This window comes from Cimex lectularius, unplaced genomic scaffold, assembly GCF_000648675.2.
Source record: "Cimex lectularius strain Harlan isolate CLEC.00 unplaced genomic scaffold, Clec_2.1 scaffold308, whole genome shotgun sequence".
Lineage (NCBI taxonomy): Eukaryota > Metazoa > Arthropoda > Insecta > Hemiptera > Cimicidae > Cimex > Cimex lectularius.
Genome location: NW_019392998.1, coordinates 361,022 through 433,110, shown reverse-complemented (window position 1 = coordinate 433,110; position 72,089 = coordinate 361,022). Strand labels below are relative to the sequence as shown.

The window sequence follows — 72,089 nt, the reverse complement described above, 5'->3', positions numbered from 1 at the left end:
CGCAATTATGTATAAAAAACAAAGTGTAAAAGTAAAAATAGAAATATAAAGTACCTATCTGAAAGAGGAATTCTTCATTTAACTTTTTTATATTTATATTATTGCAGCACGTAACTAAACTATGCGTGGCAGTATATGTGTACAAAAAAATTATTAATATTCACGGCGTCTTCAACAATTACTCGTTAGAAATAGAATTAAGGACATTTTAGGAGTGGCGTGTGTTTCACTGAAGAGGAATTTTAAGAAATAGGTCGATTTGGTTGGATCGAAAAAAATAAATAAATCCCGTCGGATTTAGAGGTAAGTGACTGCGAGAACAATCAATGTCAACCGCCATTGGGTCCCTTCAGATTTTCGACAAGATTGACAAAATTTATAGTGTCCATGAACGACCTAATATTTTTATCAGATCGAATTGTAAATAAAAGTGTAAAATTTTAAACGACATATCATAAAAATAAATCCCGGTTGATTTACACAAATAAAACGAAATTCTAAGGTAGATAACATTAGCAAATAGATTGTAAAAAATTGTAATCGCATAAAAAATTATATCACCTATCGTTTGGAAAAAATCAAATGATACATATTTAAATTATATCGTTTATGGTAGCGAAGTGCCAGATTATTTAAACATTTCGTAAACTAATACATAATCTGATCAGATTTATTTTCTTGCTTGCACTAGTATTGATGGCTGGTAATAAATTTTCTATAAATTAAAAATTCTAATTGAAAGTAAAATTAAATAAATATTCAAACTAATTAATCCTTCCTCTAATTTGAAATTAGTTTTTCAAATTTTTTTTGTCGAGCGAGTGAAGAGTATGTGAAAAAGAGAAGTAAATAAGAAAATAGGAGGTAGGGAGAAGAAAGAAAAAGAAAGAGTGTTAGAGATTGAGACATAGAGATTCAATGGGAGAGATAGATTGATAGAGAGTTGAGGGTGAGATAGAGACAAAGACAAAGAGAAGTAGATAGACAGACAGGCAGACAGATAGCGAGAGAGAGAGAGTGCGAGAGAAAGATGAACCGAGTAAGAGAGAGATAAATAAATAGATATGTAGCTAGAGATACATTTATAGATAGATAGATCAGTAGGTAGATACTGAGAGAGAAAGAGAGAAAGAGAGTGAGAGAGAGAGAGAGAGAGAGAGAGAGAGAGAGAGAGAGAAAGTGGATTAGACATATATCCTAAAAGAAATTATATTGTTAAAAAATCAATTTAAGAAAATTTAGCAAAAGTATTAATACAAAATTCGTTAGTAGCCTTTCTAATAACATGCTAAAATTTTATGACTTACAGTATATATTATATTATCTTAATAGCTAAATAGTTCACATTGATAGTTTTATTAATCTGTAATTTTCAAATTTTTTTAGCGATATCATTTATCTGTTTTCTCTTGGCTAATTTTATCTCAACGTTGAATCACACCTTCCTATTTCTTATGGTGTTTGTGGAGGTCAAAAATAATTTTGGCCTTTGTTGTAAGCAGTATGGCATTAGCTGGGCGTTACTCATCGGGTTTTGAATTGTGGCCGGAGGAAGTCAAATGAATTTTTATTTCCTTCTTTCCTTCCTACCTTTCACCGTTTTTATCCTTCATGACCGTAGGAAAGCCGGATCGAACAGATTTTTCGTATGTGCACCAAAGGATCTGCATTTTATTTAGATTGTTTTAAAAATAATTAATGGTCTAAATATTGATTTCTTTTTAATAGTTTATTAAAGGCAAAATATTTTTAAATCATTGTCACTAAAGGGAAAATGATTTGAATGGATATCACATTGCTTTAATTTAGTGTAATCTCTTAAACAAAATAATAATGAACATAGTTGATGTAGTCATGTGCTTTATGTGTAAATGTGTGGTGTTTAATGGCCGATAGTTAATGATGGAGATCGTCAGATGCGGTCCGGTGTGACATATGTTTTAGAAAAACATTTTCTTTATCGTGTCAACGTTTCGATCTTTATTGAGATCATCTTCACGGCCTGGGATTTATAAACATTCTTTAAATTTTACAAATGTGAAAAAAAATTAATTTATCCAATTAAGGGTTTTAATATCCAACGGCCGGTTGGGTATCGCGATACAAAGATAAATGTATATATTGAAAATATAAAAGCTAATAAATCAAAACATATATAAAATTAATATTAAAGAAAAAGTTGAAAGCACCAGGGAACAGATGAACACAGAATTATCCTGACAGAAAGAAACCAGGAATATTGTTTTTTTAATTTAAAATAGTATGTAGATACGTATATAAATATATTGGTAAAAATAAATAAATTACTTGTACAGTAAATGTTACAATCGATATAGAAAAAAAAATAAAACAAATATGAAGATGGTGAAACTTGGAGAACATGCTAGGATAATACTAATGATCACGAGCAGAATAATGTAATCATATCATTGCTTGAATCTGTTACCTTAACCTAATTCAGATAATTTTTATAATGCGATTAAACATTATAAAATAACAATTAATTAAGGTTTTTAGTTGAGTTGAAAAAACGTTAATGGCACGAGCGGGATTCGAACCCACGATCTTCGGCTAGATACGCCGCTGCTCTACCACTTGAGCTATCGTGACCTCGATCCACTTTTTCATCTCAACTAAAAACCTTAATTAATTGTAATGTATTAATTGGTTAAGCGGACCACGAAATTAGTGAATTTAATGATTAAAATGANCGATCTTCGGCTAGATACGCCGCTGCTCTACCACTTGAGCTATCGTGACCTCGATCCACTCGGACATCAACTTCCCATCTCGACCCCACCTTATGAGTTTTCCTCCTTTTTGGTGGGGTTGAGATGGGAAGTTGGTGTCCGAGTGGATCGAGATCATGATAGCTCAAGTGGTAGAGCAGCGGCGTATCTAGCCGAAGATCGTGGGTTCGAATCCCGCTCGTGCTTTTTTCATCTCAACTAAAAACCTTAATTAATTGTAATGTATTAATTGGTCAAGCGGACCACGAAATTAGTGAATTATAAAATAATACAGAGTTTTGAAATTGCAATTTCTGTTTCAGAATTGGAAAAAAGGAGTTTGAAAACAATGAGAAAAAGTAGGTGAGGGATAATATTGAAATACTTCCAAGTGTACGGAAATATTATTGTAGTATGTAATATGTACTTTCGATTTCAATTATCCAGCGTCGAATACCACTGTAAGACAGCATCTTAGAAAAACGGAGTTTAAGGCAAAAAACCCTCGTCATTGGTCAGAATAAGCACGAATTCAAAAGAGGAATAATGACAAAATTTGTAGATGAGTCACCATACCATATTAACTTACCATCATTATTAACAAATTTCATTCTGTACAATAGGTCTATCTGGGCGTAATTCTCGATTGCTTACGCATGGCCCTAGCCAGTCCATAACTGCGATTTATCTTCTCAACTATTTCATACAGAAAATGACGTTTTTAAAACAAAATAACTTTGACCGGATCGATAGAAATATAGATAAATAAAAATTTATATATACATAATGTTTTATTTTTAGGTTTATTCTTAGTGTTTAGAAAAAAAGAGAACACATCATTTACCATATAATAAACGCAACAGCATGAATTTTATATATGATGTAGAGATAGTAAGCATATAGATGCATATAATGAAAGGGAGAGAGTGAGAGAGAGAGAGAGAGAGAGAGAGAGAGAGAGAGAAAGAAAAAGAGATTGAAGGACAAATTGAGTAAGTGATATAGACAAAGAAAAAGAATGAATGAACGATTTATTTATCGAACACGCAAGATTTTGTCTCAAGGACTACTCTTACATCTCACATAAATTGCAGATTTACAATAAAATAAATAAAAAAATAAATCTACTTTATCCAATTTTCCGCATTATTTTAGACTTTTACATACAACTTAAACATAAATACAAAAACAATAAAATAAATTAATACGTTTTCAACGCAATATAATATGTATAATACGAGAAACACTCAATGAAAATGTGTAAGTGAGTGAATAAGTGAGATGGACTAAAAGAGAGTCATAGATAAAGAAAGAGAGAGAGAAAGATAGAATGACTGACTGATTGAGTAGGTGAGATAGACTAACAGAATGAAAAAACGATTTATATCCAATATAGTTAGTAGACTAAAAAATTAAAAGAGAGATATATATATATAGATAGAGATAGAGAGAGAGACAGAGAAAGAGAGAGAGAGAAAGAAAGAGAGAGAGAAAGAGAGAGAGAGAGAGAGAGAGAGAGAGAGAGAGAAAGAGAGAGAGAAAAAGACAGAAAGACAAAGAGACAGAGATTGAAAATGATTGTATTATAGGGTGTGAGTGTGAAAGAGAGAACTGCAAGAAAAATGTAAAATATTATTTTATCATCGTCTTATTGGTAGTGTATACTTTTGTATTTACACGCATTTGTAGCTAAATAAATAGTTTGGTGTACTAATATAATTATAAACAATATTTCCATAACATGTATTATGTATGGTTCGTTCAACGGTTAGTTATTTGGACATAAGGTATAAGAATTTAAAAAAAATTTTAAATGTTCTTGAAGAGAGGATAAAACAAGGTCGATTATAGTGAATGCAGTTTTCCTCCATCGTTCACATTAAAGCAAGATATTACGACAAAGGGGTTGAATAAAAAAAAATTATATCGTAGATTGTTCAATATAATATATTAATTATGCACATTGGTTCACTGGCTTCCTTCTTGTCATGTTAAAATACGATTGGTCGGTCACTGTGCCGTTCTTCGACTGTCGGACCTTGAAAGTTGGAAGGGATGGCCAAGCCCCCGGACTTACCTTCCTCAGTTTAATTAGAATGGGAGCTTGAGCGCTTTTTGCTAACAGAACGGCCTTCTATGGCAACAGCGCCGGTTTCAGATTCTCTTCCTAGGTCCGAGCCATTTGGTGAATGACACAAATTAGGACAAAGTGTCGGGTTGAAAAGTAATTTTGTACGAATTATTAAGTGTATTTGACAATTGGAATTTGACCGTTCGCTGTTCTTCAAGGCGTTTTTGTTTATTCAAGTTGACATAACTTGAGGATGTTTTCTTCAGAAAACACTCAATAAAATGAAATGACAAACACAATAAAATAAAATGACAATGAAACAATTTGAATGATTATAGAGATGTGTGTCCCGGCGTATACGAAAAAAAAGACATGATCACATCTACATTTCACGAATTTTAATTCAAGTAAAGCTAAAATGTTGAGCTAAATGAGCTAGACTGGAATGACAACATAGCACAATAATAACATATCTATAAAATTGTATTAACATTAGTAAAACATTAAGTAAAATTATTTAAACAATACTGATTTAGTACAACTTAACAAAACCAAACAGCATTCAAACAATGTTAGATTATTATAGACACAACTACATTTTTGAACTAATAACGCACATTATTTTTTAATTGTCTTCAAGGTGAGTAAACTATTATTGCCCTTGAGATAAAGTCATCCTACAAATAGTTAATTAATTGTAAAAACGTGCCTTTTGTAAACAATTCCAACCCGTCTTTATGACCTGGGATCATTTTATCTTTGTCAAACTAGCGCAATTAGCTAGGCACACATTATATTTCGACGACGGCCAAGGTTTCTACAATAATTCTTTTTTCCCTCCGTTTGCATTGCCGTCCGATTTTATCGCCATTTTCCATTGTCTTGGAGTCGACTCCTGCTGCTTCATTAACAACAGACGGTTTGCTCTTTGTTTCAATTGTTCCATGTAAGGAAGAGAATCTGTTGTAGAAGCTTAACATAATATGCCTATCTATCGTCTCTTAATTTTCGTTCTGATTGTTTTTTCTTCTCAAATATCTGGTAAATCTGGTGAAATAACGACGAATAATCTTCAACTGAAAGTAGAAGAAGATCGGTAAAATTTTTGTTGAATGCCATTCAAAACGAATATGTGCATATGTAAAACATACACATGCATACAAACAAATTGGCTATTCGTTAATTGAGATTGTAGATTAAATAAAAGTATATATATATATATATATATATATATGTAATTGTATTTCTATCATAATAATTGATACTAAAGTTTACGTTTTTTTAAATAAACCTAAAAAGCAAATGACTAGAAAGAAGGGAGTTAGTTTTAAGTTCATCTGAAATGCATATAATATATATTATTATATATATCATGTATATATATGCATATATCTACAAATCTCTCTCGCTCACTCCCTCTCTCTCTCTCTCTCTCTCTCTCTCTCTCTCTCTCTCTCTCTCTCTNGGGGGAAGAAAGCGACAAAGATAAAGATGGAGCTAGAAAAAGGGAAAAACAATTTTTTGAAAATTATTTATACGTGAAATTAATGTAAAGTAATTAAAAACATTAAAATTATAGTCAAAATAATAATTGTCATATATTGTTTATTGTGGTCTGCTCTTCATTCTTTAACGTGCTTTCATTTTTTAAGGTGTTAGTATACATGGAACTTTGGCATTTTTTAATTTGGTGGTAACAATTTTTAGCTTTTATTTGATTTACATTTAAATTAGTTGGCCAGTCAAAAACAGAAAGTATGACTTTAACATATTTTGGCTGATTACTTTTTAAATGAACACTAATTACAATTTAACATTGGTTATAAAAGTATATTTATACAAGATTAAATTTGTAAAACTCATGTTCAAATCCTTCGAAAATTCAATACTTGTAATACACGAAGCGTATTATTTATTTGGGTTATTATTTTATGTATTGTTATTAAATAAATGGCGCTGGATGTGTTACATATATTCAAAAATATTTTTTTAAATCCTGGATAATAATTAAAGATATGAATCATGAAAATTGTCACAATAATCTACCCCAACGCAAAAAGTGGATTATTGATAATATTAGTAAGTTCATGTTCAAAAGAACTTTTTATTTTTAAGTGAAACGACTAAGTAGAAACGTTACACACGGTGTTATGTGGGACAAGAGTAAGTGAATGTCACTGAAAAGTTGGCACGAAAAGAAAAATATACGATTAATACCACAAACACGTTTTTGAAAATAAAAATTGCCACTTTCCAGCGTATAAATACAAAAAAATTATTAAAAAATACAAGCTATATGAGGAATACTCAGGTAAATTTTTCTCTGGACTTTTAACTAGTTCAACTAGTTTTTTCTGTACACGGTGGCAAGCATTTAATCAGTTTTAGGATGTATTTACCAGTTGTGTAATCTAGTAGTTTCGTTGCACAATTTTCTCTGTACCGTATTATTTTCAATCGACCTGATTAAATCAACTCAAATTGGAAGGAATTGACATTGAATTATATCTGTATTGCATCTGGTGATACATAAACGGCTGTTAAATTAATAATCTTAAAGATTGATAGTTAGAAAGCATACATTTTTTAATTTACCATCCCGTTTCTTATTAGATTAATTGGATAATATCGGATAACACATAAATATCAAACTGGGCAAAGGAAAATATTTCTTATTGTTTCAAATAAATTTGTAAAAATATACTTTATTAATCACCATAAATGTTAAACTTTATATATGTGTGTGGTGTCTCTCTCTCTCTTTCTCTCTCTCTGTGTGTGTGTGTGTGTGTGTGTGTGTGTGTGTGTGTGTGTGCGCGCGCGTGTGTATGTTCCTAGATATCGCAAAAATTTCTCTACCTAGGACAAAATTTCAATTGAAATTCATCTTCAAGTTTATTCGATTTAATGTAGGAGAGTAAATTTTTGATTTTATTTTGCACTCTCATCTTCTATTTGGTTTATACTACCTTCTGACCACAAAACCCACAACCCAGGATGAAATTATAGCCCTTTTTTAATTTTTAACTAATATTTTTAATAAGTTAATTAATTGAAATTAAAGATTAGCCAAACTAATCGATTATAATGGATTATATTTCATCATAAATTTAGTTACAAAGTTTTATCTTGGATAGGATAAAGAAAAATGAGAGTCAGATAACGTCCTAATTGTTTTGATCATAACTTGGTATGGAAACAGAAAAATTAATTAGTAGGAATAAAACGCCAGAAAGAAAAGTAAAGACAGAGAAGGCTAACGATAATCAATGTAGTTTGCCCGTAAATAAAAAAATAAAATTGATTAAGAAAAAACAAATGAAAAAATAAAGTACAATGTTTTTTTGTTTTTTTTTACTGGGGCTTCCGACATCTGGGTCATTTCAGCCACAAACTAAGTCAAGTCAATATTCTATTTACACTTCTATTTACAAACACTACATTCATACAGATAAATACATTCATACACATAAATACATCCATACAATACACTCATTCCGTTTGGTCGGTGGAGTACTTGATATTCCTCCACCGACCTATACTCGAACTAAACTAGATTGGGGTCGATGGAGTACTTTTATAAATATTCCGCCATCGACCCCGAACACATACTCATACGCTCTCATCGTTCGAGGGGCGATGATGATGTTATATTTCACCCTCACCCCTCGCCATTCACGCTAATAAATACATGCACTCAGACAAACATATAGACACACAACACATGAGACATACTATATACAATAAAAAACCCCAATTTCCCGTAAAAATCGGAACAGGGGACCCTGAAACCCGCTGCAGTGCTCGAGTACCTTCTTCAGATTGGATGGCATGCCTACGCGCTCCCTGTAGGGAGCCAAGGCATGGCATGTTTCCAGTATGTGGGACACATCGAGCAATACAATGTTGATCGCATCTACAAACCCATGGTGAGCGTTCAAAGAAGCTCTGGTCTTTTTAGTTTTAATGTAAATATAAATAGATGAATAGGAAAGCATATAAAACTATTCTTTCATGCTCATACATTTCTCTTATTCGTACTTATCTGTTGAGAAAAACAAATCGTATTTTTTAATTTTTTTTAGTCCCACAAGATTAAGCCTGCGTATCAATAAATATACAACAATTTTGGATTTTGAATCTAGGTAGCATAAATGAAATTAACGTATTTCTCATAGAACATTTAAGATATTTAAATATTTTAAATTAATTATACTTTTTATCTTAAGTCTTGGTTTAGATGAAAAAGTCAGTGTCACGAGCAGGTTTCAAACCCACGACCTTCGGCTCAATAGGCTTCTAGAAGTCACGATAGCTCAAGTGGTTAGAGCAGCGGCGTATTGAGCCGAAGTTCGTGGGTTCAAAACCCGCTCGTGATACTAACTTTTCCATCTCAACCAAGACTTTAGATAAAAAGTATAATTAATTGATACAATTAAATAGGTCAATTACGCTAAACATACATGGATTAATATAATATTTAAAAACGTTTTGTTTTTCCAATTGAGCGGGGGAAAATTTGCAGATTCACCATTTTTAAAGTAATTATAAGGCATTATTTGTAAAATAACTTTACCCATTTTTTTTTAGGCATTTCTTTTTTAATGAAATCAATTTCAAAGAGGGGCAAAATAATATTGACTTTTTATAGTCAATATGCAAAACTATCATTTGCGAGTCTTTATAAAAATGTGGCCTTTTATTCTAACGCCGTCTATTGTATTGAAATCTGTTTGGTTCAAAATGTAATATTTTCCGTAGAATTGATGATATTAAAATTTCATTAAATTGGCACGTTAAGCCGACCTGGTGAGAAACCTTTTTCAAATGTGATGCCATGAGTGTTTGTACACATTTTTTTTCGACTTCATTTATTTGTATCTACAACTGTACATGTATTATATACAACCAACAGATTGGATTTCAGATTATGTGTTTGGCATTATGGGCGTTATAGAGAAAGCTACCCATTGGCAGCCGCTCTGAATTAATGAAATGATATTAATCATTTAAGAGGTCTCTTAGCCATATTCTTTTCAGACGTTTACGTGGTAATTGTGTGGAATGGAGTAATCGTATTTGTGTGTTGGTGTGATTTTGTAATTTACTATGAAAACGTCTGTAATATGTTTTGATGGATGAAAAAACTGTTGGGATTTGAAGATCTCTGTGAAGTGTATTATTGCTTACATAAAAAGGGGCAGAAACAATTAGTCTCAAAATTTTGGATTGAAAACTTTGTAATCTTTGAATATTGGAACACTTCGCCGATCCATATACTTGGCACCCGTACATCCAAATAGGTTTGAGTAGGTATGTGTATGTCGAAATTTTTGATTTTAATGGTAATTTTGATTGTCGGTTGAGTAGGTAATAAAGAATTTTAAATCGTTTGTTCAGTGTCTGTTTTTTTAATCGTGTGTGTGGATTCCAAGTTAGTCTTCTATCAAATATAAGTCCTAAATAGTTAACTTTGTCGGATTGAGGAACAGGATTTAAAAGAACTTTCGTTTCTACGAAAGATAATATCACAAAGTAAAAAACGCATTGATTTGTTCTGGATATTCCTTAGTGATCATAAACTTAATAATCTTCTAGATGTTCCTTTTCAACGCAAACGGCATTAGATGAAGTTGCATTCTTTTTGTAATTTTCAAAGAAGTAAGTTTTTTCGTGTAGGCCACATGCCCATTCACCGATTTAGTTTGTAGTTTTGGGTAATAGGTCTTTTAATAATTTGTCATTTTATTTGCTATCATGTTTTCCAAATAGCTGTTGATTTCTTCTTTCATATTATTTTCTAAAACAGATCTAACGTCTTTCTCAATCGACTAATAAATAAGACTATTTGTAAACTCATCGCTAATTATAGTCAGAGAAATTGCGTTTATTTTTGAAAACTTTCTCCGTAACTTTAGCCGCATCATATTTTTTTGTATTCTTACTACTCCAATGAATAATAAAGTTTATTTTTACTACTTAATGTTGTTTTATTTTTGAGTGGACAAGTGGACAAAGGAAAGGGCTTTTTTTATTGAAGACAAACACCTCGAGGACAAGTGATAATCACCTTGAAAGCTTTATCGAAAATAATTCATGGTAAGCAATTAGTGGAGGAAGGGTCATAGCCGTTACACAGGTGCTTTAATGTTTTATTAAAGAAACGAGTATGTTAGAACTTACTTAAGTACGATTGGTTGTTATAAAAGTAAAAGACTATAGTTATTCTTGGTTTCCTTACAAAAGTCGATAAAGACCTAATTTTTTACAAAATAATAATGGCAAGCCAAAAATTAAAACCCAGAAACAATTAACTAGAACATCTAAACGATTTAGAAAAATTATATTTCTTATAATAATTATCTCTATATAATTGCTATAAACCTTCAATATTACAAGTTTATAATATAAATCATGGAAATATTCAGTTCCTTGGTAAAGCACTTGAGGTAAATCTTTTTCAATCCAATCAAGAGGACTTTGAATATATTGTTAATAATTTACAATGTAACAAATGGTCTTCTTACAAACTAAAACACCTAGTTTAAATCATGATTTGTAACGATTTTAATACAATAGTTTAAAGTAATCGTAGCCGGACATTTGTGAACTATTTCCAAAAATCCATGCTCCTGTTGTTATGATTATTAGTTATTATGAAAAATAATTATTTGGCTAATAACCGGGGCATTAAATTTTATTTAAAAATGTCATGAGGCGAAAAGCTACAAACTAATGTCGATTGTATATTTAAAAAAAAAAAAAAAAAAAAAAAAACTGTGAATTATCTAAGACCCAATGAATGATTTATTTTTTTAAATATGTTAAAATGTGTGGTGTTCAGTGACCGTTATTCAATGATTATTCGGAGATCGTGAGATGCGGTCTGGTGTGAAGTAAGTTTTAGAAAAACATTTTCTTTATCGTGCTAACGTTTCGATCTTTATTGAGATCGTGTTTAGGATCACATCCTACATGTATGTGTAAAATTTAAGCCATGTTTATAAATCCCAGTCCCTGAAGATGATCTCAATCAAGATCGAAACGTTGGCACGACAAAGAAAATGTTTTTCTAAAACCTACGTCACACCAGACCGCATCTCACGATTTCTGAACAGTTATATATTAAAATGTTAATAATAAACTTCATAAAAAATAAAAATTTGATATAACCTACTTGCCTTTAGATTTTGTGTAAAGTTCGGTTTGTTTGAAACATATTACAATATAGCCGTGTTCTTTACAATAGTGGTTGGGTAATAATAAATCTAAAATCTAGAACTTCTTAACTAGAACATCTAGATGCCGATTTTACAAAATCATCAAATTATCGAAAACAAAAACCCTAGTTACTATTACTAAGAAACGCTTGCTGCAATTTATTTGGTTGATGATATGGCAAAACTTCTTATTGCAATGCTCCTAAGCTCGTTGATATAACTATTACGTAAATATCGAAAACAAAATTTAAAAAATATGTAGAGAAATTCTGATGAAAAAATGACGAACCTTTATACCACATTACTGTCTTGCATAAATCTCTAGTCTTCTAGAAAATTATTACTTGCCTACTATCAAATCCATAAAAAAACTAAATTCTATCAATAAATCGTACCTTTTCTTTTGCATGAGTATATCAGTTGTTTGATTCTTCCCCATGTCTCTATTTTTGTAAAGTTTGATTTTCCGTCTACCACAGCCCCAATTCTGCCTTTTCAACTGCGATCCCTTTTGTTTCATTCTCCCAAACTGTCTGGAAATGTTTATATCAGAAGTAAATTCGTAGCTGGTTTTACGTACGTTTAAACTTTTATCATTTTATATATACAATATATATAAAACAATATATACAATATATAAATATACAGTTAGTTGGTTTGGTTTTTCCAATTTTCACTTGGCTCGCCGTCATCTAATTGCACATTGTAGGCATCGGCCAGCTGTATCCAGCATTCCTAACAGGATTATTCACGTTTTATATCTCTGGTTACTAGATAGGTTAATCTGTCCCTTGAATTATTTGGCAAGATCTTAAGTACATAAGAGAACTGCAGCATTAGAACGAAAGTGAACATGAAATTCCTTCCTGTTTCTAAATGCAAAAAATATGCCGGTGTATAATTTGGCAGACAAAACATCCGTTTTATAAATAATCTTGTTGCACTTTCTCAAGCTCCGCATAGCGTACATATCCCCAAACCTGACAAACTTAACAAATAATAGCACACACCACCGTATAAAATAATTATATTTTACGGTAATACTTATTGCCTCCGTGCTATTAATTTTTGCTGTTAATGTCTTTCAAAGGGACTTGAAATTCAAGGAACTGTTTAGTCTTACCCGGAGACCTGATGAGCGCCGTTCATCGCCATAACCGTTCCATCCACCAACGCTCCATAGGTTTTATTGCCAAGCAAAAATTTCAGCCAAACATATAAACCTTTTTTAATTTTAATCATAAAATAAATCATAAAAACGACAATTCAATTTTTTTAAATTTAGCTTATTTATTTAGTTTTTAGTATTATTGTTTAAATGACATTATGGAATTTCCATATTAGCCAAGAAACGTGATATATATATTTTTTTTTGGGGGGGGGAGAAGGGTTGCCTGAAAAAAGGGCCAGGGCCGCGACGGTGGGAATCGAGTGCCTATTGGTGAAGAGAAAAGAAAGATGATAGAACTAGAAAAAACTGTAGATAGAAGGGAGTAAGTTGCGTAAAGAGAGGGACTGAGAGAGAGAGAGAGTGAGGGAGTGAGTGAGATAGAAATTGTAGATAGGTTACAGAACAGAACAGAGAGATAGAGAAAAGAGAGAGAGAGAGAGAGAGAGAGAGAGAGAGAGAGAGAGAAAGACATGTAGATGAACAATTGGTAGTAGATAGAGATGAATAGATAGATAGATAGATAAAGAGAAGAGAAAGAGAGAGAGAGAGAGAGAGAGAGAGAGAGAGAGAGAGAGAGAGAGAGAGAGAGCTAGAAAAAGACAATAAAGAATATTTTTAAAATTATTTATACGTTATATAATTTAAAGTAATTCGAAGAGGGCTAAGCGTTCAAGTACTAGTAAAATTTTAGCCAAAATAAGTACATATAATGTCTATTGTGTTTTGTTTTATTTATGAAATGTAAGTATTGCCATATTGATATTTTTTACGACAAAACTGTTTTAAGATAAAATTAAAAGTTATAAATGGTAATCACTTATATTTGTTTTAAAAAAGTAAGTAAAGGTGTCATTGTTACAAAATTTGGAGGGGACAATTGAGTTCAAACTAGAAGGCTATTCTCAGCAAATAAACTCGACGGCACTATTAAAAATATAGTGCGCTAATTAAAAAAAGTAAATATTTGCAAACGGCGTCTCCTCGGGTTAGAAATCAAAGCCAAATTTGAAAAGGCTAGAGGGGGAAAGCGGAGTTATAAAAGGGGGAGACGAGAGCAACTCCTCTAGTCGCGTGCGAATACCCGAAGGGTGAAAGTCAGACCGGGCAACGGTTGAGTTCACCTGGAAAACCAAGATAAGTCGTAACAGTTTCAAGACTCCGGTTCGATAAAAGACAAGACAATGGTGGACGAGAAGAAAAAAGTGTCGAACTTGGACGCCAATTCCAACGTTAAGGATGTCGGAGGGAGCGTGCCTGCGGAAGAGGACTTGATGGACTTTGATGACCTCCTGCCGTACATCGGCGAATTTGGACTTTACCAAAAATTACTGTTCCTCATGATGATACCGTTCCTATTTTCCGTCGCCTTCGTTTATTTTGCACAGATCTTCGTCACACTCGTCCCAGAAGACCACTGGTGCAGGGTTCCGGAGCTCGAAGGACTCCCACAAGAGTTGAGGTATGGACAAAGCAAACGTTAATAAAAAAAAAAAAAAATTATTTTATGCAAAACATGAAGCAAAGATGTTTGAAAACTGTAAAACAATGGAAACTAAAATAAATTATTTGCTTCAAATAATTTAAGTTTCTAATATGCCAGTCATTGATAACATTGATGACAATGGTAAAAACTATTTTTACATCAATAGTAATATTTAAAAAATAAAAACGAACTGCTATATTTTGATGATATAAAAAATTGTCAAATAGTAAAATTTTTAAATAATCAAAGGTGAAAAATAAATATTCTTAAGATGAACAAGTTTGTCAAAGTGAATCTTCTGTTACATTATTTTTTATGATTACCGTTTGAATGGTTTTAAATATAAAAATTACTATCTTGCCTGAAACCTTATCACAACGAAATTACAAATGCTTAAGTTTAAAATTAATTATTCATTCAGATAAGTTTGGATCAATTCTTTTATTTTATTATCATTTATTTATTTAAAATTTTGACTATTCCTTGGAAGAGAAATGTCTTTAAAAAGGGATCATGATAATTTTTACAAATTTAAATAGCACAAATTAAATTAAAAAGACATAACAATTAGTCAGCTGCATTTTAAAATTATCCCAAATCAAATATTAATAATAATGTTTTACTAATTTTATTATGAATTTTTATCAGTCGGTCACGACAGGATTATGGGGCAAAAAGACAGAACAAGTCATCATTACTATTAATGATACTTTACATATAAAAAAAGCAATTTTAAAAAACTAACAAAAAATTATTACAGATATTTTTCAGGCAATAGAAGCCTTTAAAATAAAAAAATTTTAAATCTAGTATCAAGGGTGAAAAATAAATGTCCTAAAATCCAAAAGGTTTGGCAACGCTTCCATTTCATTAATTATTAATTTTTCGGGTTTCAAAATGATTTTTTTCAAATTTAAATCGTATAAATTAATTTAAAATGCCGTAAAAATTAGGGAACATTAGCCAGATTATATTAATTTAATAATATTCTTAATTTCATTATGCAATTTTTATCAGTCAGTTACATGACGAGATTTGATAAAACGGCCGAAAAACGATTGCAAGGCTAGCCAATTAAGGTGCATCAGTCTTCACTTTTGAAGTACTCGTGCGTAAAAAGTGTTCACAATTAAAAGCAAAATTTCCAAAGGGATTGTCGATTTATTCGTAAAGTGAACAATTAGTATACAACACGACTGTCTGATTTTATTGCAGATAACTTTTAACCCAATTACACAGTTTGTGCGATCGTTCTTCGCTACGGTTTATAAGTCAGGGCCAAGACAAATAATTTCATTCCATTCGATTAATAATTATAAGAATATAATCAAGGAGTTGAAACATAATCTTTTTATGGTGTGACAATTTTTTTGGTCATAACATAAGTTTAAAATGAGAGGACGATAATCAGGCGAAAAGCATTAGACATATATCCGAGCTTTCTTCCCAATGGGCCCTGATTTTCTTAAAACATGGTTTTCTACCTTTTTAAAGATTGTATTCCGAGATTAATATGATGATGTAATTCGAGATCAGTCAATTATTTTAGGATTAGAAAATAACATGTCGGATTGTATTGAATAAGATTATAGATATATATACATAGAAAGTTACAGAAATGAAAAGACGCTATCAGCAAAGCAGGCAAAATAAAATTTGCTTCTGAAAAATATTCTTCGTATTTGTTTAAGCTTGCAATTTAACAAATTAAGCAGGGATTTTTATACCAAACAAAAAATTTTTGAGTTGAATCGGCCGGAGGTATATGTTTTATATCTCCGTCTGGCATACCAATTAAAAATTCCTATCCAAATTCTGCAGTATTAGGACCGTTGAAAAGATGCATTTCTCAAAATTATGATGTTGAGAGTGAGATTCACATTTTGTAAATGATAATTCTGCTCACAGATTTGTTGTTTACAACGATCCATATTTCAAGCATTAAACACTCATCATCAGATTTAATGAATTACAAACGCGTCTCTCGACACGAATTGTAAAATGAACCCTCCGTCAAGTTGAATAATAATGTCCTCAATTTTGAACCTTGTCTTAATAAATATGTTAGTGGAATGATCATTTACAAAAATTGGATGTATTTCTATTTTTTGAACCTCTATTGACAAAGTTTGTTTTTTTGTCATTATAAGTGAAATTTAAAAAAATTCCAATAATTTATTTCACTCAAGTTTTGATTTATTTGCGATAACCACGTTTTTTCCATTACGTGTAAGTAATCTTCTCATAGTTATCGTCATTTCGGAAAACAACGGAGCCAATATGAAAGAGAAAATTATAAAGAAGACAAATATTTTTTATTTGACCAGAAATTTTTGTTTCATTTAAAGGTGCAAAAAACAAGAATCAACTTTGGTTTTAATAAAAAAATATTTTACTCTATTTTATTACACCATTTGGTCTAAAATAATTCAATATCTGCAGTATACCTTGCTGGCTGCCATACAAATTTCATACATTGGAGCTGAGTAAAGTTTAAAATATGCCAATTTAGGCTACTCACTACTGAGTTTTGACTGAAATTATTTCTCCTTTTAGGCAAATAAAAGCAATTTGTTGGTCGCCTACGACATGAATTGTCATATAAGAAATTATTTAATTTTGGCAAAATATTTTATTAAACATTTGAATTTTTTTTTACTAAAATTAAATTTGTAAGACCAACGTAAGTAAACACTATGGAAATTGTTGTATTTAAAAAAATAAATAACGCGTTTTTACAAAAAAAAAAAAATGCTTTTATGCTATATGGTTTGATATTTGTTCTACATATTGCACATAATACCTAAGCTAAGTTTTACATTTACATTTTTTTAAAATAACGTAAGTAGAAAGAAAGGTCAATGTAAACACATAAACATCTCTTCTTTATCGACCAGTTTTCTTTTTTTTTCTATAGCAATAATCGTTTAATAAAAAAAATCTTATCGCGTGTGAAAAATCTTAAACGACTATTTTGAAACAAAAGGCAAGTTCAATGTCAAAATCAGATTGATATTTATCAATATTAGTCATTTTCATTTATAGATAAGTGTAAATTACTAATCGAGAACTTGAGAAATTAGTCATCCTTTTTTTCTTTACCAAGACGTTCTAAGAAAATAAATTTTAACGATTTATTATATAGCATTTATTGTGTAGCAATCCAATATATTATGGTGTTTTTCCCCAGTTTATTAATTGCTCCAACGTTGAGGAAATATATTTTAAATAATTTAAATGTGAGTTAGAATTATGACACAAAAGATCAACCAATATACCATGATATTTTTAGCAAATTGCAGAAAGTTTTGTTTTTTTGTATATTTCATAATAAAACACTGCCGGCTTGCTTCCAATCGATTTCCTTTCCACTTAACCGCCTTTATCAGCTTTGCACGTATGGCTTCATGATCTGGGCAGTCGTATAAAATATGGACCTCATAGGCAATTCTAGGCTGCATCCGGAGTGATATTTAACCTGGATAAATAGTCATGGATTATTCCATGGCTATTTAGCATTTGCATTTGCGTGTAATAGAGTTATGATGGTGTTTTTCAAAACACCTTAAACACCGGGGTGTCATATGTCAAAAAACGCAGTAGTGATCTAAGGTAGATAATTAGCAGAACGTCCGATATAATGTATAATTGTAATATTACCATAAGTTACTGCAGTTTTTTTTAAATAATATACAGGTTTTTCCAATAAATATAGTCATTCCTGAATTTATTGTGTCAATGGCTAACAGAAGGAGATAAAATAACAATGGGTAACAAATTACACAATGAAAAAAAATCTGTGTTGTCATGAAATTGGTGACAAAGCGATAATTTCTATTTGCAATTTGTAAATCTTCTTCACATAAAAAAAAAAAATTGATAACGATATTTGTTCTTATGCTTCTTTGAAATTTGACAGCTTGTGTATTTTTATCTATGACATTTTTAAATAAATATTTATTACGCTAATAAAATTTGATTTTTTATCATGAAAAAGACATGTTAGCTGACAAATGTATATTTAAGATTTAAATGTACCGAACTGTACTGTAAGTCTGTCCTGATTTCGTTGGTAAATAAGTCTCGTCTCACTAGTCAGTTCTAAAAGACCTCGAATTCCTGACATATTTTGGAGGCATTAAATTTGTACTATTCAAGGTTTATTGATCAAGTAACACGGCCTAGGTATCGATTTTAATTTCAGTTTTGGTAATTATTAACTGGTAGAGTACGTACACGTTATTTTTACCCCTTTGTATAAGTAAAATTTCAAAATAATATACATGAGAGCTGTGTGGTAATTTAGTGACCGTTAGTCGACGATTATTCGGAGATCGTGATATGCGGTCTGGTGTGACGTAGGTTTTAGAAAAACATTTTCTTTATCGTGCCAACGTTTCGATCTTTATTGAGATCATCTTCAGGGCCTGGGATGTATAAACATTGTTTAAATTTTATAAATACATGTTTTTTCACTTCCTACATGTATTTGTAAAATTTAAACAATGTTTATAAATCCCAGGTCCTGAAGATGATCTCAATAATGACCGAAACGTTGGCACGATAAAGAAAATGTTTTTCTAAAATCTACGTCACAGCAGACCGCATCTCACGATCTGTTATCGTCTCAAAAAGCTAATATCGATGATAAAAAATAGTCATGTAATCAGTGATGATCTAAGTAAATGTGGTTTCCTCGGCAAGGATTTCAGGCGAATGAATATCCGCACAATATTGATACCAAACGAAAAAACCTAAGAACTCGTTTTTATTAATGACCAGTCATTAAAGACACTTTTAAATAGTTCACACAAGAAAGTTTGTGATTTTTATTGATCCTTTGTGATTTTTACTAATTATAATTTTTTATAAAATGGTCAATGTTCATATTCCAGTGAGAAAATCTTTTTGGCTAAAAAAAACCGACAGACAGAAAACAAGTGCTTATGTTAAATACAGTTGTTAAAAACATCACTCATTAGTAGTTCAATTTTCATATCCCTCTGAGAATATCATACTCTGTAAAAAATACCTGAAGGAAAAAAGTTTGCACTAATGTCAAGGTGTTAAAAACACGACTCATTAGAACAGTTCACATATGAGAATTTTTCAGTTATTAATCGTTTATTGATCTATACTAATTTATTGGCCAGTTGTCGAAAAGTGACTCTTAAGCGTAGTTCACACATGATACTTGGCCACAAGAGGTTCATAATTTATTGATCCTTCATGATTATTGATATTTTTAACTTTTATCTGACAAAAAATTGTCAAAATTCATATCATACAGTCAAAAGCCTCCGATCGATAAAAATAAAAAGTGACATAAAAAGAACAAATTTTTCTTATTGGCCTGTCATTAAATAAACTATTTTTCCAAGTAGTTGATACACGAGAATTTCTCTAAAGCAGGTCACTGATTCATTGATCCATTCTAAGTTGTAATAATTATAATTTTTTGAGCTCGAATTAAAAGATATTTATTACCAAATCACAGACAAAAGACTATGGAATACAAAAATCAGATGATAGAAAGAGAAAAAACTTAAAGCGAACCGTCATTTAAAAGTGACAGCATAGTACACACGTTATTTCGTCAGAACAGGTCAATGATTTATTGATCGTTCATGATTAAACCTCCAGTTGAGAAAATTTCGGAGTGTCAGATAAAGAATAAGTCATTCAAAACGTCACCTCTAAACGTAGTTCACACTTGAAAGATTCAGAGGTCAAGAAAAATAAAGTTTTGACTAAAAAATAGCAAATTTTCAGTATTTACTAACAATTGAAAAACGTTACATTTAAACGTACTCCCCGCATGAAAATTTATTATTAATAAATTATAATAGTCAATGATTCATATGTAATGATTTATATTATTGTGTAAATATTAATCAAATGTTCTTTTTATTATAATTGACTTGTAATTATTAAGATAAAATCCTCGAGTCTTAAAAATGAGAAAGTGATAGGTATAGAACAAATTTTAAGTATTAATTATAATTCCCTTTTGCTTAAATTAAAATATCAATATTGATTACACACAGACGAAAGTCTGGACTGGAGAAACAAAGAAGAGGCAGAAATAGAAGAAGTTTTCTGTAATTACCAGTCATTAAAATGGCCTTACTTAAGCGTAGTTCACACATGATAATTTGTCAGAACTAAGTAGGTCAATGATTCATCTATACAGCCTATTAATTGTAGAATATACCCTGTTTCTTTTCAAAGTACATTATTACCCGCTGAAAATAATCTCCGGTCTAATTAAAGAAATGTCACAGAGTGAAGAAGTGCCAATATTGAAAAATCACTCAAAATGTCACACTTGTGCCTATCTCCGATAATATCCACTATATGAGAAATTACCAAAACTAAGGCAATAACACATCATTGTTTCCTTTAGAAACAAATAATGATGGTGGTGATCATACACAAATAAAATATAAGCAACACAAAGATGATGAGTCTCAATTTAATGACTTTTGGATAAATATTCTTAGTCTAAACTATGAATTTAATTTATTTTAAAGTTCACAACCAACACGGTCTGGCCAGGATGTTTTTTTCTTGATTTAAGATACAATTAAGCTTCAATTGGGTAAAAGAATGATAACTCTTTTGGAAAATGAAAAAACAAATGTGACACAAGGAGGACGAGCGTTCAGTACTGACCAGGGTCAATAAAAGTCAACCCAAGCGATTACTCATAAAATTCAGAACAATTTGGATGGTCAGACATGGCCGAGCTGTGCTCATTGACCTTAAAAAACAAATTTAAGTCAAATTTTGTCTACCCACAAATCTTCTGATAAAAAAAAAGTTACTAAATGTTCTGAACTGGCCAGTCAAGAAAAGTCCACACATGAATGATGGAAGTATTATTCTATACATATATTTTATATTAATCTACAATAATTTTGCCGCTGTCTTTTTGAAATATTTATCAAAGTGATAAGCATAACCTCTCTAAAACATCGTTTGAATCGCTATGTGAGCTACATGTTAGACTATGTGGACGGGATCAGTCGAGGTCTCTGTTTATCCATTTTTCTTAGGGATTCAAACTCTCTCACTTTCTCTCTCTCTCTCTTTTCACTTTCAATCTCTTATTCCCTTATTTATCTATCCATCTATGTATTTTCTTATCTGTCTTACGTTCTCTCACTCATTACACATAATTTTTTTCTAGCTCGTTCACACACAAACACAATCTCTCCCTTTCTATATCTGTCTTTTACTTTCTCAATATAATTTCCTCTTTTTCCCCTCCATCGCTTTCCTATTCTATCACCCTTTTTTCTCGTTCTGTCTCTTTTCTTCCCTCCTCGCACTTTTTTCTCTCTTACTCTCTTTTTTACATATCTGCTTTTCTTTCCCTCTTTTCATATTCTCAATTTCCTCCTTACTTTTGTTTCTGTATTCTTTCTCTCTCTCTCTCTTTTTCCTTTAAACAAATTTGTACGGATAAAGTAATGACTAATATATAATATTATAATATAAAATAATAATAAAATAAATTTAATGATAACCTCTCCCTACTACCTTTCTCACTCATTTTCTCCCTCTCCTTCTCTCTCTCTCTCTCACACTTTCTCTCTTTATTTATTTATTTTTTGCTCTGTCGTGGTCAAATCGGAAATGAACAAATAAATTTAACTTAACTTTTGATATGAACTGCTTGGTAAAATTAAATTTCATGATATCCTATCTCTATTTTTCTTTATCTCAATCACTTTCTTTCTCCTTCTCTCCTCTTTCTTTATATAGAATATTCTATATTTTCTCTTTCTATCTAACTTTTTCTGTCTCTCCTCTCTCTCACCCTTTCTTTTCACTTTTCTCTCTCCGTTATATCTACCTCAAATTTATCTGTTATCTGTCTATTGCGCTTGTCTGATACTATTAAATGCTTCAAGCAGAAACATTCTTTAAATTATAAAATTTTATTGCGTACTCAAAAAGTCTCTCACAAAAGTCGTCTAACATATGCGTTAAGAATTAAACGAAAGGCCCAACAAAAAATTACTCATTTACACAAATAATTAGCTTTAACGTGGCTTATGTGATTCAATGTCGATTGATTTATTTAAAATAATCACTCGAAAGCATAGATAAGCATCTTTTGTCGAAGAAAGACAAACAGCACTGCTGGCATAAAAAAAAAATTGCCAGTGCCTTTTTAATAACTTGTGTCACAATCCTGTGTCCGACAAGGATCGTTTGAAAATAAAATAATGTCGTTAATCAATCTCAACCTTGCCCCAGTGCTCGATATTCAAGAGTTAATGGGCTTCTGGGACCGCTACTCATGCAACTCCGAACCGGTTTCGGCGCATTCTGTTATTATAAAATGTAAGCGGTCGCATTACAGCGTCAGCTCCAAAGCAATTCGGGCTTACCTAGTTGGAAAAAAAATACAAAAGCACTTTTCGTCCTTTGTCATATGAATTAACAGCTCCGATCGGCGTTTCGCAACGCAGGAAATTCCAATCGAAAGGTCGGATTAATATATGTGGAAACTTTTTTTCTATCTTTACACATTGCAAACGTTAACGACACATTATTTTGACAAATCAGCAGTCGATAGGAATTTTGAACTTGGTGCCCTTGATTCTCGAGAGGTTCATGAAAACCTTCATAAAAAAACTTCAAAGAGCGAACTTCACGACTAAGGCTGTCAGCTTCAATTGGGACAAAATTAGTAACTTTGACACAACAAATCAATCAACTTAGACAATCCGTTCAAGCTAGCGACTATCTGACATCCCTTGAATCCTCCACGATGTAACCTACTCGCCCCATAATTTTAAGCGGCGTATAGTATCAGCCTAAGCTGCGTCAATGATTTGACCGGGCAAAAATCATAGCACAAATTTGTCAGATGCAACCACCTTTTTTTTTTTCAATTTATACGAATTTATTTGTGGAGTAAATTTATAGCAATCCCCGTTTACTAACACCTTAATTGATTTATTGTGGTAAACTGTGTTCTATGTCCTAAACAATGAAAATGCGCAGTGTTTTAGGGATGTCCAGCATCGTCCATTGTCATATGCCTTTCCAAAGTGAAATTCATCACGGTTGAAAATAAAGAGCGAGACGGGGTGGACCACGACATTATCATCATTCAAATTTTAAACCTTAACCCTGTCCCCAGTCAATTTGACTTGCTTTAGATTTCTTGGTATGCTAAACGAAGCGGATCCATCTGAAACAGTAATCAGTCCTCAATCATAAGTCATCAGACTTCATCCTTCTTCAAATAATGCACACAATACAAAAGAGGGCGGACGCATATGATGTCTGATCTCCGAGTACGTTCTTGATTTTTTACATACTTGTAATGCACTTTAAGTTGGTGTATACTTGACGTAGCAGTGCAAGACCAACCGGACCTGGACCCCATATTATTTTAAATGTTCGCCCATATGAGATGAGATCAGACCCCTTGAATAAACCACTACTTAAACTCCACAGTCTGTAAAGCATCATTTTGAAAACTAGCCTGCAAGATTATTCTTCAATTATTACCATTTTATGAGTTTTTTGTTTAATGAACAATGATATCAGAATCATTCTAATTTGATATCTCGTACGTTTTAGTGGTCGTTTTAGATATGAAGTTTTTATCGTATCTTCTGAACAGTTTGGGTCATCTTTTAGTAAACTATTCAATGTGCTTACTTTTGATCCTGATTGAATATTTTACAGTGTTGATTCGTATTGTGCTAGCCCTGTTTCTTATTTAAATTCATACCCTTTTCCACGTCAGGGTTAACAGTTTTATTTCGTACTAATTGATGGATATTAAGCACTTCTATACTATTTTAGTGCTTATGAATAAAATTGTAATGATTTCCCCGATTACCTCACTGCAAGAAAATATAATATTTTTGTTTACCTAGACAACGTCATACAACACTCAACATATTATCATGTCGTCACTCATAAAGATAATATATTGTCTGAGTTGTTTATTTTTAATAATTATGTCACTATTACACGCTCAAACGTAAAGCTTTCTCTCACTCTCTCTCTCTCTCTCTCTCTCTCTCTCTCTCTCTCTCTCTCTCTCTCCCGCTCCCTCTCTCTTTCTCCTCTCTTGTGTTATTGACTTTTTTTATTGCATACCTAGTATCTATCCGTTTCAAGGCCTAAAATTGTATTTGCCACAGAATTGGACATCATAGACTATTTTAGCTAAATTAGACGGAGTCGATTTTTATCGTACAAATTAACAAATTTGATCAAATTTCATCAGAAACTAATTCATCAATGATAATTATTCAAACAAATTTAATTAATGTTTGAGATTTACAACATCGTTTATGAAATTGGGCGTGTTTTCCAAATAATAACCTAGTAAAATTATAATTACTTCACGCGATATGTACACGTTTGGTTTTTAGCGTTTGCCAATTTTCAGCTTTAATAATCAGCTTTCAGTTTAATGCATTTTTTGATTTTTACTAAAAAAAATCTGGTCGCATGAATAATGTAAAAGAACTATTACAAACGTATACGTCCAAATTTTTCTGAAATTTATTTATTTATGTTTTTTGGTTTATTTTGGGGTTTCCCAAGATATTTCTTGTTAAATAAAATCTTGAACTACAAAACGAAATTAGTTTTATTTAAAATAGATAAAAAGACAAAATAGTAATGTCAGTTGTTTCCATCAATTGGACCTCTGTTTTATTTTAATTTTAGAGTAACAATACCAAAGATTAGTTGAAAAATAAATATTTCATTCGTTTGCATCAAACCATTATTATATTTTTTTATCATTTACCATTACTAACATCACAATCCATGTATAAAAAAAAATCAGCATAAAAATTCTGCAAACTCGATTAATTTCTTTTTCTTGCACGCTATATCTGGAGAAAATCAGTGTAAAATCGTTAAAATTAATACAGGGTGGTTCGCTATGATATACTTTAAAAAAATCGTAATAGTAGAATGTAAAAGGAGATAAATTCCTCAAAGACGGTTTTATGACACAATCCGTCCAGAAAGATTTTCCAGAAAGAAAAAAAAATTTATAACAATAAAAAAACTATATTATCTTGTATTGATAATATTTTTGTTATTATTTTATACTGTAGCTTGTTTTTAAAATTTATTTTTTATCTTGATCCCCTCCATTCCACGCAGACCATCAAAAGCACAGTTTCTTAAAAAGTAGACTTTATTTAAAAAATAGATAAAAATATATCGATTTCGGGGCGCTGCCTACTCCCCGTCTTCAGCAGTTATGAATGTCAAGTGAAAATGAAACACTTTTTTTGAAAGTGTGTTTTGTCTACGTCTGTGAACAAAAAAACTACTAAATTAGGTTGTAAAATATGCCTTGCTGTATAGGAAAGACTAATGGATTTGATTTTTTTATATCAATGCAAGCTATAAAACCGACAATCAAGGTTCTATAATCATATTATAACCATATTAGGACAAAACGTCGTTTTTCTGTTTTGATTGAACCAGATTAACCTAAATTAAATCTAAATTGTCGGTGAAAACAAGGATATTAGGCTTTAAAACCAAGTACAACAATAAAAAAACGAGCGGACGTGAGCGGCTCAACCTCGAAAACAACTCAAGGGTCTTATGATTCAGACAAGGAAGAAATGCGGAAATGAGGAAATGGCTGTTAAAGTACAGTAGATCCGAGACCCGCTTAGCTAAACAAATATCCAAATACTGAAAAATATAATACGTTATACAAAATGATTGTATACAAAGTATCATTTACACATGTTTTTACACGTTTTATAACTTGTCAATTATCCAGGAGGAACGCTTAGAGTTATGTAAAAACTAAAAAAGTATTCATGTCTTAGTGCCTATCGTTGTAGAGTAAAGAAACGGCAAATACTATGGAAGTCCATGGTAATATGGAATTTATCTGTCAAAACAACATTGAATCTAACCAAATAATTTATATTCCTTGGATTATTATTTTCTCCATACAACAAATATTTAACAGCTCACTTAATCACTTTCACTTAAATTATTATGATGAATTAATTTTTAATTAACATTTACCACATCCCTGAATATATTTTTTTCTGACACATTATTATTTAAAAGAATTTCCTTTACGCCTAAATTTACTTACATGCGAATTTCCCTTACAGTTGCACTCAATATCACTAATTTTTCTTACATTACATTGCTTTTCAAACTTTCTCGTCTACTAGAGGTGTGCAGGGAAGTCAATTTTGATCGTTACTAACCATTTTGGTCTGCCTTTCCTCAGTGGGCTGGATTTTACCATCGTCAGTGTGTCTGTGAGATTTCTGCGAGGTCGTCTCTTTTATAAGGTTGTGAGGTTTGGGGTGCGTGTGTTGGCGTTATCTTTGAGCCTTTTTCAGTATTTGTGATCGACGGTCAATTCTATTTTTACTTTTTATCATGTTTTGATAGGTGTAAATGATGTATGTGCGCTATTGTTAATTTGTTTGTTTAAGAGGTTTTGACTGGTGTTTAGTGTTAGTGTGGGCATGTAAATTAATAAATGCAAATGCATCTACAATAACTTATTAGTAAAGAAACAAATTATTCTTCAAAATGAAAACCACCCGATCAATTCTTGGGCCATGCATTAAATTCCAGGATACGTCCCAGGCCACGTGTTTCCAACATTCAACTGAAATTGTCCATCAAAATAAACGAGGTTTTAAATAGATAGTTGGAAAGCTATAAAATGTTTTTAGCTAGTTTATTATTATTAATGATGCAATGTGAGGGGAGCTACGGTTTAAAGAAATTGATCCAAAATAACCATTTCGCAACTTTAATAATGTTTGTGCAATTTGTACTAGAGCACAGTTTTGTAAGTAGATTGGCAATTTTTAGAACAAAAGTGAACTTATCTAAAAGGAAATTCGGTGATAATCTAAAAATGCGGAAAAGTAACGTTAGAGTGGGGAAATTCCAGGTTTTATTTAAAGAAACGTGTTTTTCATAAAATTAAAAAAAAAAATCGTAACTTTTCAACGGATTGAGATAAAACTTAAGTTTACGGCATTGCACCCGACTTTAGATGTACTGTCAACAATTTCTTTTTTTAGCTGACCCCCTGTATGTTGATTTGAGATCAGCTATAAGAAATTTTCGATCCACTCTCCTTTGTATCATGTAAATTAGAAAAAAATTGCATAAACCGTCTATGATTTTAATGGTTTTGCAAACTTGCCAATTATTTAAAATAATTTTACTATCTTATCTGATCTGTCTTTTTCTCGTTTAGTTAAATATCTATAGTTGTTGGCCTTCTGTACCTTATTAAAAAACCCTTCAAGAACAGGCTAGTAAATGATGAAAACTTTTGATAAGCCTCCTAATAACAATTATTATTACAAATTCCGTAATTCAGTGATTTTAATTGACCTATCACAATTCGTTACTTCCTATATTAATCTATATTAAAAATTTATAAATTATAAAAATAAAAAACTTCAAAGCATGTTGTATGATGACATTCTTCAGAAAGCGATTTATGGTTCGAAGTTTTTCGTGCTTGAGTATAACTTATTTTCATCGGTATTAAGCTAGTAAAATAACTAACATGGAAGCGCAGGATCGAAACTAATGCGGTAAATCATCTACAGCAACTTGACAATAAATAAATTATTGGACTGGCCTCGTCTTGCCGATATATGTAAATCAAGACAAGCGGCAAATTAGGGATAAGAAGTGGGGTAGTTGGGGGCCGATTCAGGAAATGATTTGCATATATCCAATCTCAGTTCACCTGTTTCAGGTAAATAGATTAAAGCTTTTAATATTGGGACTTGTGTGGGCTTATCAATTTTTTGATAAAATCCGTGAATAAGATAAACAAAAATAATAATTTATTGAACATTTAGCCTCTAGTAGTGACGTATAATGGGATAATTAATTTTTTCAGTAGGCTAAACATTTTCTTAAAAATTAATTATTAATAAATATTATAATATGTTTTTTAAAACTTTTCTTTATAAATTGTATTTAAAAATTAGACATATTCATTGTTATAAAATTAATTGCCTTTTCTCTCACTGGGATGTACATTTTTGAAAACAAATCGATTCCATTGTAATCGCAAGATTTACTTAAAATGAACAAAATCGTTGACTAAACCTGGGACGCGTACAGCAGTTTTTACCAAATTTGAAGGTATTCAGTACTGAATAGTATGGTTTCAAGACAACCCGTTCAAAGTCCTGATGAATATAATATACTCCTCGAAAACAAGGAACTGAATGTTTTCTATAAAAATATTGTGTTAAATCTCAGAAGTACATCTTTATTTCTGAATAATTATCGATTATAGGTCGCTAACCACCGCACATTTACTTATAAGTCGATAAAATGGACACTATTTAAGCTGAAAAAAATATAAAGATCTAAATAAATAAATATTTTTATAAAACTAGAGTTTTTTCTATTACTTTAAAATTAAATTTAATTGCCTCTGTTTTGTCCTTTCATTTCAAGGTTTATCACGGTTTTTTCCCTTCGCAGTGAGAAAAGAAGGAAATTACAAGATATTAGTAAAAACAAAGATATTGCACTTAAACAAAACAGGTTCAGACAATTTTTTAAGGAAGAACCTTGCAGTTTATTTTATGGGGTTTGGGTTTTTAATCAAACAATGATTTTGTTCACTAGAACTTTGCTTTATGACATGTTCTCAGAAAGACCGGTTTAATTAATTTTTTTGTGTAAATACAGGAATCAAAATTGATAAAATACTCCTGTCAGTCGTGCCTGAAAATACTTTTTACTTGTGTTATGTAAGTATTTATGCGCTTTTACAATCAAATAATTGAAAAAATATGATGTACATCCAATAAAAGTAGAAAATAATTTATATACTTTTCTTGGAAGGAAAATGATATAGGAATAATTTTTTTATACTCCAAACAACGAAACACGTGACAAATAGCAAGTAAAAAAGTAAAATTGTCGTCAATATTATTTTAGTCAGTAGCATTATTATTTATTAGTAAATGAGAAAAGAGAGAGAGACTTAGAGAGAGTGAGAGCGTGAGAGAGAGGTAGACAAGGAAAGAGAAACCCAGTGGTGAAGAGATAGATGGATACATAGATAGAGAGTGAGAGAAAGAAACAAAGAGAGGCTGAGGGACAGACGGATAGAAAGACAAACAGATAGACAAAAAAGAGAATTTGAATAATAAAAATAGGGATTGGTGGGATGGAGGAAGATAGACAATTAAAAAGAAATTTAGAGAGGAAGAGATAAAGTGAGAGTGGGAGAGAGAGAGAGAGGAGAGAGGAGCCGGAGAGAGAGATTGTTAAAAAATCATGACAGATTTTAAAGTGAGTTGTTATAGAGAGGGGCTGGGTGAGAGAGAGTGAGTGAGCGAGAAAAGAGCGAGAACGAGTGAGAGAGAAAGGGAAAGAAGAGATGCCGTCCAATTTAATGGCAATTTTAAGATTAGTTCTCATTTGAGAATATTCAATTTTCATAATTGATTTAAAGATTCGTGATTGTGGAGTGTGGATTAAACTGTTGCTGTTCTCTTTTGCAATAGACAACCCACTATCCTTCCTACCTTCAAAATTTACATTATTAATATTCCTTTTGTTGATTCTGTACGCTACCTTGGTCTAACATTTGACAAACGCTTGACTGGAAGCTCCACCTAAAAACCATAAAGCAATCCTATCTATCTTCATTGAACCTTTTTCGTTTACTAGCTTCCACTCAATTCAGAGCCGAGAGAAGTAGTCTTTTAAGACTACACAAAACCCTCATCCAATCTAAAATAGAATATGGCTCGATTGCATATGGTTTTGCAAGTGAAAAACTGTAGATCTCATCAATCCTATTCAAAATTCAGCCCTGCGCATGGCTACTGGCGCGTTCCGAACTAGCCCTGTGAACAGCATTCATGTCGATGCCGGCGATCTATCACTAAAATTCAGATGTCGAATATCTGATCTATCCTTTTTTGCCAAAATCATTGCCATCCCCCAACACCCCTCCATTACTTCTTCTCGAATTTCCGAACTGGCATAGTCCACGTTTTTCCTTTCAACTTAGAATATACATCTACCTTACAGACTTCAATATTATAATTTCATGCATCCAAAATCTACAAACGTCCCCTTTACCACCCTGGACACTTCCTGCACCCTCCCTCTCACCCTTTACTTTTTCCGTAAAGAAAATACCCCTCCTTATATGTATCAGAAAGAGTTTCTTAAGTTCAAGTCCAGGCATCGGTCGGCTGATTTTGTTTATAACGATGGATCCAAATCTGACGATGGAGTAGGTTCCGCTGTCGTGGGTTTCGAGCACATCTTTTTAAACTAAATCACATTTACTCTAATTTCACTGCTGAACTCCTGGCCCTAGCTAAGGCTTTAAACGTCATCTCTGCATCTTATAGCCATCTTATAATCTGCTCCGACTCCCTCACTACGCTAAAAAACACTTATTCTCTTAATCCCGACATCCAGGATGTGTTATATAAATCGAAACAACACTATGACCACAATATAAGAGTATCATTTAAGTGGATTCCTGGTCATGCGGGCTTGCCTGGCAATGAAAGGGCTGACGAAATGGCAAGGAGGGCTGCCTTAACTGGCTCTCCTCGGAGTGAAGTCCCCTACAGAGACTTTTGTGGCCACGTGAGGCGACTCGCATGGGGGCCTGAAGTCAGGAATGGGGTGCATGCACTGGAAGCAAGCTTCTCAATATAAAAAAAGATGTCAAACAATGGAAATCCTCCTCCAGACCTTCTCGAAAACAAGAGACACTGTTAACCCGTCTACGAATTGGTCATTCCCGGCTCACCCATAGTTACGTCCTGAAAAAAAACCCAAACCCACATGTCCAACTTGTAAATCTCCTATCACTATAATCCACAGTTCAATTGAGTGCCTCTTATATTCCTCTGCTAGATCCCACTACCAAATTCCCAACGATATACATAGTTTTCTGAACGATAATTCACCTTACATATATAACATATTCAACTTCCTGGCTAAAAGGAAACAAATAAATAAAATTTAGTTATACAGTTGCTCCCATTGCGAGGTCCCCACGTCGGTGGTGCGGCGGGGCTCGCGGTCTTCGGTTACGGGTCGGTCCGGAGCTGGGTTGGGGGTCCGCTCGGGACTCTAGGATCAAGATATTCCGGTGAGCTTGAGGAGATGTCGATGGTGACTGGACACCGACCCCTTTTCGAATAAGCACTGCGCGACAGGGTCCAAATTATAAAAATCGCGAGATCCTGTTGGCTCCACTGCCTAGCACTTGGGCCGGTCTGGTGCCGGGTGCCGAGGGGCTCGGATCCGGTGGTGTGTCTCGGCGGTGCCGCCGGCACAGTGTCTCAAGAACTAAATGACCAGTAGGAGGAATGTGGCTTCAGCGGAGATTGGAAAGTTTATTAGATTAGTAAGTTTTATATAAATATGTAGTCGTCGGGGGAGAGTTTCGATCAGTTGTTTATTAGGGTTTTCAGCCATTTCTTTCCTTTTAAGTCGTTTATGGAGATTCCAGATAATATATAGTTATATAAATTTGAGGTACTAATGAATACGATGGAGGGTGAAGGTCCAGTTTTTGGGTGTTTCTGGAAGGTTCGAATTATAACGGGGTACGATTTCGAGGAATGAACGGCAGTGCCATCCGGGTATATTCATACAGTAGTAAATGTTGTAGATAGAATCGGCAATATATACAGACTGGGACCACTACCCTGTGGGCTGCCCGCGTCCATCTTAACAATGTATTAGATCCAATCCATCCAAAATTTTGGAATTTTTGAATATGGATTTGAATAGAATTTTTTTAGACAAGACCCCTAATTTTACGCGTATATTTTTATTCCTATTTCCATAATATATTTCTACTGGGGACTTTTATCATTTCTGTCATTTTCGGATATTAGTATTATTATTTATTTAAGGTAGACACTTTTTTTTCAAATAAGGAATGACTAAAAATGAAGGTGAAATTGTCGGGAGGAAGGCCAAATTAACAGTAAAGTAAGTATCTAGATAGATGTCAGACTTAGTGCCATTTTATTGTGGAAAGATATAGATGTGCAAACAAGAAATATTTACATCTATTCAGCAAAAATAATTGTTGAGAGTATTTCCATTATATATTGCAGTAAAATTCAAAATCCTTTCAACGGAACGTGTTAATCTGTCATAAATCTTGTCAGAATTCAATCGTTTTGCTCGGTAATGTCTCGAAGAATGCTCGTAAATGCCACAGAAGCCGGTTTTCCCTTTCGCACGACACGGTAATTTTCAATACCAACATAACTCGTACATTTTGCATTGGAATCCGAGATGGTTAAGATGTTATCGGCATTTGATTGAATGCTAAGGCCGCTCGATTTGTATTCAGACACAGTCTTGTGATAGCAGGCGCAATCTTAATGAGCTCAACTGGAGGAATTGTGCCGGAGAAGGTTAATTAAAAGTGTCCAAGCGCCAAAAGTGAAGTGTTTTTTGATGGTCAAGGTGTACTTGCAAACCTCGATTTAAAAAAAGCTGGAATTAATTAACTACTCTGGGAGATAAGTCAGTAATGATCTGTTTTGACTAACAGATATTGACATATTGACATTGATATTTCAACATATGTTGAAAGTTAGTCGACAAACTTGACAATTTGACCTTCCCTATTTTTTATTTGTTTAGGAAGGTTTCATACATACAAAATTTTATTAAATAAAATAATACAAACGCAATATTTGTTACCAATTAAATAAATATAGTATCAAATCGTACTTCATATCTTGTAGAATGTGTTCAACAATGATAAAGTTAAAACCTAAACAATCTTTCAAAAATTAAGTTTAATCTTTCTTATGGAAGTCTAGATGAACCAAAGCTCATTAAAATAATAAAACAATATTTATTACTGGCAGCCGAGTGGTTGGCGTGCGAGACAATTTGCACGAAGATCTTGCGGTCCCGGGTTCGGCTCCCTCCATCCCACCTGGAATTTCTGACCCGTCCCCCTCACAACGAAAATTAATGTTCTAATATGATATACTTACTCTGGCTAATATGTGATACAACAGGCCGATAAAAAATCATTCACTTTCATTATTTCTTTTTTATGAAGACAATTTAAGTACTAGCACTTAAAATACCTTCGTTGGCTTAATTATGAGATGTAAGTTACTACAATCCTGCTCCTTTGAGACCGTTTCACACATTCTTGCGCGTTTCAGCTTGATTTCTCGATAATTTATCCGAGATAATAGCTTAGGAAGGAAAAGTCATAATGTCTAGCTGTGTTCAATTTTCTTTTGTTCTCAACACAATTACTTTTTCAGTTTATGAAACCAACAACAAGGCTATTTAACCTAAACATTAATTTTATGTGTTGATTTATGTCTGTAGTCTAATTTTTCAATTAATGTTATTAATTGTTCAATTAATATAAATTTAGATATATGCATTTATCGTGTATTATCTCATGTTTATAAATAAATGTGTGGTGATTAGTGACCGTTGATCGATAATCAGAAATTATCGTGCCAAGATAAAGAAAATATTTTTCCGAAACGTACATCACACCAGACCGCATCTCACGATTTCTGAATAATTTATAAATAAAGCATTTATCTGTCTACTTGCCAGTTTACTAAATTTACATAAAATCATTACCAGTTATATTTACCTTTGTGACAGCGTGTTCTTTTCTGGTATCGTTGATAACCGTATTCGGCTGCAGTTCGGTCGTATACGATCTTCATTGTAAACCTGTATGCGCGGTTTTTTCTGTTTTAATATCTTCAGGTTTGTAAACATGTCAGTAATCAAAACCTCCAACGATGGTATCAAAAACAGATCAAATCTACAATGATAGGCAGGCCAAAAACGAAAATGACCAAATTAGAGGTTCAGCACCCTGCAGAACTAAGAAGAAATTTCACAATTAGGATCAATGGATTTTGGTATTCCTTAACAATTTATTTTATGCTGAGAAATATTTCTCTAGATTAATTTTTGGTTTTGCCTTTTCCTTTTTCTACGATTTCAGCATTAACCTTCTGCAGACGGAGGTTAATCCAAGCCATTATTTATGTATAAGCAATTTTGATACATTATCTCATTTTTTGTAAATAAATTGTTTATTTGTCTATCTGCCTATTTGTCTATTCGTTTGATTTATATAAAACCTTTACTAGCCGTACTTATTTTTGTGTCATCCTGTTCTTCTGTCGTACGCTTTGATCAGCTTGTTCTGCTGACGTTTTGTCATTTTCAATCATCTTGTTCTTTCTATCCGTTCGGTTTTCATCTGGTTTCATCTTCACTGTTGGGTTTTTAACATAAATTGCACCAATAATTTAACTCACCAATGATGGTATCGAAATTAGACCAAAAACGGGAGATAGGCTGACCAAAATGGTCATTATCAGCAATATTTACTTTTGTGTCAACGTGTTCTTCTCTTGTATTCTGATCAGCTTGTTCTGCTGAAGTTTGGTAACTTTCGTTCATCATGTTCTTTGTATCAGTTTGGTTTTGATCTATTATCATCTTCAATAGTTATTCATAAAATCGTGAGATGCGGTCGGGTGTGATGTAGGTTTCAGAAAAACATTTTCTTTATCGTGCCAACGTTTCGATCTTTATTGAGATCATCTTCAGGGCTCAAAGTGTTTGTCTTCCGTGTAATTGTGTCATTCTTGCGTGTCGTGTTGAGAGTGCCCTCTGACACAGAAGACAAACACTTTGAGCCCTGAAGATGATCTCAATAAAAGATCGAAACGTTGGCACGATAAAGAAAATATTTTTCTGAAACCTACATCACACCCGACCGCATCTCACGATATATGAATAACTATCGATTAACGGTCACTAATCTCTACACACCATTTTCAATGTCGAGTTTTTAACATAAAACATGACAATATCAACACCAACCCCATCACTGATGGCATCAAAACCAGACTGAAACAAAAAAGATAGGTAGACAAAAATCAAAATCACCGAATCGCCCATCAGACCATAAAAGAAAATCATACAATTTAATCTCATGGTGTTTTGTGATTCGGTAAAAATTTGGTTTCTGATCGGAATAAGTTTATTTTTCGTCTTTTAGCAGTCGTGTTGTAGTATTGTTTTTCGGTGTGTGATGGTTTTCCGTGCGGTTAGGTTCAATCATGCCAAGTTGCAAGTTTAAAAAATCCATTATTGTATCGCAAGAAACATACCATTCAATACTAATTACAATTATAATTGACAGTTTTATCTTGGTTATTGGCAACTCGATGAACTGTAACAAACGGATTGATCAAAGCTGATCAATTTTTGTTCCCGCTGACTGGCTTCCCGCCGAGAGGAAAAAATCCAACGACGGACAGACTTCCCGTACAAAAAAAAACTGAATTCACTGAAGCGATTTTTTCGTTTTTAGTTATTGGACATTCTCTTTTTTTTAAATGTGTTTAATTTATCTTAAAATGCATCTCCAATCCATTAGCTCCGTAAGGGAAATTCTTCAAAATGATTTCAACGACAGTCTTTTATTTATTTTTTAATCGTCAAACTTTAGTGTTTCTGCAGTTGTTCTTTTTATAAATTAAAGTTGTCTTAATTTGTTATGGGATGAGCCTCAGCATACCTTCTCGACCGGATGGTTTTTTAAATTAAAAGTTGCCTTAATTTGTTATAGGATGAGCCTCAGCATACCTCCTAGCCCGGATGGGGAAGGATACGACAATTGCAGGGTTTATGTCGCCAATTGGACAGACGTGATCGCCAGAGGGTTGAAGCATGCCGATCCCAGTTGGCCGACCATCCCCTGCTCGAAAGGTTGGGAATATAACTACACAGACGTTCCCTATTCAACAATAGCATCTGAGGTAAAAATTAAATTATTAATTAATTATATTTACAATTATTTCGGTAACGAGCAGCATTTACCTGATCTACTGAAAAAAGTGTAGGATAATGTATACTGAATGTTTTAGAGATTCAAATTACACCGGCTTTACTAATTGATTTATTCATTATCATATCGAAACCTTGTTCCGTATCAAATTTGATTTTATTTCGTTTATACGTTGTTTATCAATGCTTAAGTTTTATCTTTAATTGGAATATTTTATGATCTTGAAGAATTTCTCTGAAGAATCTTCTCAACATTTTCGTAGAAATGAAACTGTTCCTTTAGAGAATATAAAAGCGTTCTTTTTCGAAAATCTGTAATCATGACTTACCGAGCAGGGTATTTTCGATGACGTTTTATTTATTACTAAGTCGACACCATTGATAAAACTATTCGGGCCATCGCTTCTCGGGATTTCAATAGGAATTAAAACGGAACAATTGGCCAATAAAGAAAATCCATTCAGAATATGAATATTTAAAAATAAAAGAGCTTGACATTGTATAAGGAATTAAAGGAAGAAGAGCCGAAGTCCTTCGAAGCGGATCGGCCATCATTCTGTTGAAACCATTGGTCTGGAATATCCAAGGGCGGAATTTGGGTTTTGATGTGATCCATTTGTCAACTGAAAGAATGACAAAAGCCTTGCACAGCTGAAGCTATATTTGATTATGAAAAAAAGCAGAAAAATTTTCATTCTTAAAAATTTTTATGAGAAAATTCCACTAACATGATACCTTTCTTTTATTACTATGGTTTTCGACTGCTTTCATTTTGTTCTAGTTTCGTGTTCTTTTCTCGATACTATTGATTTTCTCATATTCTAATAACTTAGTATCTGTACAGTTCAGTATTGTATCGGAACGGGAAATATGTTCAAAGCACGTCTTTCAGAATCAATCTTTTTAATATATTTACATTTTAACGAATCAGATCGTCGATAGCTGATCGATTTTAGCAAATCTCCGTGAACATGACAAGGAAAAATTGACATCGGTGTCGAAGGCTTCCCAATTAGTCAATCTCGTTTGCCATGGGGTACCGCAGTGTTTTTAATTAGCCGGCTTTCTAAAAGCTCAACAAGGAAACATTTTTCGGCGTTTTCTAACTGCACTTTCAATCGTTTTTTAACATTAAAATAAATTAATACACCAGTTTTCAAAAGCAGGAATTTAAAAGGTGAACAGAAAAGGGAATCAGTGGATGTCAGGACCATTTGGTTAATTTTTTTTAATTTGATAAGAAAACTTGTTATAGCGCCAATTTTTTACTGACTCGCCACTTCCTTTTTTATTTAATATAACAGGTGCGACTGCTTTAGCTTTATATAAATTTAAATCTACATAAAAAATAGTACTTAAATGACAACTTGTCTCCACTTCCTGGTTGCAGTGGAATGCTTTATAGGAATGTTTGTAAAAAAAGAAAGAAAAATTAAAATATATTCGACCCGAAATAAATTTTAATTCTTTCATTTCCAGGAACCATAATTTTTTAGAAATACCTTCAATATGCTGTCTAGTTAAAAATGATTTTAACAAAATTATTAAAATCATTTAGCCAAATTTGATATCAAGTGAAAACGAAGTATAGTAATTCCTGTCATACCGTAGGGCTTAAAGTACACGTTTGGTTTCGAGCACGTCGGTTCGAACCACTTTCTTAAAATACCGGCTAAAAATTAAAATTCCATTGGCCAGGATTCGAACCCTGAACTGCTAGCGTGGCAGCTACGACCTGGACGGCCAAATCACTCCTTCAACCCTGTATTCATCTTATATTCAAATTGGTAGTTTTTGCTATAAATTTTTATTAGAAATCATTCGTTAAGAATGTTCATATTTTTTTAAGTTAAGAACGTATGTTTGTTGACAATATAATTTGATTTTACGGTATAAACAGGCTAGGAAATTATTTTACCGGCAATATTATCAATAATGACATCAATTTTAGCAAATATTTTTAATTTAATGAATTTATTATCGTTACACTGTTACGACGTTTGATTATTTAAAATTTTAATTACGTTAAGTCAAACAGCGTGCATATAAATTAATTTGTTGAAAAGTCGAACTGACCACGGTCAACCAGGATCAATTAACTTGATTAATATCGAAAAATTAAAAAGAAAATTATACACACACTCATAATTTAATTGGCAAGCGTCCCTGGCCAAAATACTTGCTTAAATGGCCAGTCTCATCAATCAAGTTGGTCAGTGTTTCATTGGAACGTTGATAAAACAGTGGTTTCGCAGTAAAATAAAACATGGTGACATGCTTGAAAAGCTTAAATAGTCTTTGTTCTCTGGCACAGGAATACATTAGGCCACAAAGGCCAGTTTATTTTTTTCTTCTTTAATTACATACTACTTGTTTGACATATCTGAACACTTTCTTATTATCTGTTTTCCGAATTTAAATGGAATTTTTCCTTTTAAGTTTGACTTTCTCGTAAGATTTTTGATTAAGGGTCAGTTTTGTTCTATCGATTGCCAACTTTAAATATCATTTTTTATAAATTCACGTGAGAAAAAATGACGTATGCAATCAACTTTCATTAAAGCGACATTCATTGAAACAATTAAATGTTTTAGTGTAATTTCATAAATAGAGGAATACAGTAAACGAAATAACAAAAATAAAAACTACCTTCAACTGTCTCTCTCGCTCTCTCTTTCTTTCTCTTTCTCTATGCTGGTCTTCCTCTCTTTCTTCTTCTCTCTCTCGTTATATTTTTTTATTTCTCACTCTTTAATATTTATGTTTTATTTATTATCCATTTATTTAATCGTTTCTACTGTCTATGTTTTTTTTTATTTCTTTTTCGCTGTCTTTCTCTTACACCCAATCATATGTGTGCTCTGTCCTTCACTGCATGTTTTAGGGCCGATCACAATGACGACTACAAACTGTGGAATTTTGCCATTCCTGTCTAAAGAAGTGAAGGAGATATTAAAGACACCCAAATTACGTAGAAAGAAATAAAATTTATTCCTAAAGAGCAAGAACTGGCAGACCAGTATTGTATGACACGAACAGATCGCAGGATCATCGCCGAGCAGACATCAACCAAATTTTAGCAGGGTTTTGTCATTCTTGTCGTTTTTTTTTCAGATTTGTACACCAATCAATCTATCTATATATTGTTCAATCTATACATGTATCTACTTATCTTTTTGGTTACGTTTTGGGTGTTTCGGAACAAGTTGAATGATATTATTTATCAAGATCGTAAAGGTTCTTTATGTTCTCATAATTAATAGTATGGTGTATTTTTTCACAAAGTATGTGATAAAAAAATCTTATCCATAAAGACCAAATGAATGTACATAAAAATATATTGTAAAATGTATTTTTTACGTTAACTGGTAGAACCCAGACCGGAATAGACTTACTTATGATAAAATAAGTCAAAATCGACTAACATCTCTACTAATATCTCACACAACCACCCTAACACACGCTCTCTCACTCTCCCTCTCTCTCTCTCTCTCTCTTTCTCTCTCTCTCTCTCTCTCTCTCTCTCTCTCTCGTTCTTCATCTTTTTTCTTTCTTTTTTACTCTTAGTTTCTCTCGTATACAGCATCCATCATAAGCTTTTATGTTTTTTATCTGTTTATTTGTTTCTCTATGCTTTTCTCTACTTGTCCGATTCCTGCTTACTCTCTCACCATCTTTCTCTCTCGCACTCTCTCTCTCAATCTCAATCTCTCTTTTCATTCTCCCATTTTCAACTTTCTGCATCTACCCTATGCTTGATTTGATTGCTCTAAATTTCAATTTATTATATGGAATTGAATTTTTGTTCACTGTACTAATTAGGCTTTAATATTTCGAAAAATCTTAAAATGATCCATGGCTGTTGTCACCAAAAGCATTTCTCACGAAATGATAGGTTTGCGTAAATTGATAAACTTTGTAATCTCTATTAAAATCGTGATATTTTATGAAAATAAAACTGGTTCACGCAACTTTGAAAGGAGGAACCTTGGAAAAGGTTATCTATTTCGCCATCAATTAAAAGTTCTTTTTGTTACCATTCTCACTCTCTATCTCTGTTTGACCCTGTTTCACTCTTTTTCCTTTAAAAAAGTTTGAATAAAGACGACATATGATTTTATGAACGTTGTAATGTCAGTTCATCTAATTATTCGATATTGCAGTAAAATTGTGAACTAGGGACTTGCAGTTTAATAAAATTAGCTGACAAACTGCTAATAACAGGAAAGCAACGTTGGTCGAAAGATATGCCTGAATGAACAAAGAATGAATTCATTAGGAATAAAAAATCGATTATTATCGTTATGTTAATTAGTGTATGCTTCATTTTTCAGCTTGATTGGGTTTGCGAGAATGCAGCACTGCCGTCGTTTTCGACAGCGGTTTTCTTCCTTGGAGCCATAACCGGGGGTTTGGTCTTCGGCTGGATGGCAGATTATTTCGGCAGGATACCGGCCCTGATCGGCGCTAATCTGGTCGGCTTGGTCGGCGGACTCTTGACTGCGATGGCAACTTCTTTTTGGACTTTCACAGCCTGCAGGTTCCTAGTGGGACTGGCTTTCGACAACTGTTTCACGATGATGTACATTCTCGGTAAGTCCTTAATCTGGCGGTTTGATTCGACAAGGTCTTAAGGTATTAAAATGATTGCGCCAATAACCTGTAAAACCAGTAGATAAACTCTGGGCGATTTAAATATTTTTATATATTCTGTGTGAACATAACTAAAATATTCACGATCATGAATAAAATAATAATCAATTATTATATACAACGATCTAGTTGCACAAATTTATATTGTCCGATTGGCAATCCAACTGAATTAAACTAATCTACCATAAAATTGTAAGAAAAGGAGGAAAGAAAACAGCTATCTAGATTATAATATAATTTTCATATTTGAGATATGCCTGTCAATTATGAATAAATTATACATACTACTTATAAATGTTTACCAATCACACAAAAATGAATAGAGTCATAATTTGTGGTTTTATTGATATTTTATTATTTTTTATATTATTGTATTTTACTTTTTGCCGGCTAACTCTTAAGCCCATTGCTGCCTCCTCACATATTTTCCATTTTGCGATTTTTTCGTGTTTTATTAAGTTTGAAACATTTCCATCGCAATAATTGGAAAAGAAACATTGTCCTTTTTAAAATATAAATTGGTAATTTATTAAAGCAATAATTTTATTAAAAGGTCGTTAAGTTTTTCCATAAATTAAACTTCCATATTTTACTATTCATGACTAAAAATGGAAACAAATGAACCCTGCGGTAACAAAAAAAATATATTTACAATGACTTTATATGGAAATTCTTTTAAGTTCTTAGATTATTTTTAAGAATATTTTTTAAGGTCAAGTTTAGCTTACACGAACTTGAAAAAGCGAGGAATGACGGACGAGGAAAAAGATTAAGCATTTGTTAAGTTATTAGACCACCTAGGAAAACCTTAAGCCAGAGAATTTCTTTTCTGTTTCAACAGGACACATTTTCTTTAAAAATCTCGCCCTACCCTAAAAGTTAATCAAAAAAGTCTTTTGACAACTCATTAGGATTTAAATTATTCCATTTATTACGGTATATTTTTTGTGTAGGCTTTTGCATACAAATTAAAATTTATTCTTACTGAAAATAAAAGTCTTGCATATATTCTTCTCTATATTACTTCCTAGCCGTGAGGGTATGAACAAACTACTAATTTTGTATTACCAGCCTTTTTACAGGCAATGTACATAATGTTTGGAGAAAGCATGAAATTGCGAGCAAAGTCGACCTAGAAAGACTCATAAAATTTGACATTGCTGTTTTGCTCGATAGAGTACAATTGTATTTAATTTAAATATTTTGCAGTGTTGGAGTATGTGGGGCCGAAGTGGAGGACTTTCGTCGCCAACATGTCCATCGCGCTTTTCTTCACTTTGGCGTCTTGTCTTCTTCCTTGGATCGCTTTGTGGATCGCAGACTGGAGGTGGTTCATGGTCGTAACGTCTCTTCCTCTCGCTGCTGCCCTCTTCACGCCCTGCACTGTTCCGGAAAGCGCTAGGTAAGAGGAACTATTATTAAAAAACGAGATTAAGCGAACAGACTACAAGATTCTCACATAACGAATGTAAAAAACTTATTAAACAAAAGATGACCGGGTTTTATAACAATTAAGTATTATGTGGTCTAACCTCTTGTCTACTGCATATCAAACAGAATTTTTCGTTGAATTCCGATTTGATCAAATTAATGCCCATAACTTTTCTCTTACAGCCATATTCAAAATAGCCATATTTTCATAAAAACAGGTCGAGCTAGTATTTAATCTCTAGTTTCCGAACGGAACAATAAAGTATGAAGAGGATTTGCCTTGAATCGAGATTATGTTGGAATTATTGTTAATTCCTCAAGTCATAATAGAGATAGGAGAAAGAGACAGAGAGTAAACGAGAAAAAGTTATATAAATAAATTCACTAATTTCGTGGTCCGCTTGACCAATTAATATATTACAATTAATTAAGGTTTTTAGTTGAGATAAAAAAGTCAATCGCACTAGCGGGATTCGAACCCACGATCTTCGGCTTGATACGCCGCTACTCTACCACTTGAGCTATCGTGACCTCGATCCACTCGGACACTAACTTCCCATCTCAACCGCACCTTTTGAATTTTCCCTCCTTTTTGCCATTTTTCAAATGTCGTGTAATCGGGTTGGATTCTCGACGACAAATGAAATGGCCACGGAGAGCTTTAGTGAAGTATATTTCATTTTTAATCATTAAATTCACTAATTTTGTGGTCTGCTTGACCAATTAATTTATTACAATTAATTAAGGTTTTTAGTTGAGATAAAAAAGTCATTTGAAAGCGTATCAAGCCGAAGATCGTGGGTTCGAATCCCTCTCGTGCCATTGACATTTTATCTCAATTAAAAACCTTAATTAATTGTTGTATAAATAAAATTAAATTTATGCAAGCACAGGCATATAAAATCACATAAGTAAAACCAATGAAAGGAAAAATTTAAGGGTTTAAATGTGAAAAGAAGGAAAGAGAGAGAGAGAGAGAGAGAATGTGAGAGAAAGAGAGAGCGTGTAGGAGGGATAGAGAGTGAAAGTTAAAAACGTTATATGCAAAAATGAAAATTTATATTATAAAAGTAAGTGCATTATAAAAAATCATATTACAAAAATAAATTAAAGCGAGAGTAATTGTATAATCGTGAGAAGAGAGTATGCTAACTACCTTTATATTTCAATTTTATTTGCATTGGCTTTGAATTTAGGCTCAAATGCGCACATACGTACAAATATGTCCGAGTTGAGCATATTGGCGTTCCGTAGTCCCCGGCGATTCCAACTTTTGCTATTTACAGTAAATCGCCGGCAGACTCTAGAATCACCCACATCGTATATTGGCAGTCCCAGGGCAGACCGTCCAGCCACCGATGATTGCCTGTGGGGGGGGGTTCTGTCAATAGCTAGGTCAAATCAGCACCGAACGCATGTAGTTCCAAACCCATTTCTCCTCACGTTCATACATTAAACATTTAAATACATTCACTCCTATTTACAAACCATTCATTCGATTAGGGTGATGGCGTACTCGATATTCCTCCTATATCACACTTTTTACTGTACAACTACCATACTTGAGGGTCGATGGGGTACTCGATGACCCACTCACAACACACATTCACCCTAAAAAATACATTCACTCTCACCACATCTTTTTTACATTTTACATAAATAATCTAATTGAGGATCGATGGGGTACTCGATATGAATTTAAAGATACAATGAGTCATCAGAGCAGTAGTATTTATGCGACCTTGATGACAAGCCGGAAAGTTTCAAGCATTCTTACTGGGTTGCGTATGCCAATGGGACCGTCGGAACGGTTCGGATGGGGCCGGTCGGTCTCGCTGGTTGCAAAACTCCACCTTGAAACAACTCTTCAGCACAGATGAAAAGGAGCCAGAATCGGCCGACGGCTGGTTGGCGCGAGCTATTCACTGACTCACGGTGATCAACATCTCGGTCAAGGGCGTTCTTGAACCTCTTAAGCCTCGTAGATTTAAATCCAACTCGTACATTTTATTCTTTTGCAAAGAGAAATGTAAATATTACGTATTTTACTACAATTTTTTTCGGTTATTAATATCGGTAAACTGTATTACTTTCTTCGGCGGACATTCCTCTCGGTTTTTAAATGTATGTAACATTATGTTGAAAATCTTTTATGAACAAAGTACATTAATTTTTGTCTGGTCAGATTTTTACTTTCGTTAAATGTTTTCTTTACACTTATACAGTTATTTATATATTATCAATACTATAATTTTCTCTCTGTCCGGCAGGTTATACTCAGTTTTCCGCTAGGATATAAAATTCGTTATATTATTGACTTCCTGAACTTTCGATTTTTTTTTTTGTAGTTGTTTGTTTTGTAATTTTTCATAATTTACCTAATAACAGTCTGCAGATTGTTTTACTATTTAAAAACAAGGCCTTCATTTAGAAAATTTACATCTAGGCATATTTCGTTACTAGTAAATTGTAAAGGTTTTTCATATAGGAGGGCTCAACGTCCACCTGCCCGTTCAGTGTCATAGACGAGGTTATAAAAACAATAAAAGCGACCTTCATCAATTTAATTTTAGCTATTTGCTGAACCTAGTAAAATGTTGAATCACAGAGAGAAAATGGTGGACTACATTGTCGAAGTAAAACAGATAAAAATTTAAATTTTAGTGAAATCTTAATTTTTTGTTTTCTTTTATATTCCATATTCATGAAACAATCATCCGTAATGCTTTAGGGCATTATTTTTTTATTATACACTGAATCATAGAAGAAGCAACACTCATTTCCTTTACCAGTCAGTTTTACTGCTTTCATTTCACTAAAGCTCTCCGTCGCCATTTCAATATTGTCGTCGAGAATCAAAACCGATTACACGACATTTGAAAAATGGCAAAAGGAGGGAAAACTCATAAGGTGGGGTTGAGATAGGAAGTTATTTGAATGGATCGAGGTCACGATAGCTCAAGTGGTAAAGCAGCGGCGTATCTAGCCGAAGATCGTGGGTTCGAATCCCGCTCGTGCCATTAACTTTTTTTCATCTCAACTGAAGGCCTTAATTAATTGTTTTGTATTTACTATTTGTAAATAAATTTAATTTCGTATTTTAGAGGTGTAAAAACGTATTTCAATTTTGTTTCTTCCTAGAAAATAGATTAAAATCTTTTTAATATACTTTTCAATTAATTAATCTTTAAGCAAGGTATTGGTTGAGATAAAAAAGTGAGTGCCACGAGCGGGATTTGAACCCACGACCTTTGGCTAAATACGCCGCTGCTCTACCACTCTAGCGTGACTTCGATCCATTCGGTCACCAACTTCCCATCTCAACCCTCTTTTCGAATTTTCCCTCCTTTTTGCATTTTTCAAAATTTGTTCAATCGGACCACGAAACCTAATAGCTTTTTAATATGGTTTGCTAAATCACTCCGACATTACGTTAAAATCATATTGGCAGCTAGGTATCACCAATATTGAAATAAATAATTTGTGACTGGCTGACTTTTGAATCAAAATTATCAAAGTAAAGGGTGTAGGGCCTTGGAATTTTACGTTTCCACCTTTCTTTTCCCATCAGTAGTTGCAAAAAAATTCAGTTAACATTGCATTCTGACTCTTAAAAAGCAATGCTTCACATTATTCATTATCACATCGCACTTATCTATAGACAGTACAACAAAGTGTTTGTTCTTTCGTTAACGGAAGCAATTTCCAATCAATCCAACCGTAAATTTTATAGGAAATTCTTATCAAAACTGTACTGGAGGGTATCGGGTCCTTGTCTTAATAACCGAGTTCTCAATTGCCAGCGTTCATTGTTCCCTTGCAGGTTTTGCAACTGCAACCTTTATGATGGACCATTGTTCGATGTGAATCGGAGAGGTCATCAGCCGGTGGTTTATGACTCGACGTTCAAAAAACTGACAATATTTAATATTTTTAGACTTTAAAATGTAGTCAGTGTATAACTTATTTACAAATACGGAAAATTCCAACTCACGTAAAACAAATTTCACGTCTAAATAACAAAAAAAATTCACTGAAGCATTGTTTATAATGTTTTGTGAGTTTTAATGTCAATGTACAAGCCTAACTAAATACAAATTTGTAACATAAAATTATTAAGACGGCTAATTTATTTATGACTAAGTGACTTCATATACATCAGAATCATAATTTAATATAAAATCAGTAAAAGAACAATAAAAATACTACCATTAAATTGGGATGAAACTAAAACATAATAAAATGTTCCTTAAATAAGGACTTTTTCTCAATTATTGGGTTGTCCGGAAAATAATGCAGGATTTTGGTATTAAGCAAAAAAAAAGAAACTAGTTACTTTAAAGCAATGTTCTTTAATCAAAATAATTTCCCATACTCTCAATACATTTCTCCCAACGTGTTGGTAACTTATTAATTNTCTCTCTCTCTCTCTCTCTCTCTCTCTCTCTCTCTCTCTCTCTCTCTCTCTCTCTCTCTCTTTCTCTTTCTTTTAGTCATCTGAGCGTCTAATTGAATCAATTAAACAAGCATCACATATTAAAACTTTAAATGGCTGGTTAATTTATTAATTATAATAAAATCTTTCCACTTTTTAATTAGTAATAAAGTGTTTTAATTTCAAGAAACAAATCATTAATAACATTGTCCTTTTTTTGTAATCTTAGATGGCTAGTTTCCCAGGGGAAGACAGACAAGGCTGTGAAAATAATAAAGAAGTTCGAAAAACTGAACGGCAAGAAGGTTGATCCTCTCATCTACGACGAGTTCAAGGTAGTAATTTTCTTGATAAAAAAACTTGTAGTTGAGGATGAAAATGCCTATTTTTTTTTCAAACAATTCTAAATCTAATGAAATGTTTCAGACAAGTTGCGAGAAAGCAGCATCAGACGAGCCTCAATCTTACTCAGTACTTGATTTATTCAGAACCCCTAGGCTGAGGAATACAACTGTCCTACTTATAGTCATCTGGTAATAATTTATTTTAAATCAGAACCTAATTAGCCAAAAAAAATTAAATTCTGAAATTTATAATTGTCGCGGTTTTATTTAAACGACGGTAACAACCAAAACTGTAACGTAAAAAAGAGAATCGTGGGAAGAGTTCCACAACTACGTTTCAACAATGTTTAGAAAGCGGAAAATTTATCAAGTGAAATGATCGGAGGCGTTCAGTTAAGCGGTTTCATCTTCACCTTTTTCCTTAAGTAGATTCAACCGACCTATTATAATGGCTAAAATAGAGAGTTTCCAATAAATGAAAACAAATTTAGGGAAATAATATAAATGTTGATCGTTTTTTGCAATAGTGATTCTCGGAGATAGTTTGTTAATTTTTTTCAGTTTAAACAATTTGTATGGTTTATAAAAACTATTTTCAGTTTATTTTATTCATTTTCCTTCCAGGGGTGCCATTTCTTTGACGTTCGACGGTCACGTGAGAAACGTCGGCTCTCTTGGGCTGGACGTCTTCCTCACATTCACAGTCGCAGCTGCCACCGAGCTTCCAGCCGATGTTTTCCTAACGTTCACCCTTGACAGATGGGGAAGAAGATGGCTTGCCTGCATATCCATGGTTATGTCGGGCCTCTTCAGCATACTCGCGACCACGGTTCCAGTCGGTAAGAAAGGAGAAAACGTTAATTCTTCTAAACGTACTGGCTTTTAAAACGTTATCCGTCTTTAGACTGTAATCAACGCCTCATTACCATTAATGGAAATCTTAATTACGACAATCTCAGATTAGCCAAGGCTACTCTAATCCTGGAATGCCTCCTGGAACGAATAATGTCATGGTGCCGGCAATGATAAAACTTGATGATATCAAGAAAAAAATTGTCTGAACTTCGAGGCAAAATTTTTTATGTGTATAAAAGATTTGGACATCTAACTCATTTTTTTGTAAAATTAATCTGTTATGTTTGCAGGTTAATGAACTATAATATATTAATTTACAGGGTTTCTCATGAACAGACGTCACTAATTCAGAAGGTTATTCTAAATATCGAATTGGACTAAAATCCGTCTAATTTACCAAATTCTGTTTTTGATACTTTGTTCCATAAAGTCTCTCGTATATCATAAAATCATAAACTGACTGTAAATTTAATTAAACCAAGGCACAAAACTATGAGATTACTTTTTAAATTGTAATCTTAAGCAAAAATATAACATATCATTTAGATTATAGATATTTTATTGGTTCTGTAAATATAGACAGGTATGGTGCTGATAGAAAAGTTGCTCCTAGAAATAAACTATAAATACATATACCTAATTGCTCAAAGGTCGGTTATTATCTTTAAAATTAAAATTTAATTTCTAAAGATTTTTCGGTTACAAACGGTTCAAAAAATTAGCCATTAAAATTTTGAAACTACTAACAAAAAAATGAAAATAATACAAATTAAACAAAAACGACTCTTCGGTAAAAAAAGAGTTCAAAAATTATATTTAATGGGAGGGGAAACTCAAAAGGTGGGGTTGAGATAGGAAGTTGGTGTCTGAGTGGATCGAGGTCACGATAGCTCAAGTGGTATAGCAGCGTCGTATCTAGCCGAAGATCGTGGGTTCGAATCCCGCTCGTGCCATTGACTTTTTTATCTCAACTAAAAACCTTAATTAATTGTATTATATTTAATGTTCAAAATGCGCATTTGTTTTGAGAGGCATATCTGACATAGGTTCCTGACAGATTTTACTGACTTCAAGTTCATCCCCCTTCTACTGTCCCATTAGAATACAGTAAACTTCAATAATTTCTTTGAATGTGTACCTAGTTGTGACAACAGCAGAATAAACTTCATGTTTAAAAATTTCCTATATGTAGAAATCCATTGAGGTTAAAAATCGGTTTAGTAGGAATTACAACTTAATATTCCATGGCGATAACTGACTTTTGAGAAATGAAGTTCATGTGTCTAATGCTCACTAATAAAGGCAACTTTTATATAAGCACCACATCAGGTAATTTACAGAACTAAGAAACTCTTGTTTAAACTTTAAGCAAGAAAGTTGGAAACTCGTAAAAGTTTATATAATAAGTGATTTTGTATTTTTATACATAAATTTATTATGAAGGAAAGAAATCTCTTTCCATTGGTGTATTAAAATTTACATTTTGATTATTATTTTATGAGTGAAGTACTTTCAATATTTACGAACCAAGAAAATATTACTTAAACTTTAAGCAAGAACCTTGGAAACTGAAAAAATTTATATTCTAAGTGGTTTTGTAATTTTAAGCTGAAAATTATTACAAATGAAAAAAATCCCTTATCATAGGTTAATAAAATTTACCGAGAAACGAGGGATTTTATCGAATAAAATTATGAATGATTGAAGAAACATGAAATGAAAAAAATCAAGAACCCAATTGAGAATCAGACGTTGGACAATAAAAATTAGACCAATCTGACATTTAGGATAAATTATTAAAGAATTGATTTCTGTTGATGGTACATTGTGCATAAAATTGGGTCTTTACAAACTACCCTGCACTCAGGCGCGTTTCGGCATTTCTCTATAACTGTCGATGACTAGTTTCTCCATAAAATGTTTTTTTTTTATTGCTATTTGTACACAAATATCACAGAAATGTATAAAATTGTAGATGGCGTAATGCTGAGAATTAAATTAGGTTTTTTGTACTGCAGGAATTCCCTCTGCCTCACTGGCCATCATCGGGAGGTTCGCTGTCAACATCTCTTACAACATCGGCCTGCAGTACGCTGCAGAACTACTTCCGACGGTCGTCCGGGCTCAGGGTGTCGCTCTCATCCACATTATGGGCTATGTCGCTTCCATCGTTTCACCATTCGTCGTCTACCTCGTAAGTCTAAGTAGAAACAAAAAATTTACAAGTTAATATTTTTTTAAAATTACTTAGGCTCATATCGACGTCAATCTTCCTCTTTTCGTCCTCGGTGCCGTGGGCATATTCGGAGGACTTTTGTCCATGTATCTTCCTGAAACAATGGACAAAGAACTTCCGCAGACTCTCAAAGACGGAGAAGAGTTCGGAAAAGGACAAACAATGTGGGATATGCCGTGTGTCAGGTCTGTTCTAAAATTTTATTTGATTCCAGTGTAAGTTTATTCTGGTGTAATTTTTTTGAATTTTCTTTTTCAGCAAGCACAAGGAGCCTGAGCCGGTGCCTGAGATGTACCTTAAGAGGCGTAGCAGCTCTGTTCGGGCTTCGGTGCGTGGTGAGCACTTCAGGTCTAGCCTCATCAACCGGTCGATGAGCAGGCGAATTTCTGAGACTTTGGAAGAAAATCACCGCGGCGAACGAGAGGTATGAGGCAGGGCCCCTCCTCGTACGAGGAGCCTCAGAACGCGAACTAGTCATGAGCACCATCTCCCCGGCGGAAGGAGAAGCCTCAGCTTTCGTCTCCCTCCGAGAGATGACGGAAATTGTGATATCCCCAACCGCTTCCCTCAACCGGTTTTATTGTAAATTAATTAATTATTTATATTGTTTGTTTGAACGGGCGCTAGCTGTTGTGTGTACTGTTTTGTTTTTGCTAGTTTTACGAAGGAGGCACATCCTGAATTGTAGACTATGAGAGAAACAAGATTATATTATTTAACAAAGCATATTATTTATAATAATGTCAATAATTAAAGAATTATTACTTATTATAAGTCGCTAGTTTTCTTCACCTTTAACACGTCTTTACCATGTTAACTTCTAATAACGCCCTTTCAGTTACAGTTACACCAACGATACGGAATACTAGAAAAGTGAATCCATGGAATACATCTCTTAGTAAATCAATTTATTCCTGTAATTAAATTAATTACTGGCATAAAAGCGTAAAAGAAAAAAATTCGCAGACATTCAATTAAGAGCTAAATTACTTTTCAGTTCTGAGGAGTGATGAACCTGTAGGATTGGTCATTTTCAATATTTTTTTCTGCCAATTGTTGTTGTTTGTGTGATAATCAGATATTAGGTCGCAGAAACATAGAAACTCCCAACTCCATGCCAAGGTTTTATTAAACAAGGCCTAATACAAAAAAATCAATAACTCTAGTCGAAATGGTAATTCACAATATTGTCTACTTACTGAGTTAGTGATTATTCAGAAATGGTGAGTTGCGGTCTGGCGTGATGTATGTTTCAGAAAAATATTTTCTTTATGGTGCCAACGTTTTGATCTTTATAAAAATCATCTTCAGGGCCTGGGATTTACAAACATTGTTTACATTTAACAAATACGTTTAGGATGTGGAAAAGTGAATTTATACAATGCAAAATATATTTTTTATATTCAATCAAATTATTTCTACTCACTCAAAGTGTTTGTGTTCTGTGTAATTGTGCCATTCATGTGAATTCACTCCTGATGAACAAAATTCATGTGAATGGCACAATTACACAGAACACAAACACTTTGAGTGAGTAGGAATAATTTGATTGAATATAAAATATATATTTTGCATTGTATAAATTCACTTTTCCACATCCTAAACGTATTTGTTAAATGTAAACAATGTTTGTAAATCCCAGGCCCTGAAGATGATCTCAATAAAAGATCGAAACGTTGGCACGATAAAGAAAATGTTTTTCTGAAACATACATCACACCCGCCGTATCTCACGATATCTGAATAACCAACTGATGATGAATTGTTGGTTTCTCTCGATGTGAAATTGTTCACAAGTTTTTGGTGTGTTAACCTACATTTTAAATAGGACAGTTCGAGATATTGAAAAACTCACAAGCATCCCTGGCAAAATTATTATCGAGAATCTGAGTGCCCTCTCAACACGACACGCAAGAATGGCACAATTACACAGAAAACAAGCACTTTGAGCCCTGAAGTTTATCTCAATAAAGATGGAAACGTTGGCATGATAAAGAAATCTTTTTCTGAAACCTACATCACACCAGACCGCATCTCACGATTTCTAAATAAAAAGTTGTAACATATATTTACTATGTCTAACGCTCCTTGATCTTATCCACCACCCCCCTCCTTTCTCACTACATCTCTCTCACTCTCCCTCCTTTAATCATTCTGGGATGGAGGATACTTATTTTTGTAATCCTATGTATAGTTTCAGGTTCTACATATGATATTGCAGATCCTCCTCTTACCAGTGTTTTGCTTTCGTTACCAAAATTTCTTTGTGTCCTGTCGCCTAAGATATCATCAGGTTGGTGTGTTTCCCGAGGTTTTGACGATTTTGGATATATTCACTGACTAGTTTTGATGTGACCTTTTTCAAGCTAATGCTTTAATGGCTGCTTAGCTATCTGATTTTATGAGGACTTTTTTCCAGGGTAAACTTTTTTTTTTTTCTAGAGAATAAGAATCGATGGCATATATTTCTGCTTGGAAGATCAAAGTGTACTTCCCTAATGAGTTTGATTGCTCATTTTTGTGATTGTTCAAACAACATCCGAACCGTTTGTTTTGGATCCATCTGTATATATCCTATAATTGTATCTGACGCTCTCCTGAGTTTTCCTCTTTTTTAAAGTCTGTTAAGATTTTATAGGATTTTGCAAAGAATTTTTCCAGGATCATGTAGTCGGTTACCAATTGTTTAGTAGCCATCTATTTTGATTGTTTTTGGATAAATCTACTTTTACTAGCTTCTTGTAAGAATGTTTCCAGTGGGAGTAGGTTTAGCAGAGTTTTTTGTGCCCTTGTATGCGTTGTTGTCATTGCTCCTTGATACATAGGGTTGCTAATCTTTGTATGCTGCCTAATGTTTAGGTACCTAGTTTTTGTTGAACTTTGGTCCAACAGAATAGTGAGCCTTAGGTTATTTTCGCTCTCATTGCCGTGTATAGACGCCAGTGGGTCATTTTCGGTTTTAACCCACGAGATTGTAAGAGTGTGACATTTATATTTACGAATAAATTGAATTGTTATTAGTTTGTCAAATATGTGCACTAAAAATATAAAAATATCTATGTGTTATGTGTTATAATTTATTTAAAAGTGTGTCTGCTTATTTTAATTGTGTATCTGTAACAAAATAAATCGACATATATAATAGATTCAAGGCGGTTACAATCATTGAGAATTGATATTTATTAGGTATAAAAAAAATTAACAGATAATATAATGGAGGTAAGAATTTACTTTTAACAAGTTTGATAGCTAGTGATATCAGTTTTAGTTTCAATATTGATGTGTTGTAATTTGACAAAAACACAAGAAATTGAATAATTTGGATTAATCTTAAAGAAGAAGGCTGTAATTTGTTATTTTATGTTTAAATGCGCTGAACACAAAGCACAAATTATACTAATCTGGCATCTTTAACCATTTTTTAGTAAATAGTTTATTTTATCAGTCCTATTTTTATTTTAGTACTGAGTTTGGAAACTAATATTTCTTTATTACTATAAAATTCCTCCAAAATAATAAAATATATATTACATAAACTATAGTAAATCGGAGAAGACCCTGCAACTTAGGAGATTTTTAAAACAAACCCCGGCTGTATGAAATTTTAAAAATAGATGAAGATAAAAGGTCGGAGTATAAGTGAAGTAATGAGAGATAGAGATAGATAAATAGATAGATAGAGAGAGAGAGTGAGAGAGAGAGAGAAAGGAGAGAGAGAGGGAGAGAGATGAGACAGAGAGCGAGAAAGAAGAAATATGTGAGAGAAAAGAGATGAGAGAGAAAAAAAAATATATATATAGAGAGAGAGAGAGAGTGAAGATGAGACAGAGAGCGAGAAAGAAGAAATATGTGAGAGAAAAGAGATGAGAGAGAAAAAAAAATATATATATAGAGAGAGAGAGAGAGTGAGTAAGTGTGTGTATTTGTGTGTGTGAGAGAGAGAGAGAGAGTGAAGAAATGAGAGAGAATAGAGCAGAGAGAGAGAGAGAGAGAGAGAGTGAGTGAGAGAGAGCAGAAAGAGCAGAGAGAAACATATAATAAAAGTAGTGAGCGAAAGAAAGTTGTAGAAAGAAAAAATAAAGTAGTAAAAAATAGTAGAACGAACGAGAATAGACATAATCTTTAGCTAGAAAAAATATATCAAATAGATGTATGTGGAGGTAATATGAGTGAGAGAAGGTAACTAAAATACTCAACATGAAAAGGCACTGTTAACAGCTATGGCTCATTTAATCGTACGACCAAGAAAAATAAAAATTGCGAAAATAATAGAAAGCTAAATAAAATAATTGTGTTGGTTTCACTAATTGCGTGTGTTTTATTTAATTTTAATATGTCTAAATAGCGTAAACATAAAATACATCTACATAATATTTTTATATTATGTACAATACACATACAATCTACAAAATATTTTTGTATTCGAACGAATTTGCGTAAAAGTTTAAAAAATTGAATGATGTGGCAGTTCCACGGTCTTTTTCTCTTAGTTAATAACTAGCACAATTAACAGGGTTTTTAATTACTTTCACCATGCCAACAACTGGCACCGGCTTGACGAACTTTGAGCCACCGTCAAAGGACATATGCGACTTTGATGGCCGCTTTTGCAGTAAAGCACATCCGGACGTGAATTAGTCGTTAGCCAGTTGTTCGACCAGGTCTATTTTTTACCCCGTTCCCCGTCCTTTTGCCCATCCCCTTAATGTCAATAGCCGGGCTTAATTGATAAGTGAAAAGGCAGTAAAATTCGAAGGCCGTCATCACCCTTTTTGTCTGAGTGGCCTGGCTTAATAAAAACTCCATTGATAAACTGAAACTTTTAATTGGAATTAGATCTGGTCAATTATTTTTTAATTATTCGTCTTCCATTTCAGAAACTAGCGCGTATATGACAAAATAATTAAATGCATTCCTACAAAATTTTGAACCGCTCATTTTCGAAGTATAACTCCTTTCGGCCTACACTCTTTTACCCATATAGTATTTAGTTGCAAGCCAAGTTCAACAGAAATAATCAAATTTTGGGTTAAAAACAGTTAGAACAATTAAAACCTATTTCTCTAAGTAACTAAATAAACACGCAAATGCATTAAAAAACAACACCACGTGAATTGTGTTTTTTGAAATATTATTGCTACTCTTGGAACGTTGTAATTTTCTCTCCCTCTCTCTCATTCCCTCTCACTCTCTCTCTTTTTCTCTCTCTCACACACACTATCTCTCTCACATACGCACACACACTCTCTCTTTCTCTCAGGCATTCTCTCTCTCTCTCTCTCTCTCTCTCTCTTTCTCTCTCAATATTTTATTATCTTTGTAGCACTGTCTTTAATATCTGTCTTTTCTAGCTTTGTGCTTATCATCTAAGTCAATCTAGTATTTTTTCTCACAGTTTTATTTAATTTAAATTTCGTTCGCTATTATTAAATATTTCACTTTGGTTTGTCTTTTTGACACTTCTCTCTCTCTCTCTCTCTCTCTCTCTCTATATATATATATATATATATATATATATATCCTCTGTCTTCGTTCTCACTTTTTTTATTTTTGTTTTCAGTTTGATTTATATTATGACGATCGATTTAAAAAATATATACACTTTCTTTTGTCCTTAGTTAATTTTTTTTTAGTTGAGTTTTTCTTATCCTCGTTTTTACTCGTCCCCGAAAATAATTATAACGCATTGATAAAATATGTGACTTATTAAACAACAATTTTCTTTCCATCCAAAAATTTATATTTGCAAGATTAAATTATAGACAACAGAAAGCCAGTTTTACGTTCTTTGGAATGGTTCGACCATCGACGTCCGCCAAGTGTAAAATCGAGGTCCCTTTGATATGTCAACCAACCGGACATTTTTATATACTCAGATCGTCCGGAAAACCATTTCAATATATTCCTATGTTTTCCTCGTTCTTTATGGTTAGTCAAAGTCGGAAAACATGCAAAAGTAAATATTTGAACATTTAAAAATAAATTGTCTGTACATATCAAGTTCTGCACTTTTTTTTATATAAGCATTTCATTTGTTACGTACAAAAAAGCCTGTTCTATATAAATTTTAGGATATTACTTAGCTATCGACTAGTTTTACGGTAGATCGACATGGTGTTGTAAAATTATGTGATTAAATCGTTCAATCATTCCTATGCAACTAACGAAAACATTTGAATTATTAATTTATATATATTTTTTATCTAAGTATCTAAAAAGCTTGATCTCGCTGCAATTATGACACCCATCTCAAACTAGGCCTAATTGATTAGCGCCAGGCAGTTGGGCGTAGCTTGTTGAAAGGTAATGGGACATCCCACGTGGGCCGTTTCTAATCGCTTGTTTGTGCCACGTGCCATTTGCTGTCGACACGGCGGCATCGGACGCTTTTTCCCCGGTAACGTTTTCCCGGCTGCCAGATGACGATTTCCTACCCAAGCGATTTCTTTACTGTTTTTTTGTACCGATGATGTTATTTTTCAAATCATTATTTCCACTACATAAATCCAATTGGGGAAAAGGGGTTTCGACGATTTCTAATTGCCCTCTGTTTGCCAGACGGGTATCATTGTTACAAAAACAAACATTGAACACTTGCAAATAAATTTCTCTATTTTCTTTTACGGAAAGCGCCCCGTTTTTCTTTTAAGTATAATTTATTAGCTGTTTCCTCTACTATTTACTCATAGACTAATATAGCTTTACACACATACAGACTAATGAAAGGATTTATTTATTGTATTGCTAATTACTATTTTATTATTTATGGTTCACAATAGCATCTTTTATGAACCGATATACCTTTGTGGAAAAAAAATGATTTACAGGTAAATTTATTACCAGATAGATCTTATAGCAGAGCGACCACATGCAAATAAATTTCTATTTTCATTTAAGGAAAACGCTCTGTTTTTCTTTTAAATATAATTTATTAGCTATTTCCTCCACTAATTACCCATAGATAGGCACTAATGAAAGTATTTATTTAATAAACGCGCTTTAGGCCACTGTGATCCTAGATTCATAAATAAAAATAAAAAACAGTTAAAAGAATTTTAGTAACAAATCATTATCCACTGGCACTTATTTTCAAACTTATAAATAGATTCAGAATTAGGATGAATAACTCTGTTGGTATTCCGTTGGTGAATGTTGAGGTGGAACCTACTTCAACTTCTATTGGCTTCAAGTCAATCACCTACATTCCCGGTGGGACTCAGAGAATTAAAAAATTAATGCTTAATAAAATAAATGTAAAAATTGCTTATAAATACAAAAATAATCTTTCTAGTCTTCATACCGTTTTAATGTCTAAAGAGCCTATTGGCACACGATCTAATGTGGTTTATCGGGTGTCCTGTGGTGGTTGCGACGCTCAATATGTTGGACAAACAAAGCAGAAAATTCATATTAGAATGAACCAATATAAATTAGATTGTATTCATAAAAAGCTGACCACAGGGTTGTCCTCTCATGCTACAAAGAATGGTCATTTTTTCAAGTTGGACTACCTGGAGATCGTGGGTCGAGAGGTCGGTTTTGAGAGAAGACTCCTGTTGGAAAAGGTATATATCCATTTAACGAGGAGTGCCTGCAATTTAAATTCTGACGAACTAGGTTCCATCTCAACATTTGCGGGGTTATTGGAAATTTATAAAAAACGGAAAGAAAGCTGTAAATGCTGTAATTCTAGTCAGTAAAATAATACTCTCTGTGATAAAATATGTTTTTAATGTCAAAAATAGCTAGTAAGAACAAAAACAGTTGGACTTGTAATTATATAAATTCATTAGTGAGGTAATTTTAAAAAATGTTATTATATATATAAATTATTATTTATTTAGAAATCGTGAAATGCGGTCTGGTGTGATGTAGGTTTCAGAAAAACATTTTCTTTATCGTGCCAACGTTTCGATCTTTATTGAGATCANTAAATAAATATCGATTAACGGTCACTAATCACCACACATTTCTACACGATAAATTATTATTCTTTGTCAATTGTTAATGTTATATGCGAATAATTACTCGCTAATTTACTTGTCTGTTGTTGATGTCTTGGTCACCATGTATAACTGAATACTGGTCATGTGGTTCATAACCTAAACCGAAGCAGTTTTACATTAGTTTTTTCCGATGAGAATTTTTTTCTCTTCTCTCTTGGGAGAGTATGCATTATTGTTTTAATTGTTGATTGTTATATTTATATTAATTATGCAAATTTTTTCTTAATAAATAGGCCCTGATGATGGCAACATAATGTTGCCGAAAGCTTGGTGATCCCAACACTTTTGTCTTTCTTTCACCTAGTAAAAACCTTAAAGAAGATTTAAACTCTACATTGATTATCTGCAGGTCGATCTACAAACATTATTATATGTTTATGGTTCACAATAACATCTTTTATGAACCGATATATTTTTGTGGAAAAAATTGATTTACAGGTAAATTTATTACCAGATAATTCTCATAGCAGAGCGAACACTTGCAAATACATTTCTATTTTCTTTTACGGAAAACACACTGTTTTTCTTTTAAGTATAATTTATTAGCTGTTTCCTCCACTATTTACTAGGAGATTAGCACTAATAAAAGATTTATTTCTTGTATTGTTTACTAGTATTTAATAATTTCTAGTTCATAATAGCATCTTTTATGAACCAATATAACTTTGTGGAAAAAAAATTGATTTACAGGTAAATTTAATACCAGATAGCAGAGCGTGGTTTCGATCCACGGACCTCTGGGTTATGGGCCCAGCACGCTTCCACTGCGCCACTCTGCTAGTTGCTAGTGAAGGGTGCCTTTTTCTTTGCTAAGAAGACGCAAGAGACGAGGGGTAACCGATTTCAATTAAACTTTATCTGCTGATGCTAGATCAAAAGATGTTAGACCAAGCCTTTTTAGAGCATTAGGAGCCGAGAAATATGTTAAGTAAATTACATAACGTTATTGTTCATGGTTATCAACCAATTTTGTTTTACGTAGGATAAGAAAATAATAAGGATTGTATTAAATGAGATTAGATATACAGAAACTTACAAAATCGAACAAAATATTCTAAAATAGTCTAAAAATATTGTTGCTAAAAACCAAAACCCCGTTCACTACTGACTGGCACGAGTGTCTATCTTGAAAAAATGAGCTTCTTAAACTTTCAAAAAATATATTTTTAAGCTTTTATTTTAAAATATTTCAGAAAAAATTAAGCTATGTTGAATAAAAGAAACACTCATAAATTTTCTATACTTTTAGGCAAACAAAATTAAAATTGCTATGGATTTTTCTGAATTTAATATTAGCAATAGTAAACATGTATTTATGTTGTAAGTTTATAATAGGATGTATTATGAACTGATATATCGATGTTATAAAAATATTGTATTACACGCAAATTTATTAGCTGTCAAATTTTGTAGAACAGAGTGGTTTTGATCCACGGACCTCTGGGTCCGTTATGGGACTGCGCCACTGCAACTTGTAGAAAAAGGTGCCTTTTTTACTATTTTAATTTTATATAGACAAAGGCAAAACCCGGACACTTGTATTTATTTCTGTATATAATATCTGTATATAAGATCTCGCCGGGTAGATGCTGTGACTAACGACGGAGACGGATGTAGGTGGGTGTGCCTCGCTCTTTTATCCACGATGATGTACAGCGGTTAAGGACCACTGGAAGTATTGATCGAAGAGGAGGTAGTGATAGAACGCGATGTAGGACGGCTAAAGTCGATCGTTTTATTGCTCTTACAGCATTATGGAACCGTAGTTTGACGGTTTGCTTCGTAGTTAGTCAGCTCCAGTCTGTACGTAAAGGTGAACTTGAAAAGTCATCAGAAGGCTTTGTGAGACAAGACCTAATAGTCGCTAGATGTCCCGTATAAAGTTATTTTCTACTGGAAAGACATCGAGTAGAAAGACGACTTGTGTGGGGTGGAATCAATGCTTCCGAAATTGCTCTTTACAGCCCATACCGAACTGATTATCATTCAAACGGTTTTTTTACCGCTCTAAAGTACGATAAGGAAGTTCTTCTGAAATCTGCTGTTCCATTTGCTCTCTTTGTTGAGGACAAATCGTGTTAATGCATGATAATGCTCGACCGCATCGTGTCGTCACACATTACTTAGAGGATGTAGCGATTACCACAATGAATTGTCCAGCACGTTCTTCTGGCATTCCATAAAACGCTTATGGGACATGATAAAGAAACGGGATAGACATCGCTTTGGATGTTTATCGACCTGGAGCAAGTTCATTTTGGGTGATAAGTTCTTCTTTCGAGGTCACATGGAGCAAAAACAACGGCTTTACCGAGCTTTCGGTGGTTTATTCCACCATCATCAGTGTCTGTTTATTAAAAAACTAAATTACACAACTACAGAGTAACTTATATAATTATTCATAAATCGTGAGATGCGATCTGGTGTGATGTAGGTTTCAGAAAAACATTGTTTTTATTGTGCCAACGTTTCGGTCTTTATTGAGATCATCTTCAGGGCCTGGGATTTACAAACATTGTTTAAATTTAACAAATACATGTAGGATGTGGTAAAAAGTGAATTCATACAATGCAAAATATAATTTTTTTATATTCAATCAAAGTATTTCTACTCACTCAAAGTGTTTGTATTCTGTGTAATTGTGCCATTCTTGCGTGTCGTGTTGAGAGTGCCAGTGAGATATTGCTGTTTTATTATTACGTAACTTATATAGTTATTATATTTACTTGACCCATTGAGATGAAATGAGATAAACATCTTTTGCCGCCTCAAAATATCGTTGAATAGCTTTGAAACGGCTCTTGTACAAGAATGGGAAGAAATCCGGTCGTTTAAAGAAACAAACAACGCGTGTCCGTATTTTGCCTTTGAGCGTATTTTAGAAAATAATTAGATCTATGCCATATAAAAATGATATTCAAAAATTTGATGTACTTTGAGATAGTCCAATTGGATTGTTCTGAATTCACAACCAGTAATTGTTAAAATGTATTTCTCTGCTTCCCAGTAATAAAAAAGTAGAGGGATGACCCGGGAGTCATTACGTATGTATCAAGGGTCTATTAGTCTTCTTTTTTTAACGCAGAGGCCGAAACGCTTCGCCGGTCGGCTAATGTTCGTCTGTTTACCGTCGGTTTTTAGGAGCGACATCTGGAGTTTCGGTTGCACGCGCCAGGCACGCGACTTGCGAGCACGCGACTCGCCCCGGCTTTACGACGGTTGGCCCCCACGATGCAAGATAAAAAAATAAATTCACGTATCTTTGTAATTTTCTCGGAAAATGCAACAAAAGCCATTGTCCCGGTCGGCGAAATTACTGAACAGAAGGCTGATCGGCATTGATCTGAGGGAATTACAATTCTCCTCGATTTAAACGTGCTCAAATGTGCACTGGGGGGTTCGACGACCGAGGCTTAGCCAGAAATAATAATTTTCGTTCCATTCATGAAATCTAAAATATTCCTAACAATTTAAAACAAAACGTTCCGTACTTTTGCCAATATTGAAGAAAGCTTAAACACGTACTTGTCTATATTCTATATTTTTCTTTTTACCTATCAGTATATTCATCCAAAAAATCATAGGAAAAACGTATCCTGCCAAGACTGAATAGGCATCTTCTTAACATGAATTTGATGTAACACAACTCGGTAGTGCACATTCTGCAAAGACACGCAAGAATGGCAGAATTACACAAAAGACAAACACTTTGAGTGAGTAGAAATACTTTGATTGAATATAAAAATATATTTTGCATTGTATAAATTCACTTGTCCACATCCTAAATGTATTTGCTAAATGTAAACAATTTTTGTATATCCCAGGCCCTGAAGATGATCTCAATAAAGATCGAAACGTTGGCACGATAAAGAAAATGTTTTTCTGAAACCTACATCACACTAGACCGCATCTCACGATTTCTGAATAATTCTGCAAAGAGACGAAGGAAATAATAACACACCAACTAACAAACTGTGGTACCTCATTTTCCGGCAGGAGGAACTGTTTTTGCATGTACAATCTAACCGTAGAAGAAATTCAACCTCGCAACCAGGGCCTGCTAATCAGCATCTTTGATGAGCTAGGACTCACCGGTGTGCTATAAGTACACAACGGGGGATACAAGAGCTCTCAAAAGGCACAGTACAAGCCGAACATTACATCAACCTCAATACATTCCGATCAATTTTGTAAAAACCGAAGCTATTTTCCACTCCAACAACCCTGGAGGTGGAAAAGTGAATTTATTCAATGCAAAATATATTTTTTATATTCAATCAAAGTATTTCTACTCACTCAAAGTGTTTGTCTTCTGTGTAATTGTGCCATTCTTGCGTGTCGTGTTGAGAGTGCCAGTGAGATTTTGTTGTTTTATGTTTATATACATTGGATTTTGAAGGGGTGGGGAAAGAAGTCGGTATAGAAAAGACATTTTTGTATATGTCGTCGACTTCTTTGAGGTGAAAAGAGCCGACGAAGGGAAACAATGTGTTGGTAATGGTTCGGCCTTCTATTTATAGCATTTAAATTCATATTGCTTTTCTCTGTGTATGAAATAAAGCTAAATTGAGTTGCTTTGTCAAAAAATTAAAATTTTTTACGAGGGTTCGCAAGAGCACAGGTTATATCAACCCTCGGGGTTGCCGGGGTTTTTGGAAAAAGAATGCCTGGTTTGAATGCAGGGCCGCTGCATTCGAACCCGGGACCTTTACCTTACAGTGATGAGCGCCGTGTCAACGCCTAAACCGTTGGGGCCACCGGCGCCCCTTAATTGTCTAATTATTGCTGCAAATTATATTTACTGTAATATAATTTTTTTAAAAATATTTTAAATCATTGTAGGCCGAGTTAGTGCGCGAGAAATTCATAATTAGTTAAAAAATATAAATATAGTTAAAAAAAGTACGATGTCAATATGTAGTGTGGACTGTCTTTTACATGCATTTAAATTATTTTTATAAAATCCAACAACCTCTCGCAAAAAGATTATAGATCCATTCCCTTATTAATGCTGCAAATTGTGTATACTGTAATATAACTTTTTAAATATTTAAATACAGTATTGAATATTATTATGTATTGTTTTGAGCGTTGGTTTTTTTTCTATTTACGTGATGGAGTTTGGTGTCTCTTAGTCACTGCGCTGCATTTCCAAATATTGGCTATTTTTTTTAATCTTCAGAGTCATGCTCCATTTTAAGTTATTCAGATATCGTGAGATGCGGTCGGGTGTCACGATATCTGAATAACTATCGATTAACGGTCACTAATCTCTACACACTCCATTTTAAGGTTGCAAATCGATGCCTGTTTGACTATGATTTGGAGGCATGTACTTGCCGTATATGCCGTGCAGTGACCTATAATAGGTCAGCTGGAAAAGTTGGTATTTTTTCCTACCTGGCTGTTCAATGTGCTGTGTTACATCACAATTTCTGATTGTACAATATTAGTTTCTTCTAGAACTTGTAACTTCTGCCGTTCCAGTGAATGTCTCTCAGGTCTTTGTGGACACATCTAAAATTGTTTAATATTGACGGCTGTCGGGTTTAAATAAAATGTATAAAGTTTTCCTAATAACTGAGGCCAGTACTAAAACAGTAAAGCCAAAAAGAAAAGTTTCCTTCATTTTATTCTTTCCTCTTCTAGACTATTATTTGACCAATTATTCGTACCATTGCTAAAATTCTTGAGCAGTTATCTTATGAAGAAAGCCTTTCTTTCAACAGTTACGTTACTTCCCAAAAAAGATCTTCCTGTTATGCATTTCCATGTAGATTTGTTTAAACTATGTCCGTATTTGGGTAAACTTTTTTTAAATAATTAATCTACGTTTAACTGTTTGTATTGTTTATGAGGTATAGCCATGATGTAAACACCGAGTCCTTATTTACAGAACGCTTTAAAAGCCCTACTTCATTTTTCGACGATAACATTGATCATAATTTATAAATATACGCCTTTGACCGTACCCAGAGGATTCTAGTTCAACAGCAGTAACGAATAAAATACGACGTTGTGTGTTAATTTCGGAATAAAGACAAACATCAAAGTTATCTATGTAAAGGGAACAATGGAACGAGTTGCAAAGTCAACTTGGCTGTCATAAACAAAAAGTTTTGTAGCAGCAGAACCTGCGGTTTGGCAACTTTTCCACTTCATCCGTTCACCTTAGTTCGTAACGTCTTCTTGAGACTTTAATGGGTTCTGACCTCCTTGCCGCCCTGCCTAATTCAATAGATTTAGTTGTTTTGCTCTGTTTTTCCTTCCTTCAATCTTTCTTTTCACACTTTTAACAAAATTGTTCCTTTTTTTATGAGGATTTTACAATTGTGATGCCAGATCAAATGTTTCCATTTAACCATTGAATCGAATTCCCAGAGCTGCGGGAATGCCAGATCATTGATATATAGCACAATTCAAAAAAAATTCCAAAAGCCCAGTCGAACAATATTGTTTTGGGACGATCCTTTTACAAGAAGGATTATTTCTGTTTTTCTTTATTGACGTATAGTAAGTTTTTGATTGCAGAAGAATGAAACGACTAACTGTACTTTTATTCGAGAATCTGCAGAATAGATATTGCCGTCAAGAAAGTGGAGACAAAAGATAATTTCCTTGGAACTGAGCCTCATGCTTGTATGTCTAAATAGGTTTATAGTAAAGAGTTAAAATTGCTTAGGAGTAATTCATGTCTTTAAAGAATTAGACAAATGTGGTATTCACGCCTTTCGAAATGGCAGTAGTACTACGACAAATTGAGATTATTTTTGCCCAAGCGTGATAGCAAAAGTCGATTACTGTCATTACGAGGACAGGAAAATAAATAGGAAGGGCGATTACCCAAAACGACATCGTTGTACAATCCGAAAGCGCAGCAGACTTGTTAGAAAACAAGAGCAAAACGGAGGCGTCGAACATCAATTATTCACATGCGATTCGAGGACTGGGACCTTTCCCGATTCGACTTCAAATCCCGTCCGATCTCTTTTTCTAAGTATACGCCGGGATGGCAAATAAACGAGGTCAAATTACACATTTTCGGCAACGGGGAATCTCGTGCGGCAAAGAGGGAAAAAAATACAGGGGCGACGCAAACCGAGCCTTCAATTATCTCGTTCGTCCTGACGTTAAATTGGGTAATGTAACTGAAATTATACCTCGTCATAAACAGTGCTACCGGCAGAAGAGAGCTCGGTCCGACGGAAGGGGGATTCTCCTCGTTCTATAATTCGAGAAAGCGCTTAGTAGGTTCGTAATAGCATAAAGGATATTTCACTTCACGGGAAATGGAAACATAAGGAAAATTCAGACATAATTTATATCAATCACCATCTCAAACCTAAAGGCTCAGAAAGAGAAAGAGTGATAGATAAAGAGGATAAAGAGTGAGGGGAAAGGTAAAGTGAGATTGAATGAGTGGAAGAAAAATAGAGAAAGAAAGTGAGTGTGTATGTGAGAGAGAGAGAGAGAGAGAGAGAGAGAGAGAGAGAGAGAGAGAGAGAGAGAGAGAGGCAGATATTTAGAAAAACGGAAGACTGTGCTCTTAAATTCTTATATTTATTAAGCTTGAAGCCATACTTTTGTCATTGTAAGTATATGTTTCACTCATTAACCTTTTAAAACATTAAACAAAATTTCATGTCCTGATGAAATTCATATATTCCTCAAAAATTTAAACAAGGAACTAAGTGTTTTTCGCTGTTTCTGTCGTTCATATTTGTCTACTTTATTGATATAATTATTTCACCAGCTCCTTGATAATTTACATTATACAACTATAAAGCAATTTCGCCTGGATTATACAAACCACTTAATCTGACGTTAGGGCAAATCTTGTACATATATGACAATAAAAATAGTTTATTCTTTATTAGAACCATTTTTCGAATGAGAAGAGAGCTTTATGGCCTAAATTGCAAACCCTGGCACTCACCTGCAGAAATAAAATGTTCTATGTGTAATTTGCGTACACCGGAAGAACATTATCATTTCCTAGCTGAATGTAGTGTGTTGGAGGAGTTTAAGGTCTGTGTGTGGGGCTTGAAGCAATTATCACGAGAAAGTGCTATTAACATTTTAAATGGTAAGGATTGGACCCGACTCTTTAAATATCTGATGAATGCATTAAAATACTGGAAATTTCTCGTAGCAGAATTTAACTGTATATAAATAATAAGAGCAACTATTTCCCTCACTGATTATATCTTAAATCTAATATTATGATTATTCAAAAATCGTGAGATGCGGTCTGGTGTGATGTAGGTTTCAGAAAAACATTTTCTTTATCGTGCCAACGTTTCGATCTTGATTGAGATCATCTTCAGAGTTCTGTGTGTTGTTTCAGAGTGTTTGTCTTCTGTGTAATTGTACCATTCTTGCTTGTCGTGTTGAGAGTGCCCAGTATATAAGTATTATTTATATTTAAATATTAAATATATGTGAATATATGTGCCCATTACAAACTCTACTGGCAATTTTCTGAAACCTACATCACACCAGACCGCATCTCACGATTTCCGAATAATTATCGATTAACGGTCACTAATCACCACACATTTCTAATATTATGATTTGTTATTGCTTTAATTCTATTTCGTGTTATTGTTACTATGTCATTATTCGTGTGTGGTTAGTGGAAAATTAAAACTTAAGGATAAATTATTATTGTTAATTTATTTATTTTGACTAAATGAAATAATTTATTGTATATGTTGAAACTTGCACGATTTAACTTGTACTTTAAAATGAAGTACAATTACACACGTTTTATCTGAGTGCATGTATTTATTAGCGTGAATGGCGAGGGGTGAGGGTGAAATATAACGTCATCATCACCCCTCGAACGATTAGAGCGTAAGAGTGTGTGTTCGGGGTCGAATATTCGGCGGAATATTTATAAAAGTACTCCATCGACCACAGTCTAGATTAGTTTTAATATAGGATCGGTGGAGGAATATCAAGTACTCCACCGACCAAACGGAATGAGTGTATTGTATGGATGTATTTATGTGTATGGATGTATTTATGTGTATGAATGTATTTATTTGTATGAATGTAGTGTTTGAAAGCGTAAATAGAATATAGACATAGTTGGGGGCTGAAATGAGCTAGATGTCGGAAGCCCCAATAAAAAAAAAAAAAAAAAAAAAAAAATCGGGAATTGAAAAAGCCCCAAAAAGGAAAGTTTAGCCCAAAAATTCAGTGTTTCTGTCGCCGAAAAAAAAAAAAAAAAAAAAAAAAAATACACACTGTATGTAGTATATCTATCAATCTTTTCTCTTTTTATTTATGCTATATGTAAAATTATTTGATTAAAAAAATCCATTGTCTCTTGTAAATTAAATGGAAAAACGAAAATGTATTAAGTTCAAGAAATTTACTTCTTTATTATTATTATTAAGGTAATGAAAGCGAAACCGTCTTTCACAAAATTTTGTTTTGTACATAGATTATTTGCTACCTCGTCAAAATGAAAGTTTGCAAGTTTTTTTTAAAGAAATCAAACAATTTTCCTTGTTCTTGATCTATTCTTTTAACTACTAAACATAAATAGGTCTTATGGCTGTTTTTTTTTCTTTTTGTCCAAACATTTTGGAAAAATCGCTATTCTGTCAGATTAGATCTAGAGAGTAAATTATTCAAATGTTTTATAAACCTTACTAGCGTATGTTCAGACACTAAATTACTTAGACGTCATTTGTGATTAAAGAATCAGATTTAACAACACGTGAAGGGGTTGTTAGTGATAGTTTACTTATGGAGGGATAAATAAACACAGTAGGCAGTTTCTTCACTCTTTATAACTTTTGCTTACTTTTTTAAAATTTGGCCTGTAATTTATACTTGTTTTTCTATAAAGATTGCTTATAATGTGTGTTGATTAAAAAATAAAATTATTTAATTGCTATACTTTTGAAGTAATTTCAAGGAAAATTATAAAATACTGTTTTACCATTTAATAATTTCCTTGTAGAATATGAAACTATTATTTAGTAATTTCTTATTTTAAGACAGTTAATGATCCTCTTTCTGGCTGGCGCTACTTGTTTAACAAGGAGTAAAACGCCAATTTCACCGGCGCTACCTATTAACAATTAAAAACAAGGTTTGCGAGGTGTTGCATGTCAAGTCTGACGGTTTAATTTCTCTGCTTAGCGGCTATCGGAACAGATTTGATTTCGGTTTCCGAGAATGTATCAGCACTGCCGAAACCTCTTCCCCGAAGCGAGTCGTAGTGCTCGCTGAAGATGGCGTGAACGGATGCGCTTCTGCCGTCCCGGAGGATAGGATCCGCGCCAGGTGATGATACAATGGAACTATTTGTGATTATTACAATAACAAAAGGCAACCCCTTTGCTTCGTGTTTTCGGGAAAAACGCCTAGGCCCCCAAAGTGGTTACGGAACACAAAAGCCGTCTGGGAACACGGGAACCGCAGATCAGCCAGGTAGCGCCCTGACCCCTGGGGACCGACCTTTCACTAAAGAAATCTGATATTTTTACCAGTCCAAACAAACCGACACTTTTACTTCAGTTATCAAAACAAATCTCCCCTTTGAAAAAAGAATTGTAAAAATGCTACTTAGGTTTTGATTGTTTAAGCTAATAGGATATGTTTCAGCAACACCTGGCCTACGACAATGTAAGTTTTTGGATTAGGACAAATCTTACAAAAGCTAAATTTTCATAATGACTTTTTATTATTATAATTAGGTTTTTAGTCGATCTGCAAATTGATAATTATTTTCAGAGGATTGGAAGGAGGTGCAATTGTATATCAATTATCAATTATACTTTCTCCAAGCGTTTGTAACGTTGAGAGTGTACATACAAGTAACTCAGATTATATAAATAAAAAATTTAAATAAATAAGTCTACATATATATATATATATATATAAATATATGTAATGATATATAAATATATGTATGTATGTATGTATTTTGAAAATAACTTAGTTTTCTCCCTTCTTTTAACGATCAATTCCTAACGTCTGCGAGCGGTGCGTGTGTGTGTGCGCGCGCGCTAGTATGTGTGTGATTGTGCGGGTGTTCGAGTATGTGTTAAAGATGAAATTGAGAGAGTCAAATTTGACCATATTTATTATTCCAATTAAGACTAAATAGAAATTAAGACTTTTTCTGACTTCTACTGTCACTCTCTCAACCATTAACCTTCTTACTTTCTCTCTCTCTTTTCCCTCTCTATTACTTTTGTACATTCTCTTAACTCTTTGTATCAATACCTCTCTGACTTTCGCTCTCTTTTTACTCTATCTTTCGTTCTTTTTGTGTCTCACTTTTTACTATTCGCTCACCCTCTTTCTTCCAGTATTTCTATCCCTCTTTTTGTATCTCTCTCTTTCTCTCTCTCCCTCTCTCTCTCTCTTTCTATCATTCTCTCGCTCTTTCTCTCACACTCTCTCTCTCATATTTAGTTTCTTTTTCTCTTCCAATGAATCTTTTAAGCTCTCACAGTCTTCTTTTCTCTCTCTCTTCAAAAGTACAATTTGCCCTGTTTTACATAAAAAATCTAAACATAAAAGGTGTTAAACAATTCGGTGCTTTTCGCCATCTTCAGAAATGCATGTAGGCAAACCAAACTGATCGGTAAAAACCAAATCTCGGGTTTATTACCCAGCAAACTACCCGGATATATCTGACAATATTCTCGTTATTATGCATATCAAATTTCTTGTGTAGAACTCTTACCAACTCACAGATTAGGCATACATTTTATGCTACAAGCTACAATACAAGCTAATCATGTACTATTTAAATCAGGCCTACTTTAATCTCTGGGTTCGAACACTGACATGAAACAATAATAATTCAATTATATCGCCTGATTAGAAATATCAACTTGCTAAGGAAATAAGATTGATTGTAGAATTCAGTTCATTTACAGAAGGGGCGGTTTCTTAAAAGAAGCTCCTGAACCTTGGTTGTTTTTAAAGGGAGAAGATTGAAGTTGTTATCTCGTTGGATTGGTTGAACCTGACTCCTCGTCTATCTGAGACAAACCACTTAAAAGTTAAATCCTCCGCTGGAAATGTTGTTTAATAACAATTAAGAATCGGTTAGCTTAATTTGACGTTATTTAATGTAGGAGGGGTAAATTCAATTTTACTTAATATACAAAAGTGTAGAAAAAATAAAATTGATTGTTGTGAATTTTGCTGCTCATCAACGTGCAGCGCATATAATGGGAAGTTTTACACCCAATTATATGGCTTGGCTATGGGCAACAACCTTTCACCAGATGTTAGCGGTATCGTCATGAATGACGTCCTGGACAAAGTTGTAAACACCCACCACGAGGATATTGCAATTATAAAGAAATATGTGGATGACCTATTCCTTATAGCAAAAGAAGAGAAAATTGATTCCATCCTCGCAACTTTCAACTCTTACCACCCTCGGCTGAACTTTACCACTGAACTTGAAGAACAGAAAACCTTGCCATTTTTGGACGTCAAAGTCATAAAAAGCAACGATGGATCATTGAAATGGGATTGGTATCAGAAACCTACATCAACAGGACGTATTTTAAACTTTTGTTCTTTGCATACCACTTATCAAAAAATCAACACTGGCAACAATTTAATACAGCGGGTCCTAAAGCTATCATGCCCAGATTTTCACCAAAAATCATCAATCTAGTCCGAAACATCCTATTAGCCAATGAATACCCCAGGAACTTTGTGCAACACCTAATAAAAAGAGCAAGTAATGATGCTATTACCCCCACACTTGAACTAGCCATCCCTGCCGACCAGTTGCCTCAGCAGCCACTGGATCCTGAAATTTTTTTTTTCTCATTCCCATACACTCCTGGTCTCACCCAAAAAATAAAGAAAGCATTTAAAGAAACCAACCCGGACAACTCACCTAAATGGAGATTAGGGTTGCAGCCAACTCGCTACTTGGGAGACTTGTTTTTCACAAAAACAAAGGACAAAATCCCAATGTTGGAACAGTCCAATATTATATACAGCGTCCCATGTGAGTGTGGTGTTGAGTACGTGGGTAAGACCAAACAAAAGTTAAAAAACCGATGGGCTCAACACAAAAGGGATTTGAGGAATCTAAATGGGGAAGCTACAGCCCTTAGTAGGCATGCAGTGGACAATGATCACCGATTCAATTTCGATGATGAAAAAATAGTTTGCCATGTTAAAAGCCACACCAAACTGAATTTGATGGAGTCTGTACAAATTAATATGAACACCAAGGCCTGTAATTTCAACACCGACAAACTTCTGGTGGGTAGATGCTATCAGAACATCTTAATGGAGGTTGGCACACTCACACACACACACTCACACACACACACACACACACACAAAACAATGGTAAATTACTGGTACATTCAACTCTTGTTCAAATGCAGTTTTATACAATAATTTTAAATAATCAATGTTATTTTTGAGATTTTATGCTATTTATTTTTTTAACTTCAATTTTTAAGGCTTTTAGATTTTTTAAAATAAATTTTATTCATGTTATTGTAGATTATGTACCTGATGAAGGACGTGAGACGTCCGAAACGTTGTCAATA

General features: G+C 33.3%; 1 protein-coding gene and 1 non-coding gene across 2 annotated transcripts; one reads left to right on the top strand and one right to left on the bottom strand.

The window, feature by feature from the left end:
* The first annotated feature begins 14,249 nt into the window (after positions 1 to 14,249).
* On the top strand, positions 14,250 to 51,246 carry LOC106674237 (carcinine transporter). Its single transcript, XM_014406853.2, has 10 exons — positions 14,250 to 14,650; positions 36,351 to 36,540; positions 40,903 to 41,161; positions 42,431 to 42,623; positions 47,317 to 47,422; positions 47,514 to 47,620; positions 48,056 to 48,270; positions 50,305 to 50,480; positions 50,538 to 50,707; positions 50,781 to 51,246. Exons 1-10 carry the CDS (start codon positions 14,373 to 14,375, stop codon positions 50,950 to 50,952), a joined length of 1,866 nt encoding a protein of 621 aa, XP_014262339.1. The 5' UTR covers positions 14,250 to 14,372; the 3' UTR covers positions 50,953 to 51,246.
* Positions 51,247 to 59,234: 7,988 nt separating this feature from the next.
* Positions 59,235 to 59,306, bottom strand: Trnam-cau. The gene has a single exon. It is a non-coding gene; the product is annotated as a tRNA-Met (tRNA).
* Between the last annotated feature and the right edge of the window lie 12,783 nt (positions 59,307 to 72,089).

What these genes read in the sequence shown, in the direction of transcription:
- LOC106674237 (XM_014406853.2), top strand. Translation starts at nt 14,373, where the DNA reads ATGGTGGACGAGAAGAAAAAAGTGTCGAACTTGGACGCCAATTCCAAC. An exon ending in ATTCAACAATAGCATCTGAG is followed by an intron (nt 36,541 to 40,902) that starts GTAAAAATTAAA and finishes TTCATTTTTCAG; the next exon opens with CTTGATTGGGTTTGCGAGAA. An exon ending in GTCCTACTTATAGTCATCTG is followed by an intron (nt 47,621 to 48,055) that starts GTAATAATTTAT and finishes TTTTCCTTCCAG; the next exon opens with GGGTGCCATTTCTTTGACGT.